Source organism: Mercenaria mercenaria, chromosome 17 (genome assembly GCF_021730395.1).
Source record: "Mercenaria mercenaria strain notata chromosome 17, MADL_Memer_1, whole genome shotgun sequence".
NCBI lineage: Eukaryota > Metazoa > Mollusca > Bivalvia > Venerida > Veneridae > Mercenaria > Mercenaria mercenaria.
Genome location: NC_069377.1, coordinates 28,464,021 through 28,536,109, shown reverse-complemented (window position 1 = coordinate 28,536,109; position 72,089 = coordinate 28,464,021). Strand labels below are relative to the sequence as shown.

Sequence of the window (72,089 nt, the reverse complement as noted above, 5' to 3'; positions counted from 1 at the left end):
TGATATAACTGTAACTATACCATATCTAGAATATTGTACACGGTAAATATATGTTTAAGATAATATTTGCAAAACCGTCTTGATAGCCAAAAAAATAAAATAAAATAAAATATTTTAATCACAATGTGCTAGCTGTTTTACAATAAGAACAATAAGTAGTGTTTACTGTGAATATTGACATTTTCCAAACTTTCTTTCGTTAATTATCCACACAGCGCTGAAAGAACAATCGCAACATTATCTATGTTACATTGACATGACACAATCGTTTTCACCACAAAAAGTTTGTTGTATTTAACTTTAACCAGAATCACATTTTTTCTGCATTCTATTTAATTTAAGACCAGCCATGCTTTTTATCATATCATCGGATTCAAAACATGGGTTAACAACGCTTCGCGGATATTTGGAGAAAGGGCTCTTGTAACAAACATGTAATATTCTAACCACCACGGTTGTTCACAATCTAAACAACTGGATCTGAGTATGCTGGAAAAAACAAGGAAAACTCCCGTCTGTTATGTTTCCTTATTGGCTAATATTTTACCTATGTTCAGTTAAGTGTCCAAATCGGCATACGTGAATTATAACGTAAGAATAAGTCATTCACACACTGATCAACCCACAAGGAGACTAAATATTGAAATGAAATTGGAAGGTTAGACCATAAATGTTATTTCTCAAAGTGACAAACTCTTAACACATTCATACAGTGATATCTTCTACAGTATATGGAAGTGCAGCGTACACCTGTGGCATTAATATATTACGTAAAATATGACTTGTTTGTTACAATGCCCCATCATTACGCCCGGTACGTCCTGATCTTGTCCTCAATGTAATTGTTGCAAACAGGACAATGCGTCATATTTTCAGAGCATTTGTGGCAAATTCGGTGATGCGCACAAGGTAAAATTAGGATATCCGGTTCCTCGTCAATACACAGCATACATTGGATCATCTGGGAAAGCTGTTCGTTTTCTTCAGCAATCGCTTGCAAATCTGCAAAAAAAGAGATGTTTGATAGAAATACATTCATACACATTGCATTATTTCTATCAAACAATTTGTCCCATCAGAAAATCACTTTCATTTTCTCGAACTTGCATAATCGATTATTTGACGCTTTGGCGAGTTTAAATCCTATTCGGGAGTTACGCGTCTTTTTGGTGGTATTTCCTCTTTAGGTTAATTTCTTTTCCACTCTTCAAAAACGGAGGAAAATGCTGCGTACGATTAAAATAATAATGCAATCAAAGCTATATTCCCGTATCCGGGGAAGACTATATCACCAGTGTGGAAGTAGTTTGGATCGTACAATTTATGTGAAGGTGCAGAAGTGAAAGAAAAGTGGTATTTGTCGCTTGGTTCACTTTTACATCCGTGACCATTGGCAACTGCTGCAATGGTATTTTGTCGCTAGGTTCACTTTCACTTACCATGGGATCATTCTCCAAGGCAGCCGGGGTATTTTGTCGCTTGGTTCATATTCGCTTACCTTCGTGATTATTGTCCTCCGCAGCAGTGGTATTTGTCACTTGACCTTGCAAAACAAGTATCTTGTTCACAATACTCTCCACGCTAGGATTCGTTTCACCTTATCAATTATGAAATGACATATTTCAAATGCTATAATTATAAGTAGAGAAAATGACCAAAAATATAGCTGATCTATTAAACGGATGAGGGATATAAACAGACTTCAGACCTATTGGTGACAGATTATGATATAGTCTATCCTTGATAAAATTTTAACGGCATTGCTTTCGGTTGTTTACTGTCTACATCTTCTGTCTTAAAATTAAGGTTTGCTTATTTAAAGGTAACTGAGTCGTGTTTTCTATTTGTTTGTATTTTTGCAATCATTTCTCTACAAAACTTGAAATAAATTTACCAGCTTTCTCCAGTTCTGCTTTCGCAGTTTCTACATCACGTTCTGAATATCCCATCCTCGTAACTTGACGACTAACCATTGATTTGGAAGCTAAAATGGATATAAAAAAAATTTAATATAATTTTTTTCGTAAAACCGGGCCAAAACAACAATGAATAAATGCGGATTAAAGATCAGTTACGATTTATACATATCGCATTCAAGTTTTATAAACAAAATACGATATAGATTTAAGAGCAAAATCCATTCTGCCGTTTACATGACAATTCGATTTCTATTCAAGTCATACTGACGGTAGAACATTCTGTGTATCTTATAAAACAGAAAATATTTATACTAATATTTTAGGTCGATTTTGAAGCAAACTCAAAAACATATTAGTTACTCTTGACACCTCATTCCAGGTGGAATCCATCGCCATGAGGGTATGACAGAAAAGAAACAAGTTTTCCTTTAATGCTGAGCGCCAAGCAAGGAACCTACCAGCACTCGAACCGACGCTCTACCACTATGCTATAGAGTTGGTTTCAAACAAAATGTAAAAGCAGAATCCAAAAAAGTAGAAAGACTGTAAACAGCAACATGAGTCACACATCAGTAAAAGAGCAACACACGAATTGACTTACGTTCACTGCTAGAAATATTAAGTTTATCCATTGATAATAACGTGGATATTTCTGGTTCTTTCGTCATCTGAGAAGTTCCACCGGCAGCAGCACCCTATGATTACGTACAGTTAAACCTGTATTAGGCAGTAGGTCAAGGGAGCAACACAGTGGCTGCTTAAGGCAAGTTGATGTTAGAACAAAATGTCAGTTAGGGAAGTAAGCTTATGACAGGTGGTTGCATAATACAGATGGCCGCTAAGGCAGGTTCAACTGTATTATATTTAGTACATGTACTAGATATTGAATGAATAATAATAAGTTAAATTTGAAATTAACGATACTATTTTATAAGAACTTCTATATATGGTTTCAAATGTTGTTATATTTTGTTTTATAGTAATTTGTTTAATTTTCTGACCCAACTAAAGAACAACATGGGGGAATAATATGTAAATCTGATCTGGTTTACCATTTGCAAGGTTTGTTTGCCCGGCAAACTTTGGGGCTGATGTTAGGCCCTCTTCTTATAACATATGTTCTTTTCCATCCGACATTAACAGAAAACTAGAGTTGTCACATTAGTGACGAATTATACCCCCACAATATGGCCTTGTCACAGAACTAAGCCAATGTCAAGCTGAATTTGCTTGACCTTTGACCTACTGACTTCAAAATCAATAGAGGTCATCTGCTGGTCATGATCAACCTCCCTATGAAGTTTCAAGATCCTCGGCCCAAGCGTACTAAAGTTATGGTCCGAAAAAGGTTTAAATGTTCAGGGTCACTCTGACCTTTGACCTTTGGAATTCAAAATCAATACAGGTCATCTGCTGGTCATAACCAACCTTCCTATTAAGTTTTGTAATCCTAGTCCCAAGCGTTCTGAAGTTATTGTCCGAAAACCGTTTAAATGTTCAGGGTCACTGTGACCTTGACCTGTGACCTACTGACCTCAAAATCATTAGGGTTCATCTGGTCATAACCAACCTCCCTATCAATTTTCATGATCCTAGGCCCAAGCTTTCTTAAGTTATCCTCCGGAAACCGTTTAACTGGTTCGTGTTATTGTGACCTTGATCTTTGACCTACTATCCTCAAAGTCAAACTTGACCTTATTTTCTGATGTTACACCTGTGTTCAAAAATGATCCTAGGCCCAAGCGTTCTGAAGTTATCATCCGGAAACCGTTTAACTGTTCAGGGTCACTGTGAACTTGACCTTTGACATACTGACCCCAAATTCGAACTTGACCTGTATTTTCTAATGTTACACCTGTGTACCAAAACTTATTTAAATCGGTCAAGCATTTCTTGAGTTATCATCTGGAAACCATGAAAACCAACGGATGGACGGACGGACCGACCGACCGACCCCACCCCCAACCCAAACTTCGTTTTATGGGGGTATAATGACACTGTTAATTTTGAAGACGCCCGACCACGTTTGACGCAATTTAGTGTATTATGTTTACAAAACGACGTGGTAAATCATCGAATTCGACGAATTTCATAACTGTTGTCCAGTCTGACTAGTTTGGGCATATTGAATAATATCACTTAACTTTGGACTATTGACAGTCGATACAGCACTAAGTTAATTTATGACAAATAAGCTGTTGAAGTGAAGACTTTTGGCCCAACAGAATATTGTCATCTTATACTATATGTTATCATTGCATTTTCACATGTGGAACTCGACTTTCTAAATAAAAGATACTGAATTGATATCTATATCCTAATTGATATCACACTGTAGCATTTCGACATGAATCGTCAATCCCTCCCCCCCCCCCCCCCCCCCCCCCACTCTCTAAACAAATAAAACACGTAATGTAGAAATTAATCACTCTAAATAATTTGGTCAATATAAATTGGAATATCAAATTTGAATATAAAAAGAGCTCGTAGAACACGAAATGCCCCCTTTGATGTAATCAGTAACTGCACAAGGAACAGAAATGATAATTTGGTCACTGTGCACTAGACATTTGACGTACTGACCTCAAATCAATAATTATGGGTCAATTATCAGTCATAAGTGGCCTCCGTATCAAATGTGATCTTTAAAAAATGCATTCTCTAGTGATTTGGCAAAAATAGTTCTACTGGTCTGGGTCAATGTGACCTTGACCTTTGACATACTGACCTCAAAATCATTAGGGGTCATCTGCTGGTCGTATAATCTCCTAATCAACTTTAATGATCCTAACCCAATGCGTACTTGAGTTATCAATAAAGGTCATTTGTTGGTCATAATCAACCTCCCTATTAAATTTCCAGGTCCTAGACCAAAGCGGTCTCAAGTTATCGTCCTGAAACTGTTTAACTGTGCCGGGTCACTGTGACTTTGTCTTTTGACCTACTGACCTTAAATTCAATAAGAATTATCCGACTAACCTCCCTATCAACTTTCATGATCCTAACCCCAGTCGTTCTTGAGTCATCCGGAAACCGTTTAACTATTCCGGGTCACTGTGACCTTGTCCTTTGATCTAATAGCTTCAAAATCAATAGGAATCATCTGCTGGTCATGATCAACCTTCCTATCAACTTTCATGTTCCTAGACCCAAGCGTTCTTGAGTTATCATCCGAAAACTGTTTAACTGTTCCTGGTCACTGTGACCTTGACCTTTGACATACTGACCTCAAAATCATTAGGAGTCATCTGCTGGTCATGACTAATCTCCCTATCAACTTTAATGATCCTAACCAAAGGCATACTTGAGTTATCATCCGGAAACGGTTTAACTGTTCGGGGTCCCTGTGACCTTGTCCTTTGATCTAATGACCTTAAAAATCAATAAGGGTCATTTGTTGGTCATAATCAACCTCCCTATTAAGTTTCCAGATCCTAGACAAAGCGGTCTCAAGTTATCGTCCTGAAACTGTTTAACTGTTCCGGGTCACTGTGACCTTGTCTTTTGACCTACTGACCTTAAATTCAATAGGAATTATCTGACTATTTATCTGACTAACCTCCCTATCAATTTTCGTGATCATAACCCCAGGCGTTCTATAGTTATCATCCGGAAACCGTTTAACTGTTCCGGGTCACTGTGACCTTGTCCTTTGATCTACTAGCTTCAAAATCAATAGGGTCATCTGCTGGTCATGATCAACCTCCCTATCAACATTCATGTTCCTAGATACAAGCGTTCTTGAGTTATCATCCGAAAACCGATTAACTGTTCCACTGTGACCTTGACCTTTGACCTACTAATCTTAAAATCAATAGGGGCCATTTGCTGGTCCTGACCAATTCCCTTTTTTAACTTTCATGATCCTAGGCCCAAGCGTTCTGAAGTTATCATCTGGAAACCGAATGTCTACGGACCGACCGACCAACCAACCGACCGACAGACCGACCGGCACTTGCAAAGCAATATACCCCTCCTTTTTCGAAGGGGGGCATAATAAGTACCAGTCTGCATTATATACATTTGTTCAACATAATATGTTACTGTCTTAAAGTAAAAAAAAGCATAAGATCATAGCTTTTGTCGAAAAAACGTATACACCCCTGTAAGGGGACTTACCACTGGTTGGCTACTGTGCCTTCTTTGTTGCATTGCTCTAACATACTCTCTTCCTTTTAGCTGATTAATGTAGTCGCAGTTAGGGAAGTAAGTTGCATGTTCTTTGCAGGGGTCATCTCCTGCACTCCAGTCCTTGAGTCCACCGTCACATGTAAAACATCGACATAAATCTCCTTGGCCTACCAGATAGATAATATTATAATTATGTCGACTTGGTCAATTGTGCTGCAGAATAATTTATTACATGCAATTTTCTTAAATCACACATTTGTTACAAGGAAATATAGGTCAATGAACAAATATTCTACGTTTGTATTAGTTCAAGTAAAAGTTGAACACCCACCTTTCATATTCTTAGCAAACAGTTTTTAAAGATGACGAGTTTAGTCATAAATATATTGTCTAATCGCATTATATGTATTTCAAAGACACTGCTGATTCTTGGAGATTATATAATGTAAAAGTCTACAGTGAAAATATGTAAGTCAAATAAAAGAACGTCACCTAATTCTGAATTTTATCTCATATCTTTATCAATATTTGTCTTATTTTCGATGTATAAGTATGTGCATCATGCGTTGGCACGAAGGCTTTTAGTTAAGAAATAATGTACAGAAAAACCGTGGTTTAACGTTATTAATACACGAAAAGAGGCGTAGCCCGAGTGAATTATTCTGCCGACGTATAACCGATTTTGAGTGTATTAATTTAAGTAAAACACGATTTTTCTATACATTATTTCGATTCTAATATGCCCTTTATCTCAAACAGTAGGAAAACTATAGTGGCGCTCTTTCTTGCTCGCAACAAAAACATTGATGTCATAGCACGTTAACGTGGCGTCACTTAAGCATAAGCGTGTTTTAACAGAAACAAGCATATCAGATTATTTGTTCATCTGACAGTATCAAACATTTATTTCTGTTAACACTGCCATGGCAATATTAACAGTGATCTGTTCTTTTCAATTTTTTCAACCTCATTCTTATATTGAAAAAAGACAAATGTTTTTACCAAAACAAGACTTTTTATGCAACAAAATTTGGACTGTAAAACAATAATTTAGTATAATTTGATAAATCCTGTTTCCAAAAGAAAGCAAAACAGTCCGTAATAGAGACATATAGGTACTAAACAGCCGTTGTCATATTACAAGAATTGCTATAGGATTAAGCCTGTGGGGCTGCGTTTACGGAACTGGGCTTTTCTTCTTCAAAAGTTATCATTATGTTTGAACCTGTAAAATATAGTCCAGCGACAGCTAACTGCTGATGCAGGATTCCAATGTTGCCGGGAAATGATACAAAAGTTGCCAGTCTTGCTTCCATTGTTTGATATTGAGGAGATCTTATTTTGTAAGGCAGCTGGGAACCAGATAAATTTCCTGCAAAAGAAAGAGAAACGTTTTGAAATCTAGCTTCTTGCAGACCTTGTTAGTTCAGTTACATAAACTACCTTTTTATTTACATGATACCTTTCCAGAAGCAGTTCGTGATACAAAAACATGTAACTTCAAAATGATTGCAACTAAGCTACATTTGAACTGTTGCTCGACGTTTGGAAAACTGTTCTAAAACATGTATACCAGAACCTGTCAAAATGTGGAACAATTTAGATATAGAGACATAAAATACTGACAACCTTTCATTGGGCAAACTTAAAAGGATTTTCATAATTATTCGAATACATCAAACGAGCATCAAGAACAGCTGTAACCGTCTAAATACAGGTTTCCATAACAATCATTTCCGTGATAATTCAACATGTAACTTGACACACGCAAACTATTATTTTTGAAGCATTTTAAACAGTCCAGAGGCACACATTATTTACTTTACTGTACTAATAATACCCGTGAGTATCATCCTCTGATACCGACTGTAATGATTGGGCATGCCTTTTCGATTATCATGGGGACGAATTTTCAACTCGTTTGTAGCAATGTCTAGGACAGAAGACCGTGGAACTAATCATCTTTGATATTCCATCTAATTTGAGACTTACATTTGATTTGTTAAAACACCCGTAACAGGAGCCAGAATTGTGCTCTATAACAGTTACATATCTTGCTGCAACCGATCAATAATACAAAGATATCATCATAAATATCGAGTAAAGGTGGTACCCAGCCTACAGTTACCCCCGATACGCATGTACTTATATAATGTTTTCACCTTGTTACAATAAGATACCGAATATATAATGGTTAAAATGTATACGTACTTGTCGATAGCTCTGCCTAAAAAGAATAAATACGAAAAACGTCGGTACTGCATATTTTTAAGGTAAGGTAGAAAACAATGAATATTAACTTTACACAAGGTACTTTCTTGATGTTAAATGCAATTTGATATAGAGAGAAAATTCTACCATTCCTTACTAATATATTAACTTATTATACTATAATATACACTTATTGAATGGTTTGCCGGTCAATAATCTAAAGAGCCGAAGGCCAATAATTATGAATATTGACCAGTACGCCATTCAATAAGTCTATATTACATGCCATCAGAAGTTAATTTTCACAGTTTGTTTTAATTTTTGACTTATTAGTCCAGTAAACATGTGTTGAAAACAGACCGGTCATGTAGTACAAACTATGGACCAGCCATGTACGTAAGGAGTCATGTAAATAATAAACTGCATTATGCTACATCTGCGCTTAAGACCTAGTGCATAGATTATGTCATTTACCACATTTTTATATTTCTGTTTGCTTCTTTAACTTTCATTTTTTCGGATTGAAGTTATTTATATAAAGCACTAATTCGAACCCTTCCTCTACAACAATTGTTTAACCATATAAAGAAATAATCAATCTTTCAGATTAAAAAAGATAACAATAAACAAAACAAAAGAATTATTCTAAAATACCATATTAATTTAGTCATTTTAATACAAAAACAAGAATACGTTTGGTGAATTTGAAACAGACATATAAAGTTTACCTGAATACGATCAACTTCTTGTTTGCCAAACCTTTGCATTAAGTAGGTACATTTTGGCGAATGCTTCACGTGTTCCTTCAATACATCGTCATTCTTCACCCAGTCTTTTAGACCAATGCCGCATACATAGCATCTTACCAAATCTTCCCGACCTGCATTGAAAAAAATCATAAGCACGGCAGAAGGATAAACACAGTGCATCAGATATATATTTACATTTATTGCAATGCCATACTGATTTATAACTCCGTTAAGTTATAAGAGAACCTGAAAAGTCAATATTTTTTCCACAGATGCGTATGTTATAAAAAGATAATTAGATTTATCTCGAGAATATGCTCTTGTTCTTTCGCGGAATGATATTGCGTCCTATAGTCACGCAATATTTCTGATGCAGATCTCGTGCATATTTCTCGATATGAATCTAACAGCCTGTAAACATTTTAAACTCCATTAAGATGCAGTAGAATACAAAATATCAATAGTTTTCTGTATGGATGTTTAAATTTCGGGTACGTTTTATGACATAATGTTATCTGTCAGTTTAATAATCTCATTACCGTTAGTATATTTAATTTTAACCGCGCAAATGAAACTTTGTACCGAGAAGATGCATTCGTTGTTTTCATGGCGTAATATTGCGCACCTAAAATTACATGGATACATGCTAAATAGGAAAATACACAGTGCAGCAAAGTAGCCCTTCGGTCGGTCTATAGTTCAGCATTCTAGAAAGTAAATTTTTGAAATTCGTACTTGATGTCATGCACTAAAACACTTATTAACCGGCTTGCTGGTCAATAATCAAAGTTATGGCGAATGCAAAAAGTTTTGTTCAAACACATAAACTGCTTTGGAAGATTACAACCTTGTGTGGCCGCCCCATCCCCCAACCCCTCCCCTTCTTCCCTAAGCAAACACACTTTTAAATCACTTATAGGCTAGAAATTTAGCCATGGGAACGAACTAGTTTCTCTATCGGCTTCTCGAAGAAATTTAAAATCGCATACAAATCTATGACAGAAATATTTTGTACATTCAGTCAGGATTATCCCGTTTTTAACGATTTTAAATAATGATAACACATGTACCGTTCTGTTGAGTCACGTGAAACTTATCACGTTTAAAGGATTATCTAAAGTTAAATGGTACGCATCCCTTTACCGATAAAATTAACTTTATCTAAGGGTCTTGATTATCTGAATAACTGAATTTAAACATCACGAAAGAGCCCAAAAGTACAAATATATACCTGTATAGAAAAATCCGAGATCCGCAAGTATACCTCTATCCGGCTTTTCGTTTACTAGCCATTTTGTTGTTTGAAATGTTGACAATCTTTTTTCATTCGTGATATAATCTACGTATCTAGGTACAGATGGAACAAAAGCACCCGAATCCCTTGGTAGGTTTGAACTTTGTACAAATGCTGCATGAATAGCAAAAGAACTAGCGTTTCCAGATTGATATGAAAAACCTGAAGGTATGCTTGTTTCGCCGTGTCGGGAAAACATTGACCGGGCACTTGTGGCCATCTGCATGCTTGGACAGTCCGTATCGACATCTGTTGTCTGTGTAGGAAATTTATCATCATTGTTTTGATGCGGATACGATGGGTTCTTGAAAGTTTGCTTTTCGTTCGGTGCTTCACAATGCTAAATTATGCTGATAACATTTTCGTGCATTGCACCTGCCCTCGGTTTAACTCTTAACATGTTCTAAGTACCTAAACAATTGTATAACACAATACTTAATATCATTGACCATAAATAGAAATTGTTTATAAATGATCTAAACCTTTGATTTTAATTTTACGAAAAATAAATTCATTACCTCAGGCCGCAGGTATATTGGAAAGCAATAAGTAGTGTAGCGCATGCCTTTTTGCCAATACGCGATTGGCTTATCGCATTTATGGAACGCCGTTTTTGCAATATAGCTGACATAGATAATTTATTAATAATAGTAAACAAAAATCAGGATTGGACACTGTTTTATATATTGTTTATGAACAGCTATAAACTATTGTTTTTTATTTTGAAAAATAATTTCATTTTCATCAATGTTCGTAGTTTTCCGGGAAAAAATCGCAAATATTTTGATACGCAATACCTACCAACTACCACACCTATCCCACGCTATGAGGTCAGCACATCCTCATACATATTTCATAGATCTACTTGTAAAACATGTAGGATAGAGTAATATATCTTACATTAAAGCGTAATGGTAAAATAAAAAACAAGCACGCTATTCACCCAAGTTTCTTTTTAGGCTGAGTGGTCACACATACATCCATAACAATTTCTGGTCTGTATAACTTCTGGCCGCAGTAAATCTTTTGACTTGTATCATAACTTACAAATATCACGTTTTTATTTTATATGTAGAAAATGACATGTCATAGTTATAAATACTGAAATCTCGATCGATATTTATACAGATCACTTAACTGGCGTAAATAGTTCTTATTGTTTACTAAAAACGTAAATGTTTAAAGTGTCATGAATGTGTTTCAAATTAGTAAACAAAACATGAGTGAATATGCTTTGTTATACATGTCCTGTTCAAAAATCGTCATAGTATACAATGGACTAGTCTGGAATATTTTCGACATAAAAAGACCTTAATGTTTGTATTTAAGACGGATATAAGTTTTCTGAATAATCTTCAGGTTGTCCGCGAGGTATATGTACATACCTTTATCCGGAATTGTCGATTGATTTACTTCTTCACAAGCTGAGTTGATATTTTGTAATAATTTCATCAATGATTTGCCGTCTACTCGTCTTAATTTCCACTGCTTAGAAATGATATTTCTTTTGACTTTGGATTCTGCCATTGCAATTTCCTCCGCTTTAGCCATCAACACAGTTTTACGGCCCATTCTGAGAACTGTTATCTTCCGCTGTTGTTTGAACCTCTGCTCAAGAACCGAGCTGTCAGTAGATAATTCAGAATTATTTTGTAGAATACTATTCCCTAATTTCAATGAAAAAGGTGAAGAGCACACCAGTAAACGATTCTGTGAAATGTTGTATAGCGTGGATTTATCGGTATTTTTATATGCTGGTTTCAGAATTTGAGTAAAGACCTCTCTAACGTCACAAGGTCGTAAGTCCGTACAAAAAGCGACCCGATCATATACTTCCATGTTCTAATTATGCGCTTTATCGTTTGGAATATTGCGTAAGATGTATACCTTTAATGCAATAGCACGCATATAAAGTTATTTTTAGAATTTGGGATTCCATTTAGTAAACAAAATATAGAAAAGGATGAGTGCGAGATATATTATATATAGCACTGTATGGGATCCATATTTTGGTGAAAGATATTAACAGAATTGAAATGGTTCAAAGGCGTGCTGCCAGATACGTAACAAATAGGCATGGTAACAGATCTAGTGTTGGTCACAGGTACCCTGCGGCAGGACGAATGGCCGCCGTGTTGACTACCCGCCGTGATTTGACCGATATTTATCTTATTAAAATTGTTTACACATGTTGTCATCAAATAAACAAAAATTTTCGATTTTTTTTCAAATCAGTTGCAGCCGTAATTAAGATATAGGTTGTGTGATTTCGAAACAAAATAAACATATTTGCATAATGAATCACGTATAAGTTATCAAGATAAAACATTTCGATACTTTAACTATATCTTGCTCTTTGGAAAACACTGTATGTGCTTTATTTGAAAAGTAACCGATTTACTTCCTCTTTAAAAAGCTAGCGTCCAACTGTGCTCTCGTTGTCGATATTATTTACTTTGCCTATATGTGCTTGTGTAAGTTTAAGTCTTTTATTACATTTTGAAGGGACGGGGATGGGGCTAGGGTTGCCTTTTTAGAACGTGGTAATTCCGTTTGGATCTTTGACCTGATTTTTTTATCATAACCTTGAAATGCTGATGTAATAGCTTATATGTTTGTTATGTACTCTGTATTTCATGGGCAGACGAAAGAGCTGTTTCGGTACCGGGGTGATAAGTTATAGTGACGTTTAACAACACTCCCTGTTTTGCCTGACAAAACGTTACGTGTTTTACTGGGCAAAAATGTTTTTATTACTTTTACCCAAGGTAAAATTTCTCCGTGAGATTGGATGTTGCTCATGGAAAGCATGTACTTTGCACAGTGTTTCAAACATAGTATTTCCTACAAACGCCGTTATGGAACTATTCACGTATTGCAATATGTAACACCTTAAAGAATAAGATGAACAAATCAGGATATCCAAAAGTGATAAAGATAGGCTAGATATGGTCCTGGAAGGAGCGAGGCTTGCCGAGCTCTATCCGGACCATATCTAGCGAGTCTGAGAAATCCTTTTTTCAAAAGACAGTAACCTGTTATTCTATTATTTATCATGCCATTATTAACACGGCTAAGGAACCCGGCAAGCCTCGCTCCTTCCAGGACCATGTGTAGCCTCGTCTGAGACCAAAACTATATATACCTATTCCATTCTATCTTTGTCAGTTTTGGTGATAACATAATAAAACTTATTCTGTATAAAAACATTAAAAAGAAACAGCATCCACTTAAACTTCCGATGGGCTTTTAAAACCTTAAATGTCTCAGAACTCATTTATGTCGATATTGTATGTGATTAACGATAATGCATTAGAGTCAGACATGCGTCCTGATTCAAATTATATTTTGAACTTCTTTCGAATAATGCTGACTTAATAAACGAGCTAGTAGAGGAAAGGCATTTACGTAATAATTTCATCTTGACATAATTACATTCCTGTTTTGAAATGCCAGAAAAGTAAGACAGAGGGTTTACATCATTCTAACTGTCTGGTTATTTTATTTAGAATTTCATTAAGTCCATAAAATCTGAATTCAGCTGAGATTAACCTTTAGCCTGCTAAATTTTCAAAATGGACTGGTTCATCATTGAATTTGAGCAGTACCATTTATTATTTCAAGGGGTGTTCAATGAAAATTTACTGACTGAATATCAAACAGTGCAGGCCAAGATCAGCCTGCACGCACGTGCAGGCTGATTGGTCTGCACTTGTCGCAAAGGCAAAATTACTTTCCGCCAGCAGGCTAAAGGTTAAAACACCTCAGTTCGCTTTTGTATTTCATTGTATGAGAAACATTTAGAAAATGGAAGTTACATTGCAGTTATCAAAGAGAGTTAGGATAGTGTCCAATACAAGGAATGCTCTTTCCTATGAAGAACAGCAGAAGATTAAAAGTATCGCAGGGTCATTTGTATGCACATACATTAATTTTTAGAATGTTTTCACATATTTTCCAATAAAATTCCTAGACATTCTATTTCTATATTCGCTAGATATCCCTAAAAATATCATTTCTATCATTACACACTAACTATGGTCAGTATTTGTTTATACAGTTACTCTACTGCCAATATCCGTCATGCATGCAGACAGCAGCAGACTTGTATGAGTTATTTGGTGCGTTTTCTTTTCAGATAAAATATTTACATAATTGTTATAATTCATTATTTATTCAGTTTCGTTGTCATTATTAAATTTTCATGAAATGCAAGCGCACAGCAAGGACAGATTGATTATAAAGTCAGACCTTAAATTCTTTTGCTTTGTGAATTTATTACATTTCTCTGTCTGTGTGATCCCCAAAAAGAGAACTCACGTTTGCTAAATCATTTAGCAACATATGAACGCAGACAGACGTGCTAAGACCTCCTTTTAACATGTTTGTTCAAGACAGTTAGTGCAATTCAGTAAAAGGCCCCGTAATGACAGTCGGTAATAACGCACTCTGCGTATGCGATTTCGGAACTTCCGGTTTTTACAAAAGTCATGCGCGTGTTGACCTAAATTTACGTCCGTTTAATTCCTGAAAAACAAATATAAGAAAAAGACATTAACAGAGACACATTTTGTGGCTTCTTTTGACCCTTCCACAGTTAGTCGATATGCTTTCTATTTGATTGTGAGATCACAAGCACTATGATGCTTTTACTCCTAAATCCTACAGAAGCGGAAGGGGGGAGTGAGTTTTTGTCTTGCAACCTGCGTAGTCATGCCCTTAAAGGTTATATTCTGGACTTGTTGATTGATATCTGAAACAACTCGTCTGCAGACAAGTACATTTAAATATATTAAAATTCTAACTTTGGGATGCGGTAAGTAAAATGGAAGGAGAAATATTTTCGCTACTATGGTAACGCCACGTCAATAATGTACACCATCTGAATATTTTAGCTACAACTCTATTCCATATCGGCTTCGCTCACGTATGGACAGATTGATTTATCGGCAATCATGATTTATATTTAGATAATATCATTTATTTATGCTGATACATTGTAATTTCAGACGCCTCCGTACTGTTGAAACAAAAAATGCACAGACTTCCTATCAATCATAATTTAGCACGTGCTGTAATGATTATGATGATTACTTATGCAGCCGCCACTTTTTAATCTTTATTTCTATTTGCATTTGTACACATGTAAATCGCGTATACAGATATTATATTATAACATACAAGATTTATACATGATAAACACGTTCAAAGACGCTAGCGCAAAGGCAGCCACTCAGTGCGGCAAATTCATCCACTGCTAGCACAGTAACAAAGCGATCTGATCACTCAGCGAGAGAAAGCCCCTAGAACAGAAAGAGAGAGAAATCCTTTAGATACTGGCCTGTCTAACTCTTGCCTGTGAAAAGACAGTCTGGTTCTTTAACTTACCTGGTGTATAGCACCGATACACACAAAGCCGTATTTCCTGGGAAGAACCAGTAATGTCCTCTTAGGTGGGAGACACTCAAGAGCATCTCACAGATTTCCACTCCCTGGACCGGGATTCGAACCACGGACCTCTGGATTGACAGTCAAGTCAATAGACCACCGGGCCACCTAATAAGTAATTAAAGCCATCTAATAGAAAACAAAAGCAAATGTATTGGGTTATAAGTTATACCACCCTTCCAAAATCCGTAACATTAATGGCAAATGAAAGAAAGAATGAATGTATAATTCTTAAATTCAACATTCCACAAAATTATCATATCGTGTTGTAGTGATGATGATGATGATGATATTGATAGCAATGATTAGTCGTCATTATTGAATTTATTTGAACACAACAACAATTTAAGAAGACAAATCCTAAAATACGTATAATTTAGCAATACGCGTCAAGTACAAAATATGTGAGCCCGCCCGCCTAGCTGAATACGGAGAGCGCAGATCTACGGATCGCTATGTCGTGAGTTCTATTACAGAACGGGGCGTATGTTCTCCATTACGATTTGATAAAAGACATTGTGTCTGACATCATTCGTCCTCCACCTCTGATTCATGTGGGGAAATTGGCAGTTACTTGAGGAGAACAGGTTTGTACTGGTACAGAATCCAGGAACACTGGTTAGGTTAATTGCCCGCCATTATATAACTGAACTGTTGAAAAACAGCGTTAAACCCAAAACAAACAAACAAAAGCAAAATGTACGAATTAGGTATGATATTTGTCTAAATCTGTTGCTATATTTAACCAAGACACTACTTTAACAGTTCAATTTAACGCCGTTGCTTCCTCACATTAGCAATATTTTACATTTTTGAGGCATATCTATTTTTTTCTGATAAACAGTAATGCATTAAATAAAGACAAATGTTGTCAATATTCAAATCTCTTACTTTAGCACTGACGTTATAAATCAAGATTTATTGACTTTATCATCTTGAAATTATTACAGAAAACAAATCTTTAGCGATTTAATTGCACAAAAAATGCGTGTATCTGTTTCATCGGGAAATTAAGACGGCATGATAACATTCGTTTATTTAAGTCTGTTTATTATATATAAGAGTTCAAAAAGTCGTTAAAATCAAAATTGATTAGAAAGAACAAAACATTGAATTCGCTTGGTAAAGTATTAGGTTTATTTATTAGTTTGTATAGTGTCCTTTTCTTTCCTAATCACCTGGCATCCACGGTATCGTTTTTGCTTATGGTACCTCTGAAATTGAGTTTCTGTAATAATACTCTTTTATATCTGTTGTAAACATAAAAACTGAAATCTTAAACTATGATAATTATGTAAAAAAGATCAAAGATGCAAGCTAATTGACAGAAAATTTTATTCGTTTTTAATCATTTTGCAGAGTTTGAAACCATCGATACGAAATTTATTTAAAAATGTGTGGTACTGATGCCACATCTGATAAAGTCATAAGAAATGCGAGAACAAACTTTTGGCTTTTTGTGGCTTCAATTGTATTTAGTCAAAGTTATGTTGGCTCGTGGTACCAACATGTTGTTCACATGGTGACGCATATAAGCAGTAATTCAATGCCTCTGCAAAAGACAGAGCAACGAGAGAAATATCATTTAGGGCTCGACAAAACACTATGAAGACAATTTCCAAAGCAGGTCAGTGCGAGTGGGCTTTAAGTGCTGAATAGAATAAATTGCAATATTAGAAATAGAAAAGTTTCCTCTTTTATTCAAATATCATTGATCTTAAATCACACGGGCACAAACATTCTCATACGCACCACCAATTATATTGAATGTTCGGAAATTGAAATGTTGTCTAACTGGAAAGAAAAAAATTACAAATTTAATTAAAAAGACAGATGTGTAAATAATTATAACTAGAACTCACACATTGAAAAACTAAAACTGGCATTTCTTGATATTGTATTAATGCGCAAACATATTATGATATAATGGAACAACTGCAACTTTGAATATCATATGAAAATCCTATTAGAAAATATGCAGGTGCATAACATTTCTCAACTTTTTTTACTGTTGAAGACAAATAGGAATGCTTTAACACAGCTCTGTAATAAATCAAATTTCCCCTGATAATTCAGTCCACTGATGTAAAGTCTTGATTAGAACTGTCATTCTTGAAATACTTAATAGATAATGTAAGAAATGGAAAGAAAAAAGTCAGTATTAATAAACCTCAGTTTTAGAGTAACAAGTATCAAGTAGTTACAATCGTCAACTAGTACTAGGCGAATGGAAACAAATATGTGTTTAGATATGTGCTTGTTTGATTTGCTTAGTTTAATGTCAGTTACAACCAGAACTTACGTTATTTACGACAGTCAGTCAACCTTTTGTCTCTGGATTCCTTATTTTTATTAACCTGTTCGTAACTAACTACTTCGACGTATGAAACAGAGGTTAAGGACGACTAAGCTTCGACAATCAGCCTGCAAACAATCATAAAGGAGAGCATACACTTCGTCATTGATTTCCAATTTAGTCCATTTGTTTAGACGTATTGTGCTCGACCTATTCGGTAAACCAGACCACCTACGTCAGCAACATAATATATATATATATAGATATAATACACCCTTAATAGGCATATGCAAAAGTGTTGGCATATGTACAAACAACAGCCGTCATTAAAAAAACAGATTAGAAAGAGATTAAACAAAAGACATCGCAAATAAGAGAAATGACAAGTGCAAATTTAAGTGCACTGCACCTAGATAATCGTTAATGTAGATATTACAAAATATTTTAGCAGACAAGTGTTCGTCTAATCTATTGATCTGATAGAGAATTGAGGTAGCGTAAATAGGTACAGTTGTGTGCACCTGAGAGATGGCGGTTAAAGCTTTTAATACAACTGCATTTATCGGACTTTATATAATACTTTTGTGTACAGATTTCATATACTAAAGGACTTTTCTCTTAAATTAATTTCAAACAAACATGGAATAATATCTTACAGAAAAAGCCGCAATCCAAGACCGCAGGCCCCTTACAAACAACAACGCCATAGTAATGTGTAATATATGGATGTATACCCGATAAATATATACACAGAAATACATATTACCCATAGTAAAAATATAGACAACAAGGGCGAAACGAACAAATATAAAAAACAGAATGAAGGTTTCTGCTTTGATATTTAAATGGCAAAAAAAACACAATTGAAACCGTTAGTGGTGCACCAAAATTCATTATCCCCACCATGTTCCAAAGTTGCAGTACAATGTATATAAAACCTTGGTACAGAAGATGAACGCTCACATCAAAATACCATGAAATGACAAAAGTCAACTAAAGAGCAAAGATTGCAAATGAAAACACTTCCATCAAGATAATAATAATTTTTATCTGCTTTTATTGTGCGTTCTCTATTTCATCAACGTTATTAGGTAGTTTTACAATATCATATAGCACATTCCAAAATCAATTATCAATATAATTAACGTGCATAATGGATAGTTATATGTTTGAAAATAAAAAGACTTAAATGCAAAGCTTATAAAACGATTAGGAAATCAGCAGAATACATTAAATTAAGCCATTTATTAAAATAAATGTGAAATCAACATTATGTAAGAGGCGCTATGAATATCAATTTCATGCTGTTGTGCATTAGGGTTTGCTCTATGAAATTTAATGATTTCTGAAAATGCCAAAAAATGGCATCTGATAACAATCATTTTATTCATATACAGAAAATGTATAGAAGCTATTCGAGTTGTAATATTAGAAAGGTTTACGAGTAGGCGTTTATCAATTAATACAATAGATAATTTCGACACATAACAGGTCTCAAATATATCTCGAACTTTAGGTCTATAGACCCGCGGATATCATATTAAACGAACTAATTCATCTGGTTAAAAAAACCATTTAGTGTTTTTGTGTAAATTTTATAATCATCATTTGGAAGAACAGTCATGTGCATTCTAAGCAATTATGTTTTCCATGTTTTTTTCCATTACAAGGCCCGGTATTGTTTTCTCAAATGTAAATATATTTAGAATCTTCTTCGCACAACGGTTAACATTAAGCTTTCCTAGAAATGTCAGAAATATACTATTATTTCAATAAAATGCTACCAAGGTTCTTAAATAAATTCTGGCGCTAATGACCTTTCATACAAGTCGCATTTACAATCAGTTTAAATATTTCAGTACAGAAAATCAAATCTAAATAGACTATAGAGAAAAGCGTTCTAGTTTTCAATCCATCTGTTTAAAAACACATCTTCCATTTCTATAAAATTTACATCTGTTCAATGGTTTAAAAATTGAAGTCAATTTGTTTAAGACACAATAGTTCTTAAATAGTACAGCAATGCGTTATTAATCAGATTTAAACAAGGATTAAACCTAAACTAGAGATTCACAAACATATAGTTCTTGCAACAACTGATCATCTTCAACAACAATGTTATCTCTTCGTCTTATAGTTTCAGTAACATATGTAATTGACAGTCAATACATTTAGATGCCACCGGTGTGAGAAAATATGCTGATGTTTTGGTTTGAATCTGAAAATAAATTGAAAGGATATAAAGCCACACAGTAAAATACTAGCAGACTCTTTCAATCAGTTCATTAGAGTATAAAATGTATAATCCAGAATTACTTTCAATCTTTAGTAAAAACAAACGAAAAGATATAATACATTTTAAATACGGACAAATGAAAATCAATAAAATGATGCACAGCTATAGAAGCATAACCTCCGGATAGCACAAGAGACTTTAAGCAAAGTTCACCAAAAAGAAAGTAAGTGCGTCAATCATTTCCATGAAATTGAAAATTCCATAATGTTCATATATAACACTTAACTATAATAAAAAACAATGTAAGCTGTTACTTTAACTGGACAATATATTATAACGTTCAGAAATTAAAAAAAAACAAGCGCCAATAAACACAAATGGCTTACAACCAGCAGGTATTTTTGAAAACAAAAACCTTACTGTGTACCAATCGAAATACAAAGGAACAGCTTCTTTGCCTTTAATAGTAATAAACCATAAATACCTTTACTATATTTTTCAAAAATGACTTAAGCACAGACTGAAATGACATTGTTTCTACTTAGGAATAAAATGTGGTGAGGTAAGATGCGCATCATTAACCGGTTTTAACTCCCCAGTGGTTGTTTTACCACTAAATGCTCCAAGGCTGTGTCCCACTGTGTTTCTTTGTGTGTTCGCTTCAAATGGTAAATTGTGTTTGCTTTTGATGTGTCTGTGCATGTACGTGCGTGTACATATGTTTACTAGTCGTGTGTACGTACGCGTGTTGTGGGCTGTTGTCTGAGGAGACTGTTTTTTGGAGCGTGGCTTTACCTACTGGATATCCATCCTTGTTTGGTTTTGGGATCACAATCTTCTCATAAGTTGGTATACCTCAGCCGTATATAGCTTCTTTAAGGAAACATCTTGTCGGAATGGTTTAATACTTAACACAAACATTCTGTAACATGTGCCAGCAATCACAGTTAGCATTGCAGTGCGCACTGTATATTTATCCATCTTTGGGGTCACAATCTTCTTAAGAGTTGATATACCTCAGCTGTATTAAAGCTTCTTTAAGGAAACATTTCGTCAGATTGGTTTAATACTTAACATAAAACCTTCATGATTGATTAATGACCGAGGTTTTTGTCAATTACGAAGATACGAAGATGAAACAATGACAATGCCCGTAGTGATTACATTAAAAGACGATAATTCACTTAACATTCATAATCCACATCTCAATCAACAGGTCGTAAAAGGAAATATTTTACAACCAGATATTAATTAGTTATGATTGCAATTTTATAAAGAAAAGCAAAACGTTGTTACGATTTATGCATAACAAATATAGCCCTGAAGAAACGTCGCAGCTTATTTTTCAAATTTATTTTTCGCACAGAAATTGGATAAATGAAGATGCGTAAATTTCGTCTTAATTTCATTATCGCTGTCATTGCTTACTTGTTTAGTACCTGATGGATTTAAAAAAAATGAAATGTCACATGAAAATTACATCTACATTTTTGATTTATGTTCATGATCGCATTTTACTTTTAGAAAAATGACAAGTCTGTAGTTATGTTTTGTACTTATTTCTATTTCAATCGTATAGGCTAGTAATCACACGTAGGAGGTTAAGGACATCGAAAGGTGACAATAGGGTCATTCCTGATTTTGTAAATGTCTAGTTCAATAACATCATACATTGGTAGAAATTGCAAACGTCTTTGCCCCAACTTTATTCTCAAAGGAGATAAATATAATATCACAAATTAACAGTCAATGATGAAAGCATGTTGCTTTTGGTAAGAAAACTTAAAAATTTGAAACTTTATCTAATTCTTAATTTATCTTGTGTACTGCAGGGAACAAAATTCCATTAAAAGTGCAATGTATTTACTTTTTCTGTCATCGAATAAAAGGTTTATCCTATGAAATATGACTTACGTGAAGCAAATCACTTAAGAACAGAGTTAACTTTTGAATTATATATTATGCGATGCAATCAGCAAACAGTTTATCGCGTTTATCTATGTATAATGCAAATAATAATATCTTTGATGTGTGTTAAATATAATTTCGTAGTAGAACATCTCTACAGTTATGGGAAACGTTTCAATATCATCCTGTTTTACTTAACGCCCCCATCACACCAAACTAGTCCAAAACGTCCCAACCAGTCCTAAAATATCGTACAACGGGCTCCGATCTGGCTAGAACTTTTGTACTTTGGCCGGAAAATATTCATAATGCGATCGCAGCTAGTTCATAAACAGTTCTCAATACGTCCATCGTGTCTTTATCCCGTCTGAAGTCCGTTTATAGTAAGTTCAGTTCGGAAAAAATTACCCGTTCAACTCAATGGACACCGTTTGTAAACGGTCCAACCCCGTCTGTAGTAAGATTAAAGAAGTTTGTAACTAGTCCTACTTCGTTCCGAGTACGTCGATTGAGTTTTTAACTCGACCAACTCGTTCACAGGCAGTTTATTCTTATTGTTCTTATTACGTCCTCATATCGTCCCTAATACGTTCAAAATGTAAATTGTGATCATGTTCTAGCCATCACGTTTCGTCCAGTCCACATTCTCGTGTGTCTCTTCAACCTCTCAAGACAAGAAATAAATCCACAGAAATAGGCAAGTATTAATATGCCTCCAAAGAAATTGGGGCCAAACAGATGCGGGGGTGTTAAAGCAGTAAAATACCAAATGTCTCATAGCTCCTGTACAATAGGAGCCGATACGGAGCCTCCTGAGTCAACCTTTGAAAGTGAAAGACAAGGGGATGAGCGTCGAAATTAATCCCTTGCACCTTCTGACGCCCGAGGGTGAAGGAGGTTATAGTCAGTAACCAAGAAGAAGAAAACAAAGGCATACACTCGGCTAATCTTTTTGCCCAAATCTTGAACCTGTACGGCGACGGCCTGTATTTATATCATACATTGTGTAATTCTACTGCAGACGGGATCAACGTTGAAGGAACTGTGATATTAAACGTAATAAACGTACTAAAAACTAGCAAAGCGTACTGAGAACCTATTGCAAACTATCAGAGCTGTTTAGGAACGTATTGCAAACTTTTATTTTGATCGTAATAAGATGGAAAAACGACGCAGTAAGGATGTAATGCGGTCGAGTTAAGCCTATCCGTGAACGGGTTGAACGAGATATAAACGGATCCGGTCGATGTGCACACGTACTGTAATAGACGCCCGATCGTCATACCACGTCTCCAGTACGATCGAAGTACGGCGGTTCAATTCTTAGTCATTTCGTTTTAAGTACGTTGTCTATCCGTCTAACTGCAGGACGGGTTGATCGGCAGAAAATTTTGAGCAGGCTCACAGTTCTGGAGCACCTTTCCCGTTCAACCCCGTCCGAGCCAGTCCATGAAATTCTTAGAAAGACTGTAGAACGTCGCTTCTACGTCTACATTTTTTAGAACGTACTGAAAACGAGCTTGGTGAGATGGGGGTATAATTCTTAAAATATACAGCGATTGCCAACATACGATATGACAATTAAAGTTCTTTACTTCATTTGCTATTGAAATGCACTAAGCATTGGTGGATTTTATCCAGAGTTAAAATAAACGATAGCTAATAGAAATTATCTGCTTGCACTGCTATTAAAGGCATTAAATGTTTCTTTTGAGATTCTTATATTTGATTTCAAACTATTTCCTCCTCGTTCTGATCAAACTGCGTAATATTATGTTTAAGTTATTGAAACGAACATACACATTATTAATCGGTAATCATTTCTTGCAGTATGAATCATTCTCTTGTGTTTGCAAGGTGATCTTGTTTTCTTATCAACAACCTAAAATGACATGTAGAACAAAATTGATTATAGCTGTGTGCGACACTTTATTTAATCATTCATTGTCTGTGGAAAGAAGGATAACATCAGTGTTTGAATACCATTAAGAAATTTTAGGCAGAAAACAAAAGTTTTCGCCTCCAGGTGAATCTCTTGCATACATAAAATATACTTCGAAGGTATACATTGGCCCTATGTAAGGTAGAGTAACAAGGAAAACAACTTATGAGCCCGAGAGATCACTATCACAACATTTCTGTTCCAGTGGACTTTTTTACTTGCCTACATGGACTATACCATCGGTCCCGTCTGACTAAATCAACGAGGAAAACGTGGTGTCAAACTAACTGTACAAGGGCTGAATACAATGGATGAAGTTGTTACATTCTTGGAGTATAACCTGGTTCAATAAACAATTGAATACAGCCTATGGTTCTCATAAAGCCACCAGAGTAGACAAATACCAAAAGTATCAATTAATAGCAATATATTACCGATTTTTAATCTATAAGATTTATCAATTCTCAGTGCACAAAATATCTGCCACAAAAATACGTAAAACTATTCATAAGAGTGGCATAACGTAGCTAATGGCTCTCATGCAAAATCTGTGATATTATATGTGACTGCAGAATAAAGAAGTATAAGAAATGTAGTACAAGACAGCTTTAATCGAATAGCCGTTGCCAAATATCACGATGAATGTTTGGTGCTTTATTAAGTTTTTGCTGATTTATCCTGGTTTTCTATTTTACCGATTAAAACCAGCCAGAATAAATGAAGTTTGACGTCTGCCTGGTGCAAACATATTATTTTATTCTTTCAAAAAAGACCTTTCTAGGTAAACAAAATAGGTATACAGATTTCCTATCAATCATAAATATGAAAAAATAGGATGTTTATTTCACAGGCGCAGAATTGATTGCTTTGGCATCGCAAGAGTGAAAACAGAAATTTAAACACGACCAGATTTGTTTTCCTATTAAACAAAGAAGGCTGAAAACCGTGTGTTATTATTCAACAATTCATTTTTCTAATGTCACCTTTATAACATCATAGTGTTAGACCGCATAGCGGCGAGCTGGAAAGAATCAATTAGAATAAGGGCAAATATTTAATGGAAGACGTCAAGGACATTCATACTAACCATTGATAACGTGTTTGAATCGAATGATATATCCCAAACAGTGATTTTCTCGTGAATATAATTATCGTTTGTCATTAAGATGCGTATTATTATATCACTTGGGCTGTGCCCTCGTGATATAATTCCTTCGCATCTAAACTCCAAACAATAATTTTATACAATGACAAATCTGATTGGGATATATTATTTCTTAAATAAACATTAGCGTCCATAAACAGATATTCAATAAATATTGAAGAAACTTGTGTTAGTTTAACTAACTTACAGTGTCACAATCGAGATGACATGAAAGCTGCTTTAGACTTTGCGGGAGTGAAATAAAACCATTACATAAAACTGATAATATACTAGTGTAAAAAAGCTTAAAGTATAGGAGACGTTGGTTAAATTGAGTTGTTTATAATAGTTAAAGAAAGTAGTTTTTATGTTTCAGTAGGAAAAGCTAACGTGTGATAAAAAGAATATAACTGCATTAATTTTGTGACTTTCCACATTGAATTTATTAAACTCGTTGAATAAAATTTTATTCAGCTCGTTTAATAAATTCAAAAAGAAAAGACATGTATCCTCTATGTGTATAATTTACTTTTATATTATTTTATCAGATATTTTGTCAGCGATAGTAAGATTTCAACAGTTCGGTCATAAATATCAGTCATTAGTCAATACTGTATGTATTATATTTCTTCTTACAACATAAAGTCACACTTTTGAACAGAAGTTACTGTATATATTACAAGGATAAATATAAAAGCGTTTACATTGTTTTGTACTACTAAGCTTAATTAACCCTTATCCTGCTGGAGGCAAGTGATTCTGCCTTTGCGACCAGTGCAGACCAAGATCAGCTGCACATCCGTGTACGCCATTCAGTCAATAACTTTTGTTAGCACCCTTTTTACAGTTAATAGTACTGTCCAAATTGAGAGATGGACAAATTCATTATAGAAATTTAGCAAGGTAAGGGTTAATATACCGAGTTTTAGTGTAGTTGCTTCGTCGAATATTTTGTTCAAAGTATTTGTACGTCGTTGCTTTGCAATTAAAATAGAAATAAACAAAGTGCATATTTATAAAAGTACGTTTGCTTGTTGTGTAAACTTTACATTACTTCTCATCCGCTGCAGATTTTATAATAGTGTTTACAACTAATATAATAAGGGCTAATGGCGGCGCACTGTCTGGCAGTTGCACACAAAGATGAATGTTAAGTACATTATCGGCGTAAACATGATCATTGCATTTCTCATAGGATTTATTTCCATCCTGCAACTTCATGATCATCGACAATAACTGATCTTACTGCAAGCATAACTCTATTTCATTAATCTATTGTGATAACAGGTTTTTACGTGTGTGCCTATATACTTTGCCATTAAAACATTTGACAGACTCTAGATCGACCAGCCTTACTCGGGAGCGGTTTACAAAATGCCATGTATGGGCGGGAAATAATCTATCACCCTATTAACGCCTATACAACTTAGATATTCGATAATAATCCCAAGCTGCAACTCCCGAAGTGAAATAAGTCAGTATCATTCATTTTGTAAGTCTAACTTATTTGCGTTGGAATTCAAAATAATGCATAAAGCGAATAGTAAAACTAAAATAAACTCCATTTTTAACAATGTATTGCGAAACACACAAACTGACATTCTGCATTTAAGTGATTATAGTATTGATATACAGCAAGAAGTAATCAATACTGCATCTCAAAATTAAGAAGACAGTGTTTTGTTTGTTTTCAAAACAAATGAATATTATCTTTACAGTTAAAATAAATCATTTTGAAGCTCCTAGTCTTTATAGGAAAATAATTATATTAAAGAGAAAACAAAGTACGCACTTTTCTAATTAGTTTCTAATTGCTTTGAAGACGCCTCTTCAGATTCGTATTTAGTGGATGATGGCCGATTCATGTAAAACTGTTGCAATAGCTGCTGAATTAAGGGATTTCGAGTAACCGCTTCCAACATGTAACTTCCGTCATTTTGAATAGATTCTGCCGAAGAAGAACATACCTAGCAGAATTTGAACTGAGGTACTATTTATTCCGCAATCAAAACAACTTTGCGGAAGGTCTCTGACTCTATGTCTATGCTTAAAATAATGGCCGGGGGACATCTGTCAATGACTAAATCCAGGAAAGTCACAATACGACTTTATGTTGATTTCAGTGATATAAAAACTCAAAGTGCGCCAGGAAATTATCACTTTTGTATGAACCCGCGGCCTCTCATGAAAATAAGTTCAATGATATTCCTATATTGCAGTAATTCAGGCACCTTAAGAAATCAAGTGAGTAACACAACAAGTTTATGATGTTTCAGAAAATGGTTCATTTCTGGACGTATTGACGGGAACAACAATCTCATTTCCTTTCTTATTATTTAAGATTATTACATTTATCGCCTCGATTATGTCTCAAACAATAAAATACACCAGACATTACTTCATCATAGGATTCTAAACTTCTACTTCACATGACTTTGAAAATAGACCTATAAATAATAACTCCAATTATAGACATGATGAGCATATGATATGATCTACATGAAAATCTAAATTAAAGAGTCATATATTTGTCGAAATAATCGATTTGAATTTGAGCATTGGAGCAGTTTAGTACTACGGGCAGACAACAACAGTTTAGCTTCTTAAGAATCTTAGAGCTTACTGTCGTATAGTAAATGATGTACTGTTATTTCATATATTATGCTGTGCAGGTGAGACATTATGAAATGCTAGAACGAGGTGTAAACTTTGTATGAAAGATGTTTCTATAATATTAATTCATTTAATGAATGGAACATTTATACATAGTTGTTTCAAACAGTTGACAAGCAGACCGCTATCAAATAACAATTCCAGAGTCTAACCCTTAAAACCATTATATGTAATAGAATGAAATAAGTAAGTTAAGCACAATAATTTTGATTTGGTTCTGTAAATTATGTTATATTCATTGAATTCATTGACGGTATTTTGAATCATTTACTGAAAATATAATTTCCTGCCTTATTAGTGAGCATGATAATTTTATCACATTACTGAAATATATCATATTCTATAACATAATTATCTACCTGAAGCCGTGTTGAGCTGTAAAAACGTCCGTGCAATTCTGATTGATTAAATATTTCATAGGAAAGGGAAATGAATGTCTACTCGAGTACATTACTTCCTTCAAAGAAGGTGACTCCGTTCCTTTCAAAAGAATAGTAATGCGATTATTTTAAAACAAAATTGCACTCCCTTATATTAATATGATAAAAATCATGGGAAGATCCTTTGGAAGCATTGAACGCAACCAACCCCATTCGTTGTAAACTCGGTGCGAATGTGTCTATTCATAAGTCTTTTCATACCCCTCTTGTCCCTGGCACTGATGTGTTAACGAAGATAGCGTCTTAGTCGTTCCAATCTTAAACAGACGATTAATCAGAAAAAATGAGAGCATAACGCCAAACTTGTTTCATTTGAATAACTTTGAGTGTAGGAGTGCTCTTTTTGGTTTGGTTGGGCATGAATTGTTGCTTTCGTTTGATTTTGATGGGATTCGGGACGTGAAAGACGTATCTCGTTTGATCTAGATGGTATATATTATGAAGGACGTAGTCGCTCTCGTTTGACATGGGTTGTAGATGACGTACTCTTGTTTGCTTTGGCCGGGTATGAGTCATGAAGGACGTACTCTCGATCAATGTAGATTGGTAAGATTCATGAAGAGCGTAATGGCTTTGCTGGGTTTAAGACGTTGAGAACGTGCTATCGTTTGATTTTGAAGGGTACGAGAAATTTTTAACGTACCCACGACTAAGTTTGATGGATACGTAATCTCATTTGATCTATATCCTATAAGTCAAATCACCATCTCTGAAATGTTCCGTCTTGCATTGCTATTGCAAAAACGAACAATGTTTTTGTTATTTCTGCACAATTAAGATTTTGAAACCATTATGAAATCTTATATACAATATACAGACTGATAAGCTAATGTAAAAATCTGTCATGATGAACCAGATAAACGCATGTTTTGTGTCAATAAGTCGATAACAAATTGTTTCTTGCAACAGTGCAGAATAATAAGACTAATGCTTTTCTTCCATACATCTTGATTTATTAAATCAGTGTACTGAAAAAAAATGTTGAAAATAGATATTTGGAAAAAAAGAAGAAGGGTATCAGTCTTGGTCTAATACATTTATGTGTATCACAAAAATATTAGTATGGCGTATAAAAATTATGTAAAATGATGCGGTTTCACAGCATATTACATCCCAACTTAAATTTAGTGGCAAAATAGTTTCTCAGTATTAAAGACAGAACCAGTTTTAGATAAAATGGTAATTCATTAGTATATCGAATTGAAGTTTGTGATCGTAATGTATATACTTGTACATGTTTTAAGTGTCAAAGCAGACCCGTTGCTAATGTTGTGAGAACTTATGAGTCAGTCCTTTTGCTTAATATATATATATGTATATACGGCAATGAAATATGTTTAAACTAAACTTTAGGTGGGTGTAGTTGTTTAGCAACAGTATGTGGTGCATTGTGTAAAAACGATATCTTTTTCTAGAATGCGGATAAAACAAGAAAACACAATTAACTGTCACTTCAAAACAAGTAGGTTGCAGTTCCTACGCGCTAAACAATAAAGACGGGACTGCTACCTACACTTACTTGCTGGCTGTATGAAGAAAGATTCTTCTTATTTTGTACAATAAAATATCGTCATGCTTACTAAAATAGCAATTTCTGAGAAATAAAATTATATCTTTAAAGAAACCTGAATTCATAAACTAAAAACTACTGAAATGACAAATATTACAAAATATAACATTTAAGCCGTCAATAGACTTATCTATTATTAAATTCCTTATACTTTGAGAACGTATATCAGTCCTTGGCGCTGAAGGTGATTAAATGAACATGAGAAACACAATTATTAAAAATCGCTACACTTTATGATTTTACAAGTTTTCGCCAGACACGATTATTTAAATTATTTGACAACATAAGTCCCAAACGTCGCCTGTATTTTTATCAAGTCATTTATAATTTCACCTACTCTTGTTTGATTATTAATGGTAATTAGGACCCTTTCATTATAGTTTCATTTACAACGGGTTGGTAAATCACGGTGTGAATGAACAATGAATATTCATGACCTGATCGTCGACAAAAATTTTCCTCATCAGAAAATTATCATGTCGTAACACGGAAATCTAGATTTATTGTAAAATAATCATTTTTCTGATAAAATTATCAATCTAAAATCATGACTGTTATTAAATGTTACCAAGTCAACGGTTTGATCAAAATCAGCCAAATACCGGAGTGTGAATATAATAGGGTTATTATGTTAGCACCTCTGGGATGCTGTATCCGGCTTGCGTGGATTTTGCCAGATCGGATCTCACAAAGTGCGCAATCGCCAAGAGTGATCCGTCCTTGCAAAATCCATGAAAGTCGAATACAAATTTCTAGTTCTAGCTATTGTTATAATGACTATTTTATTATATACCTAAACCTTTTTGTTGTTGTTTTGTTATAGAGTGAAATCTTAAATGTTTGCCGATTTTAGAAGTTTTTGAGTGAGCTAGTTATAGAATAGTGTTAGGTCATGCATATTAAATGAAGGTAGTCCGGCAATATGCAATACAAAGGGTACAATACGGATTAAGTGTAAATCTAAACAAAATCAGTTCTACCAACACCTGTCTGAATCCGACGGGTTAAAGTGATGATATTAGCTCCAACAAGTTGCAACTTTTCATTTACACAAACTTTCAGTTATAATTATTTATTTTTAGATAATTTTCGAATTTGCACATTGTTTCTGTCAAATATCAATCTTTTTATCCTCATCGAGACTAACACTACGCCAAAGTGCGGTATATTAATCCAATCAAACAACACAAATTAATAAGTTGTTACTACATTTTTGTTATTTAGACTATAATTTTATAGCTTTTGGTAAAAGTTTGTTCTTTAGAAATCTTAAGTTATAAATGAATTAAAGATAACGCTTCTGACAGGCTTTATTGAGAAAGCGAAAGAATTCTATTTCATTTTTTTAAAATGCATTTCAGACTTACCTACTATACCATACCTATGCTTACCTAGGTTACACAGTTGAAAACAATCTTAGCAGGCACTAGAATACAAAGAAAGCTTTACCAAGAAGCGGTCGACGCATTATTCTGCCATAACAATATAAACAGTAACAAGAAATATCTTTAAAAATGATGGTCGGCGAATTGTAATAAGGGAAGAAGTTTATGAATTTTTCATCTAACATCCATCTTTCATCTAACATTTTTCAAATTGTAAAACTAAACACCGCACTTTAACAATTTAAATGGTTCTCCTTTAATTTTTTGCAAAGGTTTCGTAGGGTTGCAATTTTGCTTCGTTTATCCTTAGACGAATAATTACAGCAGTAGTTTGATGAAGATTCATGAAGCGGTTCATGAGAAGAGGTCATTAAACGTGTTTATATTTTTAGCTAAATTGGTCCCTATCCCCATTTGTAACAAAATACCAGGAGACCTTACGATATTGTTACACATCGAGTTTGATAAAAATCCATTACATTTTAGTGGTTAATGCGAAGAAAGGCATATCTACTTTTAGCTATAGTGGTCCCTAATAGGGCCCAAGTTCCTATATAAATAAATTTGGAAGAGGACCTTATAATGATGCTCCAGACCAAGTATGACAAAGATCAACCAAGCTGTTCATGAGACGCTGTATAAAGGCATTTCTAGTTTAAACACTAGCAGCCCCTAAAAGGGGTCAAATGTCCCAGCTAAACAAAGTTGGTTGCGGGCCTAATAAAGATGCTACAAATCAAGTTTGATTAGAATACATGAGAAAAAATCAATTAAAAGATTTTTTCATTTATTATTTTTATTTATTTATAAAATAGGTCAACTGATCCCGCTTTAACAAATGCATATTCGCTATTCATGAATCTTTGGACAATAACGTCACTCCTATAAAAAAGTGAAGGTCAAGCAAAACATACAATTGTAATTATAAGCAAAGTTTGACCGTAGTCATATCACATAGATAAACTGTACCTTCATTTCAGTGTAATGAGATTCAGTCATTATATAGCATATATATAATAAAACAGATTTCAACTGAGTTCAATATTTGCATACCACACTAAAGAAAAATATTCATATATAATAAATCAGTTAAATAATTTATAACAAATATATCAAAGCAAACAAGTAATGATTTTAATATGCAATCTGAATAAGTCACAAAAGCAAGAAACCTTTTCATATACAGACGACAATTGTAACAAGGAAAATCTTTGAAAAAGCACTTCTCTACATAAAAGACTCTTATCACACACTTATTTATGTGATACGCAGACCGCATTCAGGTCTTTCTTTAATTTTATATATGTTGGTATTTGAACAGGTTTTTATCATATTTATTAAACTTACTTATCATTTTGAGATATATCAATATTCTTGCTAAATATACTGAGCCAAAGTTAGCTTTAAAACTGAGAACAGCGTCGTTTAGGATATTAAACGCTTTGTCTACATTTCACTCAGCATAGCACAATCAACAGAGTGAAAGAAATTGACACTCTCGTCTAATCAGGCAGAGTGTTACATAAATCTTCCATTTTGATAAATTATCTATAATGCGTTATCAAGTAGTTAGAATCGCAAACTGAAGTCACGTGGCATAGGTAACGAAAACCAATTTAGACGGCGTTCGCCGAACAACAGGTCATCTCATGTAAACTTTCTAGGAATTAATAGAATATTCTTTTGTAAATATTATAACAAATTGTTGTATAAATAAGATACTATTTCGTTGTACAAGTATCAAAATATTGCCGAAAGTGTACGTTAATGAATGTATAGCCTTTTATCATTTTTTATTTTCCATATCGTTTTGTAGATATTGAATGCCTGCATGCATGTTTATTGAATTGGTTCTTATCAAAAGTGAAATACACTTGGCACCGAAAGTCAATTATATCGTCAATAATATTGCCCACAACCACTTGATATAATAAAGCTACGTCAATTAGGGTACTTAAATTACATCAGCAGCTTTCAAAACAAACCGAATATATAACTAATCTTACTGCGTATTTTTATCGAATGTTTTAATTTATACGAAATATATCTTAAAAATGTACTGAATATGTTTTTCTTAAACCGAAAAAAATTGTCATCAGTTGACATATTATTGCGTTTTGACAAAATACACGCCGTAAAACGAAATGATTATTTGTTCATATGTAATGATCAATCACTTTTTTACGAAGCAATATTTCATTTGATATCTTTATGAATTAAAAACTGCACTTTTTAAAACAGACGTGTTGAATGTCACTTCAAGAATTCCGTTCCGCTTTCATTTATTTCAGTTAATAATTATATAGAGAAATCCTACTAAATCTTTTCAAAAAAACGTTTGTAAGCTTTTGTTACTGTTACCTTTAAAGTTCAGATGTCGAAATAAAGTAAGTGAGAAACACAATAAGTATAGGATTTATGGCAAATTGCTTTATGTCCGCCAACCTTACATTATTCATTGACGTGTAATTTCCTTTCTAGATATTGAAGATACTTCTATTTATCGTATTGATAAAATACGTCATTTTTTAAACAAAAATCTCCCTGAAAAATTGTGGAGACGAATAAACATTCCTTCATCAAATAAAATAGAAATGTTATTCGCATTAGATCATTCCTACAAAAATGGACATGAATGTCTAGCTTACATTGAAGCTCTTCCATCAAAGATGATGACTCGACACAACATTAATGCGTTTCGTCTGAAAGAAATTTGCATTCTTCTGAAGAGTAATAAACGTCTTCGTATAAAGCAAATTAATAAGCTACCGAAACGTACAAACTTTCATTTCGATTTCAGTCATCATCCAGACGGAAAATAAATAGCTATATGCCTTACTGGGGCCACCAACAAAACAAGTTACCAGACTTCTCAGTTAATGCATACAAAATGACATTGTTATGATAGAAGGTATAACGGTTTTAGTTGATCCCATTGAATGAACTAGATATTTCAATCAGAAACAACAGCTTTCAGTTTTTACATGATGGTTTAGGTTATTCATAATGCTCTTACCAAAATCAACAGCAACTTAAAGGCGTATGCTAGAATTTCACCATTTTTTTCCCAATAACAGAATTTGTTCATAATTCATATATTGTTAGTTCAATGGATAAGTAACCTAAAAATAAAAAGAAATATGGGGGTCACCGACTTCGTTTTCATTTTATTTCAGATTATAATGCATGACCAGGGTACAAGTGTATCCTGAAATCTAGAGCATGTCTGCCATAGCATATAACATCAAGGGATCAAATAAATGATTCATGAAGTATATCTGATAGTCAAATCTCATATAACATGATTATTTCCCTTCAAAACAAAAAGAAATTTTAATGCAAGTCAAGAAACTGTTGCATGACACTTGTATATAGTTGTTGTTTTCTAAGTCAAAAAAGCATCATAATTATGAAATATTGTATATTTCCTTCACAAGTTAATATTTCCAAATCTGCATAAAGGAATTTGATTGAACTTGCAAGAATAGCAGAATATAATGTTTACTTTTAAAATATAAAAAGAAAATGGGTGGTCACCGAATTAGATTTTTCACAATTTCGTATTGAAATATTGCCCCTGTATGATACTGGTTTGTGATCTTCATGCAGAGAAATAAAAACCGTTAAAAAATCCAAAATAATCAAAAAATACTGACCAGACTCAAAGAAATTAAAAATGAATATTCATAAAGAAACGTCAAATGGATTAAACGTAACTCATAATTTTAAATAAGAGACTAAAATCTATGAAAATATGATGTAAAAAGTGCGAGGAGATATCTACATCGACACCGGTTTCAGCCGATGATACTGAAATGACAGAAACAAAACTTAAAACATACGTTCAAAAATATCAGCGAGACAATTTTATGATTTAATATCAACATTGATTCATTATCAGACCTGTTATCTTTACAAATACATTCATATGTACATGTACCAGAAAACGTTCCCAACAAACTTCGTTGGGGGTTTCATTACATAAATACGCAGAATAAGCTTCGAAGTGATAGGACAGTGACAGTCAAAAGTTATCACGCTGTCCCGAAACTTACAACCTGTCATTTAGACTCGTTTTGATCAAGCCTTAAAAATAAACGCAGCGATTGTCCGAATATCCAAAACCATGCAACTTTACCGGAAACGGTGAGCTATGTGATTTCTGCCTCGTGAAAATTTTATCCTGCGTACGTTTTCATTGGGGATTTCCTTACAGAAATACTCAGAATAAGCTTGGACGTAACGGGACAGTGATAGTCAAAAGTTATCATGCCGTGCCGAAACGTATCATTTCGACTAATTTTACTTTACCAGAAAGTATAAAGATACGCACTCTTACTCTACAAATACACAATACAGTATATGAGTACTTTCTCTAACGTTACAAGTACAAAATACCATATGCCAGTACATTCTCTTATGTTGTAAGTACAAAATTGAGTATACCAGTACATTTGCTTACGTTACAAGTACAGAATACAATATATCAGTACATTCTCTTACATTACAAATACACAATATAGTATACCAGTAAATTCTCGTACATTACAAAACACAATATACTAGCAGTATACCTGAGGGATATCTTTTACGTTACCATGTTCATTAAAAATTATGCTGTATTTAAACAACAAGAAATTTCTTTTTCATGTCAAGCTAGGCAGTAATACTTTTTATATCTTCATCTCAGTATGATTTCACATGCTTGATTCACATTTAACATCATGTCGATATTTTGTGTGATAAACAATAAAACATTAGACGCTCGTTCTATTTTCTCTGAGTTACGATAACGATGACGATAAAAGTCAAGATTTATCAGAAGAAAAGTATTTGTATTACCAACGCCTATTGGAATTATTACAGAAAACAATTATTTATCGATTTTATAGCGCAAAAATCTTAGTCTTTTTTTGTAACTCTGGAAATGATGAAACATCAGGCGTGTATTAGTCAACCAGTAAGATTATATTGTAAATATGCTTTCCTGAACCCGTTATAATCTAAACATAACTCAAATAACAAATATTAATAAGTCGTTTTACTTAAACATCTGGCATAATTGTTTTTGTACCGTATATTATTTTCACATTCCTCACTTTATACGTAAATAATCACGTGAAATTATAACAATGTATGAAACCATAAACGGTTGTTTTGATATAAACAGGCAGAAGAAAAAAAACGGTTTTAAGATTCAGATAGGGGCTTTAAAAGTATAATATTTGATCCTTCAAATATGTTCTATATATACAAATCAATTTAAAGGAATACAAGTGATGTGATAAAACAGCATTTAAAATGTACGCTACGATGTTCTTTTTAATGGTGGAAAAAATCCTTTTTCAGTTTTGGTAAAATCCTTATTCATCTGGGTAATCTTAATAATGTTATGCCGAAGTCCGAAAACTGAGATTGTTGACCAGTTTCAGAATGAAGTCTTACCATTGTTCAGTTTCAAAATTGGGTTCAGAATCAACCAATCAGATGCAGGAGTTTTGAGACTTTTGTAACCTTGGATCGTTTCCAATATTCTCTTTTGTTTTTGGTTACATTAGCTAAAATTAATTCAGAAATCTTGTTTTTTCTTATGATACTTTGATTTCGAACTCACTCATCCTCTACGTGAACAAATCCTGTACTGCTGTACTCCACTTTGGTGTCTAATGCATTGTTTGAGTGTTTTATTTGAAAAGCAAAATGTTAATTATACTTCTCTAATTTATCGTCAACCTAGCACTTTTATGATCAAGGTGTGTGTCTTGCCAACCTCTAAAATTTGATTTCTGTAACAAAATTAATTGGCATATTTTTGAAATCTAAACCTAACCATCTACTTAAGATTTAAGATTTATGTTTTTTATTGACTTAAAATAACTGTAATATTTGTTGGTAATTATTAAATTCAAAAGCCTACGATATGAGAATTATTCAATAATTTTTGACAATGTTGCCATATAGTATGCAGTAAGAAGAAAAATGATAGAAAGCATATTGCCTTGTGTAGCTTCTTATATTTGATTATTGTAATTTTTCGCGTACACTATCTAAATATTTTATATCAATATTTGATATAACATATCATATCTAATCCATATCGGCCAGGTTCATTATGGTATAAAATTTATCGCAGATAATGATTCATTTTTTGTAAAAACATTTCAGACGCGCAGTGGTGCTTATCAGTTCATGTAGAGCCGTTTGTACACTGCATTTAAAGTGGAACGGTAGTGCATTGTTACATTTCGTTTACAAATCAAATAGCCAAATAATGAAAAAAGTATTTACTCTACTCCTTTGTTTAATTATTAATGTATAGACTATGCGGCATCTAGTATGTAAACAAACCATACCCCTTTCGGCTTTATTTCACCAATACATAGTGCACCTATGCAACGGTAGAGAAAAGCTGTCTAACGAGGAATAACATTTTTCAGTTTCACTTTCCTTCTTCCAACTTATGCTTACCAGAATTGATGATAACTCATTATCTAATATATATTTTATGTATGTTTGTAGATATTATATTTCGATATAAACGTTTATTGAATCGTTTCTTATCTCATGTGAAATAAACCTGGCATCATAAGTCAATTACATTGAATAAAAGCACCTGACAAATTAATTGTACGTCAATTAGGGTGTTTAAATACAGTCAACAATTTGACAGCCCATATAGTTTTCGAGGAATCTATCACACGCCCACCTCACGTTGTAACATCTACAATTAATATGATTCTAATATATAACAATATAATAATTATAGATCAGATTAATACATTTCTTTACTATTTTCTTTTCGGGATATCTTTTTTAACTATATTTTAGATTAATAAACAGCATGTATGTACCTTATAATTTGTACTCAGTTTTTATGTCAACGATTATTTTTTTCTTTTGGACAAGTCTATCAAAATCAGCTTCTAGATAAATTAAGATCTGAAAATAATATTTGAATATATATTGTTTTAAGTAAAGAAGGAAAAATGCCTCTTTTATCATAAGAATAATTAATCATGGAAACAAAGTTGTAGTGTTTGCTAATGTTAAAATGTAAATTATTTTTCTCAATAATCAATTTTCAATAAAATTTTTAATTTCATTTTTTTATATAAGATGTTTAACAAACTGCTTTCATATTCTTGAACAGCTCTAAAAATACTGAAAATATGACCTGAATATTCATTGGTTTATTTTAAGATAAAGAAGTAAATCAAAAGGTTTCTTGTAGCGTAGGATTAGGTAACAAAGGAAAAACTGATGCTATTTTCCGTATGTTAGAAAAATTCATAGTTATCTCAGTTTTGACCGAGTCTTGACTTTTAATGTTAACAAAGAAAGAAAGAATTGCTAGAAATGTTTATTTTACATCTAACGATATATCTAGACCTTAATTTCATATTTGAACAGGTAAACAATCTGTACATAGATATTATGTAAACATCAACGTGTATTAATTATACATTGCATAAGGTTTAACCTTTAGCCTGCTGGTGGCAAGTGATTTTGCCTTTGAGACTACTGCAGACAAAGATCAGACTGCTTATCATGGTCTACACAGTTCGTTAATCAGTCTGTAAATTTTCAGTGAACGCCTATTCGAATAGTATAATGAATGGTACTTCCCAAATTGAGTGATTGACCAGTCCGCTTTAGAAATGTAGCAAGGTAAAGGTAAAAATTAAACATACTTATAACATGTATAGCTAAGCACACTATAAATGCATGCAACCTCTAAAACAATGGAAGCTTTTTCAACAAACAACAGGTACATCATGATATTTAATTTTGAAAATAACACTACAAACACAATAAATGTGTAGAATATTGTACACGGTAAATACATTTTAGGGTAAAATTTGCAAACAGTCTTAGTCTTGATAGCAAAAAAAAATGTACATATTATTTTGTACTAGCTTTATAACAAAGAGAACACTGAGTAGTGTTTACTGTTATAATTTACATTTTCAAACCTTTCTTCTGTTACTTATCCACACACACAGCGCTGAACAATCGCAATCTATGTTAAATGACATAAAACAATCGTTTTCATCACAAAAATGTATTTTGTTTTTAACTTTAACCAGAGTCGCAATTTGTTTTCATCCTCTTTAATCTAAGTCCAGACTTAGATTAATTATATTTTGCTTCTCTCGGATTCAAAACATGGGTTAACAACGCTTCGCGGATATTTGGAGAAAGGGCTCTTGTAACAAACATGTAATATTCCAACCACCAGGGTTATTCATTATCTTAACAACTGGATCTGAGTATGCTGGAAAAAACAAGGAAAACCCCCGTCTGTTAAGTTTCCTTATTGGCTAATATTTTACCTATGTTCAGTTAAGTGTTCAAATCTGCATACGTGAATTACAACGTAAGAATAAGTCATTCACACACTGATCAACTCACAAGGAGACTAAATATTGAAACGAATTTGGAAGGTAAGACCATAAATGTTATTTCTCAAAGTGACAAACTTCTTAACACATTCATACAGTGATATCCTCTACAGTATATGAAAGTGCAGCGTACACCTGTGGTATAAATATATTACGTAAAATATGACTTGTTTGTTACAATGCCCCATCATTACGCCCGGTACGTCCTGATCTTGTCCTCAATGATATTGTTGCAAACAGGACAGTGCGTCATATTTTCAGAACATTTGTGGCAAATTCGGTGATGCGCACAAGGTAAAATTAGGATATCCGGTTCCTCGTCAATACACAGCATACACTGGATCATCTGGGAAAGCCGTTCGTTTTCTTCAGTAATCGCTTGCAAATCTGCAAAAAAAGATGATTGATAGAGATTCATTCATACACATTGCATATTTACTATCAAACAATTTGTCCCATCAGAAAATCACTTTCATTTTCTCGATGTATATTTATTAATTGAATGGGTCAGACACTAAATGATAGGTGTTCCCAGATAACATACCTAAAAGTGTTTGGACTCTGTACATTCATGCAAACAAAGTCTGTTTTTAGATTTGTCAGTCTGACTCAAAACCGCATGTTTTCCTCTTTTTTTTACCTTGTACATTTCAGTTTCTAAATTCTCTATATTACTTCATTAGCAAATAAAATTCATTAAACAAATATGATTAAAATCAATGGCAAATATATTGATTTAACCTTATTTACTTCCATACATTAAGTATCTGGCTTAATGCTACTTATTGTAAAAAGATTTATATGTTTTTTTATATATAACGTTCCTCAGTTCAGGAAGCCAGTTAGTTTTACTACTTGATTAAAGAAATCAAAGTTGTTTTACAAAGTTTAAATGTCATATCTGTTAATATTTACACCTATGTAAGGATTTGTCAAAAACGTACAGGAAAAATATCAGTAGGGCATAATAAAAAAGCTCGCTAACAACGTGCACTTCTCACAGGAGTGTAGCATTAAAGAGGTATTAATTCTTTCTTTATTTTGAACAACTATTTATCTGCTACAAACTGTTATTTTGCATTGTTTTTGTTTATGGGCATTCCTTTAAACAAGAGTAGGCATCTCAGTCAACGTCTTGGACGTGCTCATGACTAAAAATTTGTTCGTGATATTCCATGAACAATAATTATTTTTAATCAAGCTATTGTTCACATTACTTATATTAAGGATCATTGTCCTCAAAAACAATGTTTTGGTCGCTTGTTGCTTGATCCAACTTTCACTTCTTGTTGCAGTGGTATTTGTTGCTTGGTTCACTACCACTTACCTTCGAGATCATTTTCCGCTAAAGCAATGGTATTTGCCACCTGTATCACTTTCACTTACCTTTAGAATCATTCTCCGCTATTCTATGTCACTTGGTTCACTCTCACCTACCTTTGGGATCACTGTCCGCTGAAGCACTGGTATGTGTTGCTTAGTTCACTTCAAATCCGTAACCATTGGCAACTGCTGCGGTGGTAATTTGTCGCTTGGTTAGATTTCACTAAGCTTCGGGATCATTATCCGCTGCAGCAGTGGTATTCGTCAGTTGGTTCTCTTTCACTCAACGTCGGGATCATTGTCTGCTACAGCAGTGGTATTTGTTGCATGGTTCACTTTCACTTGCCTTCGGGATCATTGTCTGCTACAGCATTGGTATAAGTTGCGTGGTTCACTTTCACTTACCTTCGGGATCATTTTCTGCTACAGCAGTAGTATTTGTTGCGTGGTTCACTTTCACTTACCTTCGAGATCATTGTCTGCTACAGCAGTGGTATAAGTTCCGTGGTTCACTTTCACTTATCTTCGGGATCATTGTCTGCTACAGCAGTAGTATGTTTTGCGTGGTTCACTTTCACTTACCTTCGGGATCATTGTCTGCTACAGCAGTGGTATAAGTTGCGTGGTTCACTTTCACTTACCTTCGGGATCATTGTCTGCTACAGCAGTGGTATAAGTTGCGTGGTTCACTTTCACTTACCTTCGGGATCATTGTCTGCTACAGCAGTGGTATAAGTTGCGTGGTTCACTTTCACTTACCTTTGGGTTCATTGTCTGCTACAGCAGTAGTATGTGTTGCGTGGTTCACTTTCACTTGGTTCACTTTCACTTACCTTTGGGTTCATTGTCTGCTACAGCAGTAGTATGTGTTGCGTGGTTCACTTTCACTTATCTTCGGGATTATTATCTGCTACAGCAGTGGTATTAGTTGCGTGGTTCACTTTCACTTACCTTCGGGATCATTATCTGCTACAGTAGTGGTATTAGTTGCTTACCTTCGGGATCATTGTCTGCTACAGCAGTAGTATTTGTTGCGTGGTTCACTTTCACTTACCTTCGAGATCATTGTCTGCTACAGCAGTGGTATTAGTTGCGTGGTTCTCTTTCGCTTACCTTCGGGATCATTGTCTGCTACAGCAGTGGTATTTGTTTCGTGGTTCACTTTCGCTTACCTTCGGGATCATTATCTGCTACAGCAGTGGTATTAGTTGCGTGGTTCACTTTCACTTACCTTCGGGATCATTGTCTGCTACAGCAGTGGTATTAGTTGCGTGGTTCACTTTCGCTTACCTTCGGGATCATTGTCCGCCGCAGCAGTGGTATTTGTCACTTGTCCTTGCATATCAAGTATCTTGTTCACAATATTTTCCACGTTAGGATTCATTTCACCTAATCGATTATAGAAAAGACAAACTTTAAATACCATAATCATAAGTAGAGAAAATGACCAAAAATATAGCTAGTCTATTAAACCGATGAGGGATATAAACAGACTTCAGACCTATTGATGACAGATTATGATATAGTCTATCCTTTGTAAGATTTTTACGACATTGCTTTCGGGTGTTTACTGTCTAGATCTCTCTTCAGATTAAGGTTTGCTTATTTAAACTCTTTTTTCGTCAGTCGTGTTTTTCATTTGTTTGGGTTTTTGAAATCATTTCTCTACAAAATTTGGAAATATTTACCAGTTTTCTCCAGCTCTGCTTTCGCAGTTTCTACATCACGTTCTGAATATCCCATCCTTGTAACTTGACTAACCATTGATTTGGAAGCTAAAATGGATATAAAAAATAGATGAAATTAATGTTTTTAATTGAACTTTTTTTGTAAAACCGGTCCAAATGAATAAAATTGAAAGGTCTATTACGATTCATACATATCGCATTAAAGTTTTATATAAAATACGCTATAGATTTAAGAGCAAAATCCATTCTGCCGTTTATATGATAATTCGATATCTATTCAAGTCATTTGACGGTAGAACATTTTGTGTATCTTATAAACAAACTATTTATTCTTATATTTTAGGTCGATTTGGAAGCAAACTACAACATTTCAGTTACTCTCGACGCCTAATTCCTGGTGGAATTCATCGCCATGAGGGTATGACAGAAGAGAAACCTGTTTCCCTTTAATGCTGAACGCCAAGCAAGGAATCTATCATTTTGCACGTCTTTGGTATGATGCGGCCGGGGATCGAACCCACGACCTCCAGCACTCGAAGCGACGCTCTACCATTAGGCTATCGAGGCGGTTTAAAACAAAATGTAAAAGTAGAAAACAAATACGTAGAAAGACTGTAAATCGGAACAAGAGCCACATGTCAGTAAAAGAGCAACACACGAATTAACTTACGTTCACTGCTAGAAATATTAAGTTTTTCCATTGAGAGTATCGTGGATATTTCTGGTTCTTTCGTCGTCTGAGAAGTTGCACCGGCAGCACCCTATGATTACGTAGAGCTAAACCTGTATTAGGCAGTAGGACAAAGAAGCAACACATTGGCTGCTAAAGACAAGTTGATGTTAGAACAAAATGTTAGTTAGGGAAGTAAGCTGATTGATCGTTTATGACAGGTGGTTGCTTAATACAGGTGGCCGCTTTGGCAAGTTCAACTGTATTATATTGAATACTAGATATTGAATGAATTATCATTTTTTAAGATTAACGGTACTATATAATAAGAACGCCTGGCAACCTTTATTGTCATTTAATGTATTATGTTAATACAAAACGACAACTGTTACATCAAAGAAATCGACGACTTTCATAACCATTGTCCAGTCTGCCTAGTTTGGGCAGATTGAATAACATCAACTTTGGTCTATTGACAATGGATACAAAATTAAGTTAATTTACAACAAATCAGTCGTTGATGTACATTTTGAGGACTTGGCCCGCCAGAATGTTGTCATCTTATCATTGCATTTTTGCCTCGATTTGGCAAATAAAAGATACTGAATTTCAAGTAACTATATTTTATAACATAAACCAAAAAAGAAAATAATTAATCAAAAAGTAGGAAATAATAACTTCGGTCAAAATAAAAAGGAAATGAATATGTTTAGTACTGCATGACATATGTCCACACAATATGTTACTGTCCTAAAATTAACGTATTCACACCTTTAAGGGGACTTACCGCTGGTTGGCTACTGTGTCTTCTTTGCTGCATTGCTCTAACATATTCTCTTCCTTTTAGCTGATTAATGTACTCGCAGTTAGGGAAGTATGTTGCATGCTCTTTGCAGGGATCATCTCCTCCACTCCAGTCCTTGAGTCCACCATCACATGTAAAACATCGACATAAATCTCCTTGGCCTAGCAAATAGAAATTATTGCAAAATTATTTATCTAAATGCCAGTTTAAAGAAACTAAAAGCAAAATCCATCCTTCCTTTGTATCGCGTTTAAGTGTGTTCAGTAGATTTTAAGAGACACCGATCCTTAATGTTTTCCCTTTTTTTCACTGCTTTACTTCATATTATGTTATACTTATACTTTGTGTAAAAGACGCGCCACATAATAACTGTATTCCTCTGTATTTCCAGGATAGTAATAATATATGATTTGCAGGAGCATATTGAGAAATACAAGTTTCTAGTTACAAATTGACATTGATATCATTAGGCCATGACAATGTGTTTAACGTAAAAACATCGTATATAATGATTGTAGAAGTCTGCGCAGTTATACTGTATTTGATTAAGTTTAGTCTGGACCACACTTTGTTTCTGCAATGTAAGATAGATATTTATCTATGTTTTAAAACATATATTGAAAAGAGATTGACTGAGAAGGGAGAGCCTGAATTGTCCACCTGTCATCTTGTAGTATCGATGTATTATACCAGTAAAATCGGGCTAGCTACGTCCCTGTCCTTCACAACAATTTGGCAAAATGCAACAAAGACCATCGTAAAGCATTATACCAGTACCAAAAATAACAATTTAATCAAAAACTTTTTTTCAAATCATAGAAATACCCGTACCCTATGATTTTTATCATTGTAACTTATCATTCATGTAAGGGTATCCAAAACGTTTTAAATTACCGCGGACATCTATTGCTTTGGTATGAATACAAAATAATTTTCAGGAAATTTGGGTACTGGGCAATTAGAATAATGGAATACAGGAAACGTTCCGAACATAACTGTGCGCGACATAACATGAAGATATTAATGCCGTCGCTCGTATGATCTCAAAAATCAATCAGACATAAAAACAGAGGTCTTCCAAGCAGTTAAATTCTCTAGCAGCTTTCTGTCTAGTTCTGCCATGTTTGGAAAAAAAGTTTTATACATAATGCTCTGTTCATTAACTCAAACAAGCGAAGGTTCGAAAATGTATAAGAAATTGTGTAAAAGGCGTTATAAAACTTTGTTTTTCCAGATGGAAGCTTCTGATGAGTTTCTGTTCTACGTTTTTGTCACACACAAAAAGCTGCATGTGATACGGAGAAACTAAAGACATAGTAAGGCACCATTTGTTTTACCGAAAGGTTTAACGGTTTTAGCTGGTATCTCATATAGAGGCAATTCGAAGACTCAAATTGTCAACCTAAAGTGAACTAGAAATTCAATTTGAACCTGTTTCCAATGAATATGTGCCTTTAACATTTCAAAAAAATTTTGCTATCATTATGGTGCTCCGTCAGCCGTATACATACACATATATTAGTCAGTCTTAAAAGAATGTATTCTCAAATCGCATAATACAGCTACAGTGGGTTATGGTAAAGGAATAGTCCGAACAGATGATTGAAGAGGTGCACTACAAACGTACTTACAAACCTTGACAAACCTTGATTAATGTCAGGAAAAAGTGGAAAAAGCGACTAGATCAATAAATCAATGCTTCAAGTTTGACGTTGAATGATTGATTAACTTCGCGTATCTGAAACCTAACATTTTTTACAAAGAACTGTAGGACGTTAAACAAACCAAGATTAACACTTTCATATCTTCAGCAAACAGCATGTTAAAGATGACAAATATTATTGTTTACATATATATATATTTGGTATGAGGCTATCATTCTTTAGTACGAAAGTTATTAGTATTTGTTTCATCTGAACAGATCAGGACTGGACTTTTTAATATTCTCAATCGCAATTCTTGCGTTAAAAACAAATGCAACAAAATTTGGACTGTATACCAAAAAACTAATATAACTTTATAAATCCTTCTTCAAGAGATAGCGAACACGTGTCTTGAAAAGGGCCATTAATCGAGAGGTATAGGAACTCAAGAATTGCGTTCATTTTTTTAATGTTAATGCAGAATTAAAGCTTGTGGGAACACGGCTTTCTTTTCTTATTTGATATTTATCCTTGTATTATTTTAACCTGTAAAATATAGTCCAGCGACAGCTAGCAGTTGATGCGGGATTCCAATGTTGCTGGGAAAAGATCTGAAAGATGCCAGTCTTGCTTCCATTGTTTGATACTGAGGAGAGCGTATCTTGTAGGGAAGCTGGGAACCAGATGAAGTTCCTGTAATAAACAAAAATAAAACGCTGATATTTGGCTTCCTGAAGACCTTGTCAGTCCATGGCATCCATAACTTTGTACAATCTACATTGTTATTTTGCACCCGCCTGCATAGCTCAATAGGGTGAGCGCAGATCTATGGATCGCGGGGTCGTGAGTTCGATCCCCGGGCGAGGCGTATGTTCTCCATGACGATTTGATAAAAGACATTGTGTCTGAAATCATTCGTCCTCCACCTGATTCATGTCAGAAAGTTGGCAGTTTCTTGCGGAGAACAGGATTGTACTGGTACAGAGTCCAGGAACACTAAATTTGTTGCCCGACCCTAATTGTTTCTATGGCCTTGAAGGATTTTTCTTTTCAAAATTGCACTTTTTATGCTTTAAACATGCTCAGTGATGTTAGAAATCAACTTATTAATGCTCTAAAGGCATAACCCTCTTATTTGTATGCCTTATTTTGACACAAAAACAATTTTCGAAAGTCCCACTTAATAAATTAAAAAATACCGACCTAGCTACCTACCCTAAATTTTTGAGCATGTTATCGTAAACAAACAATCTTTTTTAGGCCTTTTCCATTGTTTGCATTTATAATTTGATCTCCGCTTTATCATAAATAATAGGGTTTGTTTTGCAACGAAGGACTGTTTAAATCAATACATTGTAGAAAAAACTTTCGTAACAAATAAAGTGTATTATGTAAATTATTGTTTGATGGAAAGTGTAAAACTTTAGCGAGTATAAGATGTAAGAAATAAATAATGTTTATCGTATAGCAAAGTTTATACTGGAAACACTTTTAAAGAGTGCCCGAGTTACCACGGCACTTTAAATGTTAAAATCAGTCTAAATAAAATGATGACCTCAATTTCTAATCATATGTGCTAAAAGTAGATTGTATATTGGTTAGGCCTAAACAATGGTTTGTCTCCGGTATCCCGACCTCACCTAACTTTTTTGCCCCAACCCTAAATGTTTTCTATGACCTTGGAGAAATTTTGTTTCAACTTTGTAATAGAAAGTTGCAAAACTGCACTTTTTATGCTTTAAACACGGTCAATGTTTTTTTGAAATCAACTTACTGATGCTCTAAAGGCATAACCTCCTTATTTGTATTAACTTTTTGACACAAAAGTAATTTCCGAAAAGTCTCATTTAGAAAACAATCTCCCCACCCCCCCACCAAAAAAAAAAAATACCGACCTACCTCCTCTAAAATTTTTGTCATGTTACCGGAAACAAACATTTTTTGCTAGGCATTACGGCATACATGTTGTATACAAATATACTTTTTGAGAAATTCGGTATACACACGGTAGTCGAGTAACCAGGTACTCATTTTTGTGTAAAGACCTAAAACTTCGATGGCTCGAACTAGATAACTCGAACAGTTTTCGACTTTCCCGGCAAATTCGAGCGAAAGAAATTCGACTGTATTTCTACATCCATCACTTTTTCATGCACTTTATGCGGTCGAGATCCGTTTTGGGTTTATTTATAGCCGCATGTATCATTCTCTTCTGTATAATGATTTAACCTGCCTTTCCTATTATCAAGGAGACAAATTTTGAACGCGTTTGCGAACGCGAGATGTGGACACATAGATCGTGGAACGACTCTACTTAGTCTAATGATATTCTTTCCAGTTTAAAATTTTCTTTTGATTTTAAAATAATGACTACGGCAATCTGTAGAATAACAATTTGTGCTCTACAGTTACATATCATGCTCCATGCTTTAACTGAACTAAAATATGAAAAATATTTTCAGAAAATAGGCACAAACCGTGCAAAAATGGTACACAGTATGTAAGTGTTCCGAGACGTAGGTTAGTAAATAAATTAAATCTGCATTTTCACCTTGTAAGTAAAAAAAACTACAAACATACCTGCTGATATTTCTGTCTGAAAAAATAGTAATATAAATTGTACGGTTAGGTATACAATGATAATTAAATTTGTACAAAGGATTGACTTTGTATTTCAAGACATTTTGGTAAAGAGAGTAATTTTTATATTAAGTTGGGCCTAAGACCTAGTAAGGGGACTCCATTGCCGAGTGGTTAAGATCGCTGACTTGGAATCACATGCATCTCACAACTGTGGGTTCAAAACCTCGCTTAGAGTATAGCATGCTTTCTGCGGGGAAGCCCTTCAGCTGGCTAACGGAAGGTCGGTGCACGATTGTGTCTGGCATGATCCCCTTGGACACCTGAGTTTATTTTTATACCATCAAACACTGCAATGTCGCCATGGGACCTATAATTGTGTCAGTGAGATAAACTCAATAAAAAAGCTCAAGTGTAATAATTCATTTCTTTCAGTTTGACATTTTCAAATGTTTTATATTTTGTAATACATTTTAGCAATTACATATGGTTTAAAATACTTTCGCGGAAGAGTTTGTAGAGTAAAAAACAATCAATTTATTAAGATAGTGTCAATTTTGTTTTGTTTTTTTTTGTTTCCCCTTTGTACAAGTTATAAAATAAACTCATTCCTCTTCTATATATACATATACGTAGGGGTAATTATACTTCAATGATTTTAAAATGACTATTTATAGTCATGCATGAAGAAGAATTATGCGCATTGCAAAGATATATATAAATGTGTATATATAATCATTATACCATATACGTATTTAAATACATATGTCTATGTATTTTACTTCATCCATGTCCAAAAATAAAAAATATGACCGGTATGTTTATATACAACGCAAAGAACTTCATTTTATTAAATACGTGCTATAAACGTTTGGATTTATAAAGTCTACCTGAATGCTATCAACTTCATGTTTGCCAAACTTCTGCAGCAAGTAGGTACATTTTGGCGAATGCTTCACGTGTTCCTTCAATACGTCGTCATTCTTCACCCAGTCTTTTAGACCAATGCCGCATACATAACATCTAACCAAATCTTCCCGACCTGCATTGAAAATGAGGATCTTTATGCATAAGCACAGAGCAAGCGATAAACACATCGCGTACAAGTTCATACTCATTAGGAGTACATTTCATTAAGTTATAATGGAACCTGAAACGTCAATATTTTCCTTACCGACGTTCAGATTTTATATCAGGTAATTTGTTATCGTTCGCTCTGTCTAAAAATAAACTTATATCATTTATTGAATAATTATTAGTACAGATGCGCCGTATGTAATAAAAAAGGTTATTAGACTTGTATCGAGATGCATACTCTTGTTCTTTCACTGTTGCGCAATATTTACGCGTATTTCACGATATGAGTCTGATAATCAAATAATATTATAAACATTTTTAAACTCCATGTAGATACATACGAATTTTAAAATATCAATAGTTTTCTGTATGGACGTTTTATATAATTCATATTAGGTACAAAACGATATAGATTTATCTTTATGACCTTATTTTAATTCTGTCAGTACTGTTGATATATTCAATTCGAAACGAAACGAGAAACGTGCACTCGTTTTATCACGGTTTAATATTACACTAAAAATGGCATATATAAATATTCGATAGGGTAAAACATTCCAAGAACGCATCCCTTCGACCAGCCTATAGTTCATAATTTTACAAAGTTAATCTTTCAAATTTATTTCTGATGTTATGCATGCATACACTAAAATTGTCAAAATTTTAATCCCTATGGCAAATGCACATCGTTTTGTTTGGCAAATGCACATTGTATTGCTCAAAAATGTTTCCGGGAGGGGGACATAAACCCATTACCCCCCCCCCCCCCCCTCCCCCGCCCCTTCCCCTGTCCCCTCTCAATCTCCCCAAACACACACACGCAAAATTATGCACAAATCTATAACAGAAATATTTATACGTTAAGTCAGCATGAACCAGTAAACCCGGATGATCCCGCTTTACGCTTTAAATACAAATAATACCATTCTGTAGGTCATGTGACAATTATCAAGTTTAAGAAATGTCTGACGTAGTAAAATACACACTCCTTTTACCGATAACATTTCCTTTATACAAGTGCCTTGATAAATCATAATGGAATTACATTACGAAAGATCAGAGAGTACAAATCATTTATCAAATGTATACCTGTATAGAAAAATCCTAGACCCACAAGTGTACCTCTGTTCGGCTTTTCATTTATATTCCACTTTGTTGTTTGAAATGATGACAGTCTTTTTTCATACGTCATATAATCTGCGTATCTAGGTACAGTTTGGTTAAAGGCATTCAAATCTCTTGACTGGCTTGAACTTTGTGAATTTTGTGCAAATGTGGTGGCATGAACAGTGGAAGAACTAGCGTTTCCAGTTTGATATGAAAAGCCTGATGGGAGGCTTGTTTCACCGTGTCGGGAAAACATTGACTGGGAGCTTATGGCCATCTGCATGCTTGGACAGTCTGTATCGACGTCTGTTGCTTGTATGGGATATTTATCTTTATTGTTTTGTTGTGGATGCGATGGGTTCTTGTAATTTTGCTTTTCATTAGGTGCTGCCACAAATTCTAAACCTTGTTGATAACATTTTTCTGCTTGCACTGCCCTTGATTTGACATGTTTAACACTTCTAGCACCTAAAATGATATAACCTCACAATAATGCACGCTTAGTTGACATAAACAGAAATCATTTTTAAGGATTTAAACCTTTAATTTCAATATATCATATATGTATTACTAATACTGACAAATATCACATTTCTTTACCGTATGATGACATGGTTATATATACTTAACTCTTGATCGATTCTTAATACATAATTCAGAACAAACCTTTCGTAAACTGAAATGGAAATGTAGTTTTGTTAACTTAAAATGTAAATGTTAAACAACACACACACACAGTTAAACGACGTATTCGGTTGTATGTTCAAAACAAATTACGTGATAATATAATACGTTTCGAATGAATAATCAAAACATGAATGAATGTGCGACGTTACGCATACGTGAATTTTTTTTAAAAAATGTATCCAGAGTCAGTGGAATAGTCAAATTTCAGAAAATGACTTTAATGTTTGTCTTAAAAATAAATACAAATTATCGGATAATCATAGGTCGTCTTCGAAGTATATTTACTAACCCCTATCAAACGTTTCCCATACGTTTACTTCTTCGCCAGATGGGATGCCATTTTGTAACAATTTCACCAATGACGTACTCTCTACTCTTCTTAGTTTCCACTGTTTAGAAATGATATTTCTTTTCACTTTAGATTCTGCCATAGCAATTTCCTCCGCTTTAGCCATTAACACTGCTTTACGTCCCATTCTAAAAACAGTTATCTTCCGCTTTTCCTTGAGCCTCTGTTGAAGAATTGAGCTATCATTACATAACTCAAAGTTATTTTGTAGAATACTGTTTCCTAGTTTCACTGAGAATGGCGAAGAGCACACCAGTAAACGATTCTGTGAAATGTTGTACAGCGTCGATTCGTTGGTATTTTTATGTGCTGGTTTCAGTATCAGATTCAAGATGTCTTCGGCATCACAAGGACGTAAGTCCGCACAAAAAGCGACACGACTATGTCCTCTCATGTTCTAAATGAACTTAAGACGGTATACCAAAACATTTTGTACATAAAATTTGATAACGCATATACTATTTTTAGAATAATTGGAATCCCACGCTTATATCTATATAACATCATTAATATTTCTCTGTAAATCAAAATAAATATTACAACACAGGGAAAACATGATATATAGATCTGTTACAACAGAACGTGTGATATTTATAATAATACACATAATGGCCTATTGATTGATTGAGGGACAGGCTTAAATGATCTTTCTTTAAACTTTAAGTCTGGTCATATTATTAGTATGAACATCCGAAGATGCGATTATTTTACTTACTATCTTTAAAATGCGAAATCAAGAGAAAAGAAACATGTTTTATTCGGAATCGAACCCGGGTGGCCTTGGCAATGAAAAATTTCCTACCATCTTTATCAATACACAATAGAAAAAATCGTACTTGACGACGGTATGTATAAAGCTTCATCATTTATGCAGTTTACCTTCAATACCTCGTAACAATAAAACGCTTTTCAAATTCAATACAAAAAAATAGTAAAAGCAACTTATTTTCATGTGTTTCCATAACAGCAAGATAGATTCTGAAGTAAAACCCCCTTAACACACACACACACACACACGCACACACACACACACCACACACACACCAAAAAAAGAGAGAGCTAACGTTTTCAAAATCAGATCTCAACATTGCGAACGCAGACTTAAGTACAAAGATTTCTACTTTAAGCATGTTTGTTCAGGGCATTTAAAAACAAAGAGTAAGTGCAATTGAAGTCATCGGCCGGTGATAACAGTTGACAACTTACGGACTGCCAGTATACAATTTTGGCACATTACGGTTTTTACGGAAAGTCGTGCGCGCGTTGACCTTTATTTACGTCCGAAGAATGCCGAATTGCCTAGAATGAGAATACGTTATCACATGGAAATGCCGATTGTCATTAAAGGTCCTTTTATTTAAGAGTTTTGATATGGATACTTGTATATCGTAAACAATAACAGGCTAGAATAGCTTTTCCGTTGTTGTAATTAAGCAAATTTATTTGCATATAGTGCATTGTTTCGGCATAGCCCTGACCCAATATCTATCATTTTTGTTTCCTTTCATTATGAACATCTTTCTCTAAGAGTGATATATATATTCTTGAAAAGGCAATAAGATAGTAATTTTTAAAATGCTTATCCACTTTGCTCTCTCTCAGGAGAGAGAGGGAGATAATGACAGAAAAAATATTAATATTATTGTTTTGTTGAAAAAGGAAAAGATTACTTCCAACTTCCTACTCAATTGTCAATTAAGCGTGACGCTTTCAAAATGAATATCTTGGCAATGAGTGTACTTTTGTGTACCCTGAATATGTAGTGCTAATATCTGAAAGTACAAATATATATATCATCTAATTTTGTTGGGGCACGATTAATTTTGCCAAAGTTTCTACTCGGGTATAATATCTGAAATATAGAGCTGACCTCGGATATATATTAATTGTCTAATTTAGCACTAGAAGAATTAAAATGCATTTTTTGGTAAGGCATCTTCTTGTGTATACGTTCTTGAATTTAATATCTTAAGTGTACGTCTAATACAATTCCTAGAAAACAAATTTCAGAAAAAAAGAGATTAAAAGAGGCACATTGTATGGCTCTCATGAATAGAGTCTATCAAATTGAGTCTTCTGTTACTTTGCTTGGTTGCATTCAATGCTTTCAAAGGGTCTTCTTAATATATACATTATCAACTATCACAACAGCAATCTTTAAGTGTCGTGTGGCGGTTGTAATAAGTCTTCCTGTACTTGTATTCAGTGTTGTTATATTTTCTGGTCTTTTGGGATCTGATACTCAACTCCATATCTACGTGTGCATTTCATTGCCTCTCATTAACAGACTGTGTCTGTTATTACTTTGCTTAATTGCAGTCTATGCTTCCTAAATATCCTGCTATATTTTGTTTTTACTTACAGTTGATAATATGTGTAGGATAAATTGTGATATACACACTCTATAATATTTGTTCGTTCTACAACATCTTACTCATACACAGCGGATTTCAGTTATAGAAAATCTTTACGTTACAAAAAATGTCATATTCACTACACTTAACCACAGATTTTCCGATCTATGACATTATAATACTTCTCATCCTTGGTCGCTCCTCCGTAAACTATGAGTATGTAGTGTATAAACTATGGCAAATTGAAAATAACGCTTATTTCAATCAAATATTTATAAATATAAATTATGTCAGCATATTCATCAAAAGTGAAAACACTATGCAAAATTCTTAGCCGATAGTGCTTGTTACGCGATCGACTCCTCTACAGTAAGTCGCTATGCCTCTCTGAGATGAGATCTAATGTTAGTGACAAAAAACCAGACTGTACAGTTAGTAAAGCATATAAATAGTGTAAGCTCGAGATATAAATACATCAATGTAATAAATAACTTGTCTGAGGTCACAGAATAAATGGCATGACTAAGTAAATTGCAAGACACAAATCCGCTTCTGTAGGATTGAGAAGAAAAGCACCATGGTGCTTGTAATCTTACAACCAATTAGAAAGCGTAGTGACTAACTGTAGAGGAGTCGTAACATGCACTATTGCCCACGAATTCGAAAATTGGGTGAGGTTGGCATGTCTCAACGCATTTAAACACCCTGTTTCTTTTACGTAGGTTACTGACGCTTTTCGTTGTTATTGTCATGTATGCTAGAAGTATATCTTACCTTTACATCTTCCCATTATACCCTGCCCTTCCCCGCCACCTACATTTTTCTTACCGCATCCCCATTTTAGATAGTTCAATCATGTGATTAAAATTTTGAGCCGTACCATGAGGAAACCAACATAGTGGGTTTGCGACCAGATGGATCCAGACCAGACTGCGCATCCGCGCAGTCTGGTCAGGATCCATGTTGTTCGCTAACGGTTTCTCTAATTGCAATAGGCTTTGAAAGCGAACAGCATGGATCCTGACCAGACTGCGCGGATGCGCAGGCTGGTCTGGATCCATGCTGGTCGCAAAGCCACTATGTTGGTTTTCTCATGGCACGGCTCAAATGAACTTACTGACGGGTATTTGAAGCAACTCGTCTACTATATCTTTATACTACAGTTTCAATTTGCGATTGGCCTACTTCGCTTGGCTCTGTGTGGCTCTGGCTGGTTGTGCCCAATATTTCCAGGGAATCTCCTTTTACTTTTTGATAATTTCTTTATCTTTAGGAAGACCTGCGATAACAGTGTTTTCTAAGAATTTTTTAAATATCTGAAGTCTGATTTTGCTCGTAGTTGAAAACTCCTGAAGCTATTCGTATTTGTACATTTCACTTTTAGATATCCAGAATATGGAGAGAGTTTGCTGAGATAGTAAAAATAAAAGTTAAGAAAATACTTGAATTTTTCGTAAGATTATATAGCCTCTTGACATACTTCCATATCTTAAATGAATAAGAAATAGATAAAAAGCTTCTGATATGTTATCCGTGCACAAATTCATAGCACTCCTATTTTCGCTACTTTGGTGACGACACGTTTATTATGTATGCATTATTCCATATCGGTTTCGCTCACTTATGGACAGATTGATTTACTGGCAATCCTGATTTATATTTTGATAATATCATTCATTTATGTTAGTACATTGTAATTTCAGACGCCTTCGTAATGGTGAAGCATGACAAAATGCACAGACTTCCTATCAATCATAATCTAGAAGCTAGAATGTGCAGTAATGATTATGATGATTACTTTGGCAGCCGCCACATTTTAGTTTTTATTTCTGTTTGCATTTGTGCACAGGCACATCATATATACAGATATTATATTATATCATATCATAACAGACCTTTGCATGATAAACATGTTAAAAGACCCTTTACATAACGCAAAGGCAGCCACTCAGTGCACCAAATTTATCCTCTGCTAGTACAGAAACAGAGCGATCTGACCAGCGAGATAGAGCGAGAGAAAGCCCCTAGCACAGAAAAAGAGAAATCCTTTAGATACAAGCCTGTCCTAAGCGTAGCTCTTTGCGAAAGGTCGAACCAGTACTGGCTTCTTAGTTATGTGGGAGACACTCAAGAGCATCTCACAAATTTCCGGTCATTTGACCGGGATTCGAACCACGGACCTCTGAATTAACAGTCAGATGTGTTACCACTAGACCACTGGTCCACTTAGTAAATAATAAAAGCTACCTAATGTGTATGTGTATTCGGGTTTCACGTATTTTCAACAGTTTTACAGTCAAATAAACGACAGTGTCTTCTTGTAGCAGTGAGCAAAATGCCCAACTTTATATTATCTCAATGGAATATCACACCGTAGCTTGACAGTCACATTATACTGACACCTGGCTGACCAGTCCTAGCACTATCCTCGTAATGCTGAGCGCCAAGCGAGGAAGCTACTAGTACCATTTTTACGTCTTTAGTATGACTTGGCTTGGCATAGAACCCATTACCTCCCGCACTCGATGCGAGCGCTCTGCCACTCGGCAACTGAGGCGGTTAAATCCATCTAATTGATTACAAAAGCAACGTATTGGGCTTTTAGTTATATACCACCATTTGAAATCAGTCCTTCCTAAGTCCGTAACATTAATGGCAAATAAAAGAAAGAACGAATGTAAACTTAAATTTAACATTGAGCAAAATTATCATAACGTGTTGTAATGATGATGATGATGATGATGATGATAACAATAATTAGTCGCAATTATTGAAATAATTTGAACAATGCAACGACTTAATATGGTAAATCCTAAATTTATTTTTGATTTAACAACAAGTTTCAAATACAAAATGTGTGGCAAGTACGAATGAATCGTCATATTTGTCTAGATCTTTTGCTATATGTAATCAAGACACTACTTTCATAGTTCAATTTAATACTGTCGATTGCTCACATTAGCAATATTTTACTCTTTTTTTCTCTGATTAACAGTAATGCATTAAATAAAGACAAATGTTTCCATATTTAAATCTCTTACTTAGCACTGACATTATAAATCAAGATTTATTGACTTTATCATCTAGAAATTATTACAGAAAACAAATCTCTATCAATTTAATGGCACAAAAATGAGTGTATCTGGTTCATCAGGAAAATTAAGACGGCATGATAACATTCGTTTATACGTCTGTTTTATTATAGATAAGATTTCATAAAGTAGTTAAAATCTAAACTGATTAGAAATAACAAAAAAAAAATGAGTTCGCTTGGTAAAGTATTAGGTTTATTTATTAGGTGGTTTGATGCCCGTTTCTCTCCTAATTAGCTGGCATGGCTTAGACGCTATCCACGGTAACGTTCTTGCTTAATATAGTACGTCAGACATTAAGTTTCTGTGAAAATAGTATTTTATATTTGTGGTGAACATAAAAACTGAAATATTGTCTTATTGCGAGGCAATTAGGCAATAACTTAGATATTTTCTTATAATAATGCTATCTTCGAAATAACTTCATTGTTTATTGAGCTATCAAGCTGAATTGCTGAAAATTGGCTGTTCTACCTTGATACCGGCATTTAAGATGGAAAACGACCGTAAAATATGAACAAAAGTCCACTAAATCTAGCAAAGAAAACAGACAAACAAATACTAGTGACTCAAATCATGAAATTAAATATAAGGTACTTTACTTTTAGTGAGACTTTTTATGTGAAATGGACGCAGTGACACTTTCTTATTGCTTTCAAGGTTCTTTACTGGCAATTAATACTTCCTTTGTTTCATAGCAGGCAATTAAACCATAGAGAAAGAATAAATATTTTTCACCATGTGAACATCCATATTCACCAATTAATAATATCTTGATATTACATGGAAAACGAGTAAGATTTTTGTGTGTTTCTTTCACGTTTCAGCTTTGTATGCATTTCCTGGTTCCTTACCGTAGTAAAATATAGTTTATATTTTTCTCTGTGAAAACATCAGTTGTACTATAATACTATAAATTTACTGAAAAAGTGATAAATAATTGAATGTACGGATATATGCTCGAGGACGTATTATCGTAAGGAATCCCGCTATGAGCAAGCAAAATTTGAACGCGGACTCTATAGAATACAGTTTGTGATACGAGGGACTGGTCTGAAAACAAGGGCAAAGATCCAGCAAGAATTGTAACGTTCATTTAACGCAGCCAGTTCTCAAAACGAAAATACGTAGAAAACAATAAAACCTGTGAAAGATCCTTTTGAAGCATAGAATACAACCAAGCAAAATAATGGCAGACTCGGTTTGATTGAGTCTGTTCAGAAGAGACAATGGTACACCGGCTTAAGCCGGATTCTATTGCAGAGGTTTTGAATGCACTCCATGATCCAAAAGGATCAGAAAATATAACAACACTGAATCCAAGTCAACTTTTGTTATTTCAGGGGTCTATTTCTATCGCATAATCCTCAGTCTACATATGTTTTTTATCCAGAATGTAAATCAATCATAAAGTGAATTAAACATTGAATAGGTGAAACAAAACAGGATACGTGTTTTTGCGAAACCACAAAAACAAAAAAAAAAAACAACAGAAATCTATCTTCATTAGCAAATACTTGTCAAAACTGAAAAACATAAAATCAGAAATATTTTTTGATACCGATATGTGTTAATAACTGTGGGGGCTACGCACTCGTACCTGCACAACACAAAAAAAGTGTTACAAAATGTTTTATATTTTCGGGGAAACATAAATTTATAAACCAGATATATTATACACATTTGGGGCTTTACTCCTTATGCAATTACGAAAGAGAGAACCTTAAAGTTTGTAAGACATTGGTGCCGGGATTAATTTCATTAGACGAGAAACACAACTGCAAAATTCATTGCAATTTTTATAATGTAAGCATTTCCAACGCTTTTGACTAAAAACACACATTATCTTCAAATATTTTTTGGTAATCATGACCTTTTTATCAACTACTGTGTTTTAAATATTATGCCCTTTTCTCTCGCGTGAGGGGTGTTGCATCTTCCATTACCTCTCATGAACAGAAAGTTTGATTTTATGTTGCATGGTTGCGTTCTATGTTTACAAAGCATTATGTCACTATCACAGTATTTATACCATGTGGCGATTGTAGAAGGTATCCGCGTATTTTGGTTTTGTGTTGTTATATTGTCTTGAAGAACATTCAATTTTATAACAACAGAATTCCGCTGAAACTGCTGCCGGAGAATGTAAGGGGAGATGCACATACACCATTACGTCTCACGAACAGACTCGGCCAAACCGAGTCTGCTATTATTTTGCTTGGCCGCGTCCTATGCTTCCAAAGGATTCTTCACAGATTTTATTTGTTCTCGCACATATCCTCATTACTTTATAACGCATTTACGCATTTAGCTTATAAGTAGTTCTTCTATCTTCTATTGATTTGCTTTATCAACGGAGAACTTTGTTACAGAATTGAGCATATCATTTTATTAATAGTTATTTCTACATTTCTGTATCATTTTGTAGATATGTTGGTACAAAGTGATATAAACTTGGCATCAAATGTCAATTACATCGCATGCAACCGCTGGATAGAATAAAGCTGTGTCAATTATGGTGCCTAAAATACAATAATCACTCTGATTAATATTGATACACCGGTTTTCGCATATCAAAACTAATTGAATCTATCACACTTCCTGTCGTTTCATGCCCTTACTTTCTGTGCAATATTTTTCTTCATGGGAAGAAAAACGAAATTCCGATTACATTGTTTCTTATGTTGCCAAACTATCTAAACGCTCTGGATCTTATGACAACTGTGAAATGTTGTTTCGTGCTTACATTTCTGTTTTTCTGATATTCAACCCATTAGTAAGTCTGACATCTTTATCGTGGCATATCTTTATTATCTAGGAATCAAGTAAAGTTTGTTCAAATTTAAAACGAGTTGTCCAGCAAGATGTTGACACTATATCTGTAAGGTACATATACAAGCGGTCCTGTCTTGTTTTAAATAGGATAGTAGGTATTCCTCTGCAACGCACATATTTATGATTTTTCAGACAACGGTTCGTGTTACATGCAGACATTTGCATTGCCCATATTTTGAAATGTCTTTAAAACAGGTCACCGGACACTTGTGAATACGCCGGTGACACACAAATATTTCGTTTTTAAATGTACCAGACCCATGTTTTAATTATGATAATAATATTAGCTTTATTTTGAGAAGGTGGCATATTAGGAGTATTTAGTATACATACAAATTAGTTCCAATATCTTTCTGGGAAGCACATGATCAAAAACCAAAGTAAATTTACGAATAATATGAGATAATTTTGAAGCAAGTTTTGCTTTAAATCTAAAATATATCTTGTCTTATGGCAACATAGATGTATTCTAAAACTATACAGATCACAGTCACCTTCTGATTATTTGGAACATCTCAAGGATCTGGACTTTTTTTATTTCCGTAAGTGTTTGTAATCACCAGAAATCTTTCATCTTTTTTAAACTACATCATTATTTAACAACTTTCGCCAATCATACGTCATGCTATGTTTAAATGACATATTTTTTTTTTATCTTATCATAGTAGGAAAGTTATTTATGTTCTTTCAAAATATCACTATGGTTTAGAGATTAATTCGATCATGCGATTTCCCAGACTAAATATGTCCTCCCATGTAAATGTTTAACAGGTTTGGTTTCTCCATAGCCTGGGAAGCCGTTGATAATATTTGTGCTCTGTCAGAAGAAATCATACCTAATATCTATGCATTAAAGGTCCTACTTAATTTCCGCTAATTAGTGTTAATTGGCATTCATCGCGTTTCTGATATTGTCAATTTGTAGGTAGTAAAAAATAGAAATTGTCAGACTGGATTCCCAGGCTAGTTTCTCCCTAATGTATATATGGAAGCTATAACGGACTTTGAACTCATCAAAGTGTTAAAAATTCTGATAGGGTCATCGTTGTTCCGTCCCTTCGCCCTGTAAATTGTTAAGGACGATAGTGCGATAACACAGTGCGAAGACTCGATGCGATTACTTGATAATACGATAACAAGATGCGAAGCTAGAAATATTGCACATTTGCATCCTTTTTTATTTATTTATTTATTTATTTATTTATTGCGTTTTCGGGTCTCATTATTATCGCAATATCGTCCGTTCGGCCTACGGGCAATGCAAAGTAAGAACGATAATGCGATTTGAATACCTACATTAGACGGGTATTCTTCACTGGCCTGGAAAGGAACAAATATTGAGAAGTATTGATTTTTACTTGCAAGAATAAAATTAATATTAAATGATAGAACATGTTAATGAAAGAAGGCATAAAGTAAATTGATAAGATAATTAACCACGTACACAGGTAATCAGTGACAGAAGCTGAACACTTAAATTTTTAAAAGTGTGTAAAACGTTTTTTATAACGGATCAATGATAAATAATGCACTATCAAATTTATTGCACTTATAACAGATATGGTAAACTTCTCTGGATGTGTAAACTAGTACTAAATCATTATGATTATTACAAATAACAGCTAGGTAAATACTAAGAGGTCAATATACGGCTTGGTTATGCCTTCTTGCCATAATGGCACACCTAGTGTCATAATTGCCCGAGGGTCATTATGAAACTAGGTGTGCCATTATGGCTAGAAGGCATAACCAAGCCGTATATTGACTTTTTTTATTATATACCTTCGCTTCATATTCATCTTAGTATTTTCATTTTACGTTTTTTTCTACAAACTTATAGGGCCTAAGCATCAGTTGTATTGATTTTTCATCAACAGTGCCATCAATATTTGACAATCAGTCTGAAACTTTCACCCGCCATAATGACGTTGCTAAATGACGTCAACGTCAGAATGAGCTGACGTTCCGGTTACCCGGGGCCATTATGATTATGGCTCGTGAGGCGCACTGCGCCATTATGGATTCGTCAACAGAGGCCGTAATGACCGTTTTTAACGGCTTTTTTGTTACTATTTATAGTAAGGTATATAATAAATAATTTTATCGAAGTCGACACAGTAACGTGCAGAAAATAGCGATGTTGTGGTAGAATATCTTTTAGAGACAGCTATTCTCACAACCTACAATTGAGCCGCGCCATGAGAAAACAAACAGATTGCGTTTGCGACCAGCATGTATCCAGACCAGCATGCGCATCCGCGCAGTCTGGTCTTGATCTATGCTGTTCGCTAACGGTTTATCTAATTGCAATAGGCTTTGACAGCGAACAGCATGGATCCTGAACAGACTGCGCGGATGCGCAGGCTGGTCTGGATCCATGCTGGTCGCAAACGCACTATGTTGGTTTTCTCATGGTGCGGCTCAATTATTCACGCTCTTAGTTATACGCTTCATTTATTGCTTTGTAATGTGTTTTTATGGTCTGATGCACGAATGTTTCATGGTTTTCTCTCAGCATTGATATAAAACTTTTCTCGAGGATAACATTTTGCAGCATTGACTATGCATATTATGCAAAAGTTGATTACCACGAACTTCGAACAAGATTTGCAACTTCTAATATGAGGAAGCATGTCTAGGAAGAATGTAACGGCAATTTCGGCTAGAGATTTGTTTATCTGAAACGCTATCTTAAAGTAGGGAAAAAGGGTACCAATAACTTTTCAGCGGTACCAGTTTAATTCTAAAATATAGAATTTGATTGAAACTTCTTAGAAAGTTTTTGCAATCAGAAACGACCCAACAATAAGTCGATAAGTTTTGCAGATTCTTACCCATCTATAGGTGGTCGAGAAAAAACGAGAAAGGCTGCTAGTAGCTCAGAATTGACAAAATTCGTAAAACTGACAAGAGAAATTATTATACATCTTTTAAAAAGGACTCTTTACATTGGCGTCAAAAGGTATTTTTCAGAATACAGAAAAAATTACAAACGAGTGCAAATACATAAATTACTACACAAAGACAAGTTACACAAATTAACTGAAATATAAAAGTTCAAATATAAAGCCTAAAAAGAAAACCTAGATGAGAGCGGATTTTCATGGCCTTGTAGTGAAGTCAAAGTGACTTTTCATAAAGCTCTTAATATCAACTCCTGTTTGTTCACAGAACATGGTTTAAGACGTATTTTAATCTTTTAACAAAATTATGGTATTTTCTAACCCACGATAACCCCTTTCTCTGCATTTCGTCCTGTGATACATACAATCTTAAAACAAGCGTACTAGTATGTTTAAATGTATTTACTCTTCCAAATCAAATGCAAAAAAAGTATGTGAGATACAAACAAAATATCAAGTTTAGCTAAAAGGAACACTATCGGTAAATACACAAAAACTGACTTTCCTCTTTGATCTACACATGATCTAAAACTGACTATAATTCATTTCTATCAACTCAGAATTATGTATTTACTTATTTGTATGTTTTGGGTTTAGCGCTGTGTTTCAGCAGTATTTCATTTATGTAACGGCGGGCAGATAACATAACCAGTGTTTCTAGCCTGTTCTCTCCAAGTAAAGTAGATAGCAGCCCCACATTAATCACAGATCTATGCAGGACGAATAATTCAGCCACAATGTCTTTTATCATATTACGACCCCGGCACTCGTAGATTTACGCTCACACTATTGAGCATAGCTGGCATCCTATCGATTTAATGACAAAATAAGTATTTTTGTAATGGCGGGAAATGACATACGACATGTTTAAATTAGTCTTCAAATTTTATAGTCGTTAAAATCTGAAGAGGCTTACTTACATTCACATTTCAAGAAACAACTATTACGAGAAACACTCTTCGTACAATTAGGTGTCATGTATTTTGCAATAAATTCTTACACCATAAAATTTATCTAAGGAGGCTGAACAGAATGAGTGAAAGGTATTAACCCTCATCATGTCGGGAACGATTTATTCTGCCTTTGCGAACACTGCAGATCATGATCAGCCTGCAGATTCATGCAGTCTGATCATGATCTGTACTGTTCGACATTTAGTTGGTATCTTTTTTTGTTTATACCATTTTTAACTGTTAATAATACTGTCCAAACTGAAAGATGAACAAGTTCTTTTAGCAGGATAATGGTTAACAAGAACAATATATGCAACAAATTATTAACTGATATTATATGAGGGGTATGTTGATGACAATAGAATTAGAACCCCTGTGCCACATTACCCCAACACAGTTACAGTCAGTGCAAGTTGCAAATGATCAAAAGATTCTCTACTTTATTTGACTAAAATTTACATTGCCCGTGTCGTTTACACAGTCTTAGGAATTTTGCCAGAATAGAGCACAATTTTGTGCTCTCTGTTATCTCCTAAGTACTGTTATATTCTCAGCATGAATTGGCCATAACTAATTGCTGACCACTGCTGGTGAAAGATAATACTACTTGATAAACTGCTCCAGATGTTTTCTGCTGGTGCAAGTGAGATTTCATTGTAGTATGTAGAAAATTTAGTCTTCAGTGAAATAATCAGTCACAATAATTTTTTTAGCATGTATATTTATTCAGAGAAACTTGAGAATATTTAAACTGATTAAATTTCAGTTGCAGGGTCTATTACTGGTTTTGTTACAAACTATATTTATTAGTATTTAATGTAACAAATGCTTGAAGGACCCAAAACATCTATTCTCTAATAGATGTTTTCAGTTACAGTCAAAATTAAAATTGAATTTAAGACAGTACATGTATACTTGTGATACTGTAAAAAGAGAAACAGGTGAAAATAATAACAGGATCTTCACAAAATAAAAAAAACGATTATTAATCTGACTGTGTTGAGTAAGTGAATTTGATTAAACAAATCTCTAAAACATAAATTTATATATCTTATCTACTGTTTTAGATTAAAGGCATATTAGAATCGACTGAATAATCTATTGCAAAAGAGTGATTTAACACTATTTATACATTTGGGCGGTGATACGTATAGTCGTACAGCCCTCGTGAAGTTATTAGACCCGACGCATAACTGCCCATCATGCATAAATAGTGTTAAAACACTCTCTTGCTGTATATTATTTCTTAGATAATATCAGAGAGAATACGTCACATTATTTTGAACGTTCGACTTATGATCTTGAGACATCGACTTATCATCCAAACAATAGATGTAATATCTCAATTTTAACTTTGACTTATAATCCAAGAGTACGACACATTGCTTAAGCACTCACATATTGCATGCTTGAAATGATTCTTAAAAAGGTTCGAAATTGTAACTTGAACATTAGAAGTCAAGAGCTCGATTTGCCATATGCTCGACTGCTTGATGTAATGATTCAATATATTTCTGCCACACTCGGGGTGATAGGCCGAGCCGGAAACTAACTGTACTGGTTTCATAATTAAAGATTTCCCCACACCGTATATATTCTACATCTTTTATTCTTTCATTTTTCAACTGCATCTCGAATGTAATTATTTAATCATAAAAATAAGTGTGTGACAATGACATACTGTAAAAGGCACTGACCTCCAGATTTAGCTAAAAATAATCTTTCTTTCAAATTGAAGTTTGGTTAAACTTTGAACATTAGAATATGAAATTTATTTTCTAAAATATTTGAAAATTTCAAAATCAAGAAAAAAAAAGACCGCGTTGGGAATAGAACCCCGGACCGCCGCGACAATAAAGACGTTTCCCGTTGTCATAACCAGTAGCACTATAGCTGAAGTAGTGACTATAATGACTGCAAAATATAGATATTTATAATCGAGACAGTTTATCTGAAGTAATAGTGTGACAATTTTTTTTATTTGGGTTTTACGGCGCACCAACACAGTATAGGTTATATGGCGCCAAACAGGACTACAAATTTTGGTTTCACATCACATTTACATCGAAATAAAAACATGAGGTATGGAATCAAAATTTGTATACCTGCTGGAATCACAGAGTTACAGCAAAACCAAGTGTTAAGACCCTATTAGTCGCCTCTTACGATCATGCAAGGGTAAGGCAGTGGTTCCAATTCTTTTCATACACAGATCGTCCCAGAACCTCATGGGGCAACGCTTTTTGATTTTCATCGTAAAAAGAAGTAAAAACAGCAAATTCTCATGTGTTTCCATAACATTAAGTTTGTCAGTAATTAAGTTTTAGAGCCTTCTTAAGAAATACAGCATTTATTTCAAGATATCTAAAAAATACTTTTGTTTTTAGTTGTCGAACGATCTGGAGGCATGCCGCTTTAAAGTTCTAACATAAAAGTTGACACTTGTTGAAATATGATCAGATTTTTAACCATTGCATCCTAAATATGTTCGAAGAGAAGGCAATCATGGGGAAAATGAAAATTATGAAATAATTAAAATTTAATGCCTCCAAAAAAGAGATAATCTTGCAGAAACTTATCATCTCTGTAAGATGGGGAACATTCTTTCCTCTGAAAGAACAATGAAAACAGTCGGAGTAAACAAATCAAATCAAGATATTACATTATGCATGTGGAATATGTATTTTGAAAAAAATCCTGGACATTTGATACATGGTTGTCTTTATCTAGGAGAAAATCTGCAACAGGTCTGTAATTGATATGTGCTATAAATTACTGACCAGTGTAGGGGCCACGACATTATCAATTACATTAATTGCCTGAAAATAGATAGCATGCTGAGAGCAGAGGAACAGAAGATTTTGGATATCTTGGCAAAATTCCTAAGACTGTACAGTTATATACACAGACCTCACGTTTCCCGTGCTACTGTTTGTTTCATTTCATCAGGATTCATTTAATTTAGCGAAACATTTTTAAGAGGATCTGTGTTATTTGCAGAAACTCTTCAAGGCTTATGATCAAAATTACATGTTACATATTTTGTACACTGAACTCACTTTTCCAGTAGTAGTACTCAATCTATTTTATCAGCACGTTTTTTTTTTTTTGCCAAACAACATGAAGAAAAAACAATTTGTTTTATATGCAATAACTTTTCAAGACGTATGCTCACTATATCAGATGCCGATACAGTTATGCATTAAACGTAATATTTATTGCAGCTGCATATCTGCACAGTGTAACAAAGTGTAACAAAACGCACTATATCTGCGGAGAAATCTAAATTTATTAATCAGAAATGATAAAAATGACAAAATATAATAAATTTATGGTTTCATTATTTAAACGCCCAGCCAACTATGAAATTTAAGAATTGCATCTGTATGATCTTTTATCCTCATTGGCGCCAAAATTATTCATTTGAGATGAGAAACACAATTGCACAATTTTGTGTTATTCATGATTCATCAAAGTTTTTGCCAATTACCGTTTTGAATGCTTTTTACATTATTCGTTTATCAACCTATGTCCTTCTTTAAGATAAACGTCATTGATTTCCAATTCATGAAATCATGCTCACTGCCTAGCTGTCAGGGTAACGGTTTATCCACCCGTAGTTACAAACACTATAAGATCATCAACGCGTAACTTCAATCAAGATACGTTCATTTATGTGTAACGCCAGACACCACAGGTTCATCAACGCTTAAACCCAATATGTTCATTTACTTGTAACACCAAACACCATGTGTTCATCAATGCGTAACTCCAAACGTCATACTTTAATCCACACGTAACATTTAACACCATATGTGACAGAGCATGAGATTTTGGGTCCAAATGCAATTTTGATCAAAAATGGGGTTTTGGGCTAATCTGACAGACTGACCCGTTCTGAGTAAAAAATCTTCAATTTGACAAGAAAAATCAGTCGTTGTCATGGAGATATTACCACTTTTCGGACACCATGTTTTTGTCTAACTGTATCAAACTTGAGGCAGTATATCTTAATAATGACACCATATTTAAATAATATCAAGATAAGATACATGTACATGATAAAAAAACAAAAGCAACATGCAATTAATGGCATGTATTTCATTTTGTCTCTTTCTTTCATGTAGTATAAAAATATTTATGTTCTAAAAATCGTTTCTATAGCAACACTGTTGTTTAACCTCTTTTTTAACAGTCTCTTGATGAGTCTAGCAATAAATTACATAGAATGTGAAATAAATACACAATTAACTTTTTCTAGTGTGCTAATAGTTTATAGGCAATTGTTTTATGACATTCTTTTGAACAAGATACAGAATTTATTTGATATCAAATTAAATAACATCCCAAAAACTAGGACATTAATGTTATTATTATAGACACCTTATCTATTAAACAGTACGAAAGAAAATCAGGCAAGAAGATATAATTATTAGACCGTTATTATCAACTGTGAGTTTGCTAAAATTTCAAAAGACTTAGATATACTGATCAGTGAATCATTACCATGGCAACGATGTGGTATTTTCTTACAAAAATACTAACATTACCATGGCAACAATGTGGTATTTTGTTACATAAATACTAACATTTTTGGCAATTTCTTTGTAATAAATTGAATATTGGAAGTGTTTTTCAATATATTTACATCAAAAGCTGTCTGTTTTCTTATTTAAAAGTAAGAGAGTAGACATCATTCCGTGAAAATACAAAATACATAATTTTCAGATACACCTCTCTCAGTTACAACTATTGCCATTTTAAGGCAGTCTTGTGTAATGACATAGTGCTTTGTTGATGCAATTATTACATATGAAAACATATTCACTAACATAATACAGCTTAACATATATAACATGTAAACAAGAACGATGTTGTTTACATATGATGATATCCAAAATAATTTAAAAGTTAAATTAATGTTACCATGGCAACAATGCACTATTTTCTTAAAATAGTAGATTTTTGTAAATTTTCCAGAAAGAATCAGAACATTCATTTAGCATCTGTTCAGTATACATTTGTTTTACACCACAAATGGTCAGTTATGATCATTTATAAAAAAACAAACATCATTTTATGTAATAAAACTTGTCTTTCAGAACTACATATTTTCCTGATATAGTCTAGTCCCTGGAGCAACTTGTGTGAATTTTTTGTCCAGAGCTTTTCTTTGTATAATTGTGTAGAAGGGTACTTGAAGTTTAATTTTTTTGAGGGTGGACATTTGAAATAGTGTCAGTTTCCATGGAAACCAAGATGGCGCCCAATATGGCCGCCATTTCTTGAGCCCATGACCAGACAAACTGTTTTTATTGTAGTAATTAAGTTCACATGTATATTGACCTCAATCATTTTGTTTACTGATGTAAAGATATTGCGCCCTCTATTTACTGGTCATCAAGGTCACTAGAGGTCAAATTCAAGGTCATCTAAGGTCAACAGTTAAAAAAAATCATCAAAAAACATGACTTTACCCCTAAAACTTTTAGTTCCTTTGCACAGTTTTAGCCCCACACTTTCAAAAAAGTGTTTTGTAACTATTGTAATTAATACAAGTAGCAACTAAACTTAATTCAGGATCAAACATTGAATAGTCATAAAGTTATATGGAATTATGTAACACCACCTCAATCTTTGATTTTAATAAAAAAAAGTAGATAATTATATATATATATATATATATATATATATATATATATATATATATATATATATATATATATATATATATATATTGTATCATTATTACAAGACACATTAGATTTCATTAATTATGAAAAACAATTCATAGATTAAATTATATTGATATATTTACAACTCATGGACTGAAATTAAGTCAAGGTCATAAGGTCAAGGTCAAGGTCAAAGTCATTACAAGGTCAACATGTACACAAGTGTTAAAACAAATTATTCCTAGTAATATCATAATACAGTTATAATAGTAATGTCAGTTTACTTATGATAATAAAAGTGTCTATGTGCACACAAAATACTGAATTACCTACGCTAGATATGAACATGCCATTTGCCATGTCGTCTGCAGCGATGAGTTTTTTAGATAACAAACGAAGATCACTGTTGCTGTGAGTATCTTATAATTGTAAATGCTATATAAAGTTCTAGTTAGTGGTTTGTTATTAATACAAACATAACAAAAGTTATGGTTGGAATTCTTCAAACAATGTGATATGCAGAAATATGAAGCAAATCTGAAAGTCCTCTTAGAACTTAAAGATGCCATTGCAGTGAACCACAAGAACAAAAGTAAGATGCCTCTTTCCAAGTTAAAAACGGAAGCAGAAGTGATACTTGAAGAATTTACGTCTTTGTCAAACTGAGATATAGCCGAAATGAAACATTCAAGTACTGGCATGGATTCATCAACCTTGTTAGTCTGCTGAAGAATCTTGTGCGAGCAGACAGAGAAGGCAACTGGCATTTGCATCTCACAACAGTTCAAGATATCCTTCCATATTTTGCAGCTTTTGATTGTATGAATTGATTAAGTCAGGTGGTGCTCTGTTTATATAGAAGATATGAAACAGCTCCCAGCTACTACTCCAGAAACCTATAAAGCATTTACTAAAGAAATGTTTGTGGTAAAAAGAACCGCAGGGCACTTTTAGGCTGTTGCTGCAGATCAATGTGACCAAACAATGAGATGATGGCCATTAGCAGTCTTCATAGGGAGAAAAGTGGATCGAAGCCATTCTATCACGAACTGACCGTAAACCATGAATTTAAAGCGTCAGAAACAAACGCAAGAGAAGCGAATATAACATACATGGTGCGATACATACAAATGTTTGAGAACCCATTCAACACAGAATCTGTAGACGTAAAACAGTACAACATTATCAATCAACAAATAATGATAGAAAAAATGTGTGTGTGCTCGGGTTTAACGTCTTTTTCAACAATTTTTCAGTCATATAGACGACGGAGTCTACTTGTAGCAGTGAGCACAATGCCCAACTTTATAGTGCTGCCTCACTGGGATATCACGCCGTAGACACGTGACATGATACCCCACCCAGTCACATTATACTGACACCGGGTTGACCAGTCCTAGCACTACCCTCTTAATGCTGAGCGCCAAGCGAGGAAGCTGCTAGTACCATTTTTTACGTCTCTGGTATGATCGAACCCACGACCTCCCGCACTCGAAGCGGACGCTCTACCACTAGGCTACCGAGGCGGTTTGATAGAGAAAATAAAAACATTTTTTCAGGTTGATATAAAAGACAAGGAAATGTACTTGGAGTTCCGAATGGAAAGAATAATCAAGAAAAACAAGAATTTGCTTGACACAATACACCGGCATAATGTAACAAGAGGGCCATGAAGGCCCTGTATCGCTCACCTGACCTATTGACCGAAAGATCATCAAGATTAACATTCTGACCAAAGTTCATAAAGATATGGTCATAAATGTGATCTCGAAAGTGGTAACTAGCTTTTCCTTTGATTTGATCCGGTGCCCTAGTTTTTGACCCCACATGATCCAGATTCGAACCTGACCTAAAGCTCATCAAGGTTAACATTCTGACCAAGTTTCATGAAGATACAGACATAAATGTGGCCTCTAGAGTGTTAACAAGCTTTTCCTTTGATCTGACCGAGTGACCTAGCTTTTGATCCCACCTGACCCAGATCTGAACTTGACCTATAGATCATCAAGATCAACATTCTAACTAAGTTTCATTAACATATGGTCATAAAGGTGGCTTATACAGTGTTAACTAGCTTTTCCTTTGATTTGACCTGGTGACCTAGTTTTTAATTTTACATGACCCAGATTCAAACTGGACCTTTAGACTATCAAGATTAACATTCTGACCAAGATTCATGAAGATACAGTCATAAATGTAGCCTGTACAGTGTTAACAAGCTTTTCCTTTGATTTGACCTGGTAACCTAGTTTTTGACCCCAGATGACTTAATATCAAACTCGTAAAAGATTTTATTGAGGAAAACATTCTGGCAAAGTTTCATTAAGATTGGATTAAAATTGTGACCTCTAGAGTGTTAACGAGCTTTTCCTTTGATTTGACCTGGTGACCTAGTTTTTGACTCCAGATGACCCAATATCAAAGTCATCCAAGATTTTATTGAGAGTAATATTCTGACTAAGTTTCATTAAGATTGGGCTAAAATTGTGACCTCTAGAATGGTAACAAGCTTTTCCTTTGATTGAACTTGGTTACCTAGTTTTTGACCTCAGATAACCCAATATCAAACTCCTCCAAGACTTTTTTGAGAGTAACATTCT

The 72,089-nt window shown here is 34.1% G+C and overlaps 2 protein-coding genes across 4 annotated transcripts in view; both read right to left on the bottom strand.

Annotated features, from left to right (window-relative positions):
* The window catches only part of LOC123536088 (baculoviral IAP repeat-containing protein 7-B-like), a 10,913-nt gene extending 252 nt beyond the window's left edge, over positions 1-10,661 (bottom strand). The window contains exons 1-9 of one of the 3 annotated variants that reach the window (XM_053529355.1): positions 10,242-10,661; positions 8,990-9,141; positions 8,262-8,277; positions 7,276-7,422; positions 6,039-6,217; positions 2,521-2,614; positions 1,895-1,984; positions 1,499-1,597; positions 1-1,002 (exon numbers count right to left, since the gene is read on the bottom strand). The exon at positions 1-1,002 is cut by the window's left edge and continues 252 nt beyond it. In XM_053529355.1, coding sequence (XP_053385330.1) covers positions 806-1,002; positions 1,499-1,597; positions 1,895-1,984; positions 2,521-2,614; positions 6,039-6,217; positions 7,276-7,422; positions 8,262-8,277; positions 8,990-9,141; positions 10,242-10,530 — 1,263 coding nt within the window. In that variant the 5' untranslated portion in view covers positions 10,531-10,661 and the 3' untranslated portion in view covers positions 1-805. Of the gene's footprint in view, positions 1,003-1,439; positions 1,598-1,894; positions 1,985-2,520; positions 2,615-6,038; positions 6,218-7,275; positions 7,423-8,261; positions 8,278-8,989; positions 9,142-10,241 lie in introns of all 3 variants that reach the window. The other 2 variants (XM_053529357.1, XM_053529356.1) reach the window with 2 other exon arrangements.
* A 28,029-nt stretch (positions 10,662-38,690) lies between these two features.
* LOC128550393 (baculoviral IAP repeat-containing protein 7-A-like) lies at positions 38,691-52,086 on the bottom strand. Its single transcript, XM_053529354.1, has 10 exons — positions 51,618-52,086; positions 50,624-51,109; positions 49,348-49,499; positions 48,458-48,473; positions 46,424-46,570; positions 44,217-44,395; positions 43,430-43,520; positions 42,760-42,846; positions 42,362-42,460; positions 38,691-40,135 (listed from the first exon to the last, which is right to left on the bottom strand). Exons 1-10 carry the CDS (start codon positions 52,069-52,071, stop codon positions 39,939-39,941), a joined length of 1,908 nt encoding a protein of 635 aa, XP_053385329.1. The 5' UTR covers positions 52,072-52,086; the 3' UTR covers positions 38,691-39,938.
* Between the last annotated feature and the right edge of the window lie 20,003 nt (positions 52,087-72,089).

What these genes read in the sequence shown, in the direction of transcription:
- LOC128550393 (XM_053529354.1), bottom strand. Translation starts at nt 52,071, where the DNA reads ATGAGAGGACATAGTCGTGTCGCTTTTTGTGCGGACTTACGTCCTTGT. An exon ending in CGCTGGACTATATTTTACAG is followed by an intron (nt 44,396 to 46,423) that starts GTTAAAATAATA and finishes TCTATTTGCTAG; the next exon opens with GCCAAGGAGATTTATGTCGA. An exon ending in AGCAGAGCTGGAGAAAACTG is followed by an intron (nt 42,461 to 42,759) that starts GTAAATATTTCC and finishes ATAATCGATTAG; the next exon opens with GTGAAATGAATCCTAACGTG.